This window comes from Myotis nattereri, assembly GCF_964212035.1.
Source record: "Myotis nattereri genome assembly, chromosome: 9".
Taxonomy (NCBI): domain Eukaryota; kingdom Metazoa; phylum Chordata; class Mammalia; order Chiroptera; family Vespertilionidae; genus Myotis; species Myotis nattereri.
In genome coordinates, this window is record NC_138084.1 from 76,985,127 (window position 1) to 77,056,765 (window position 71,639).

At 47.1% G+C, this 71,639-nt stretch overlaps 3 protein-coding genes across 3 annotated transcripts in view; all 3 read left to right on the forward strand.

Annotated features, from left to right (window-relative positions):
- Nucleotides 1-1,275: 1,275 nt before the first annotated feature.
- Nucleotides 1,276-41,101, forward strand: HTR3B (5-hydroxytryptamine receptor 3B; the record flags this gene model as incomplete). The annotated part of the gene is made up of 9 exons (XM_081100411.1): nt 1,276-1,315; nt 5,502-5,662; nt 28,853-28,897; nt 29,220-29,329; nt 29,969-30,138; nt 30,629-30,786; nt 39,496-39,706; nt 39,839-40,021; nt 40,866-41,101. The coding sequence occupies 9 exons, from the start codon at nt 1,276-1,278 to the stop codon at nt 41,099-41,101; spliced, it is 1,314 nt and encodes a 437-aa protein (XP_080956537.1).
- On the forward strand, nt 20,760-24,642 carry LOC308524709 (glycine cleavage system H protein, mitochondrial-like; the record flags this gene model as incomplete). Its single annotated transcript, XM_081099265.1, has 2 exons — nt 20,760-20,788; nt 24,138-24,642. 2 exons carry the CDS (start codon nt 20,760-20,762, stop codon nt 24,640-24,642), a joined length of 534 nt encoding a protein of 177 aa, XP_080955391.1.
- Nucleotides 41,102-62,531: 21,430 nt separating the features above from the next.
- Nucleotides 62,532-71,639, forward strand: part of HTR3A (5-hydroxytryptamine receptor 3A) — a gene marked incomplete at both ends in the record, with an annotated part of 12,526 nt that continues 3,418 nt past the window's right edge. Inside the window, 5 exons of the mRNA XM_081098918.1 lie at nt 62,532-62,598; nt 64,634-64,800; nt 65,880-65,924; nt 68,052-68,161; nt 69,443-69,612. Coding sequence (XP_080955044.1) covers nt 62,532-62,598; nt 64,634-64,800; nt 65,880-65,924; nt 68,052-68,161; nt 69,443-69,612 — 559 coding nt within the window. The remainder of the gene's footprint in view (nt 62,599-64,633; nt 64,801-65,879; nt 65,925-68,051; nt 68,162-69,442; nt 69,613-71,639) is intronic.

A 71,639-nucleotide genomic window follows, 5' to 3' on the forward strand; every position in this document is an offset into this window, starting at 1 on the left:
CTTCTCAGCCCTGGCATCCGTCGTTTCTCCATTTCTTCCTTTAGGTGATATGGTATTTAGAAACGAAGATCTGGGGACTAGCTGTACTCATTGGGCTATGTGTATATGAGCATATGTACACACACATTTACATTTATATTTATTTCTATATTGAGCTACATATATTGAAAACCCTGAGTTCACACTGTTCTGCCCCAAACTGACTCAACACCACAGGGGTCATCCTAGTTTTCTCCTTTTCCATATTTGTAAGTCTTCACCAACAGGAGGAAACCCATTGGGCTACATTTTATTGGTAAATGAAAATTAGGAAGAGAACTCCAAGGATTCTGAACAAAGGGACTGAATACTTAGGAGAACAGGGATCAGGTATACCAGGTATATCCCCCCCACCCCAATTTGCTTGTAAAAACATATCTCACACTTGTGCCTCTACAATTTCATTGATAGTAAAAAGAAGGCAGCTTTGGAAAAATGGTATGAAATGCAATATTTGTTTCTAGAGCATCTAGGAGTCTACTACTGGAAGATAGAGATATTCTATAGAATTATGCAGCTTTTTTTAAATAATGAAGAGATAATGGGCACTCAATCAGAAAGTGAAGAAAAAATTTATTGAATGATGTTAAACTTCAGCGGTTCTCATGTCCACTATGCCTGGACCGCCCTCTCTTACATAGTTACTGTCTGGATTGTGGGCAACGGAAATTTAAAAAGCATTTCCCTTACCAAAAGCCAACGTCTCTCTTCATGAGAGGGGCTTAGGGAAAACAAAAGGCCCTTCACACTGCAGTCAGCAGCTGTTCTTCGCGAGGCAGCACCGGGTTTCCACTCGCTCCGAGGGCCGATAGCCTTGCGAAGGCTGAAGACGTTCCTGCGTATTTGGAACGGCGATTTGGGTCTCAGTTATTAATGAGATTAGTGTCCTGAACGTTAGCAAGAGCCCTGCCTTAGGTAGAGGCTGCCAAGGAAATCATATTAGTGTGGAGTTTCCCGTCCTCAGGGGCTCCTCTTAGATTACATTATTCACTTAGAAACCTCCTGTCGGGGGAATGGCAGCGCTGGCCGTGATTGGACCCTGGGGCAGAACCGCGCGGAGAAGTTCAGGGCTATCGCGATGGCACCAGTTCCAAAACGTTTCTGTGGCGCTGGTACTGCCTCTGGTTTCCATTCGGTGTTTGCAAAGTAGCAGCAGCAGGGACAGCAGCAGAGAGCAGCCCAGTGGAGAGGAGCCTGCTAGGCAGGACTGAGTGCCATTCCTGCTTGGCAAGTGCGATGGCTCCTGTGTGGCCCTTCATCCTGGTGGCTGCGTCAGGTGAGTCCTCTGGGGATTTAACAGGGTGGGTGCTAACTCTGAGGAACTAGAGACAATGTTTTCTACTTGTGCCATGTGACTAACTCATCTGTCACAGGCCGGTCCTGTGAAGCTCCATGGAGACCCTGCTCCTGCAGTTACAGACACGTGCACACACAGGGCCCCACGGCCAGGCGTTCCCACAGAGTGAGCGTGGCCTCTGGGTGCCCTGTTTGCCGAATCTCTGCTGTCCTAGGACCCCTCTCTCTGCTGCAGTTTCCATGGAGCCTGTGGGGCGTTCTTTCTCAGATTGGCTTTTGTGTCTGAAGTGTACATTTTTATTATCCAAAATGGTCTTGGCGTCATCATAAGCTTTGAGTAACCCAGAGAGAGAGAGGCCCTTGGACGCATTGTGGCTACAGATGCCTGAAGACCATTTTGGTTTCAGGGGCTTCCATCCACCCACACAGTCTGCGCAGGCGAGTCAAAGATGCACGCTGTCAGCTCACATGTTTTGGGTGCACAATTCCTCTTAAGATTAGGAAACAACTCCTCTTAGAAGCTAACGTATTTTTTCCCCCCCAAATTTTGGAACTGAACATCCATGGTGCCAGTATTAACTCTATTGAATTAAGCCATTTTAGTTAGGACACAACTGATTCTTAGGAAACATGCACAAATAAAGAATTTATCTTTATGCTGCTATTTCCCAATATCCCCCTTTCTTGAGGGTTCTCCTAGAGCCCGTATCTGAATTTCCATGTTTTAAAATATAACTGGAAGTGGAATGAGTCAATTATGGAGATGAGGAAAGAATTTGGTAGTCAAGAAGTTGGAAATGATTTTTTTATTCAGTGGAGAAAAAAAGTAGCCACTTATCATTAAAGTATAAAAATCCTGATTATTGAACTTAAAGGATAAAAGCCTATCTTAATTATAAAAATGAAAACAGAGGAAATTTCATTAAATGCCAAATGGGTTTCTTAGCAGAAAATAATTATGAGCATTAAACTAAGATAAAATAGAAAAATGAAGGTAAGAAAACAGAAGAAATTCTTCTTAACGTCTCTTCCTAATGTTTTGTATTATGCTTGATTTTTGTTCTAAATGTTGCAGACAAAGGTGTTTTAACAGTGTCTAGTAATCTGTGCTTGAACATAAATCCTACCGAGCACATTAGTTGCAGAAAAATCCACCCTCGGGAACTCTAACGGGTTAGTATCAAGAGGATTTGTAAATATGAGATCACCGAGCCGGCCGCCCCTTCACGGCTGCTGCTGGAGGCGGTGTGCTGGGCAGACGGAGGAAGAGAGCCGGCTAGTTCCTGCGCCACTCCTCGCCAGCCAGGTGACCCTGGCGAGTCAGTTAATCTCTTAGAGATTCAGTTTTCCTGCAAGTTAACTCTTTAGTCTGTATGTTCATGAAGATCAGACAAGACAGCATGGTGAACTGTAAGGTGCAACGCAAACAGAAGCTCTGATTGGCCTGAAAACACATTCGCAAAAAGTTACAAGGGGCTGTTTCTGCCCAACAGTGTACAACTGTCGCAAGGCATCCGTCTCTCTTTGCAAAGGCTGCTCACTGCGGTGGCTGATATTTTCAGGAAGCTGGGCCACAGGTCCGTTGTGGTTAAATCCCGGCCTCTTTGCTGGCAAGCTGTATGGCCGCAGGCGGTACTAACGTCATCAAGGCCGTAGCCCTTCACCTGTAATAATCGTGACGCATGGGGCTGCAGAGTGTGTATCTCACAGGCTGTGGCAAACGTGAAATGAGAGAATTCAGGGAAAGCGCCTTTAGCCTAGTGCCTGACATATGCAAGTATTCAGTCAGTATTAGGTATTCCATGGAGCCACACACCTAGACCTATTTCCTTGTCACCCCTCAGATGTATGTATACCTTGCAGAATCCTAAAGGTGGTATGCTCACTAAAGCCAGAACAGCTCTTTTAATCAAAATGCAGAACACTGTACTGTAGGTGTGTGTCAGAGAAACTCATTCACATAAGGAAAACAAAGGAATTATCCTACTGTATTCTTATCTTTTAAAAAAGCCCTCTCTTCACCTAAACGTGTTTCCTATCTCAGTTCCTCTCACTTTCCCCTTCCCGCGATCTTGCGTGAGTTATCTGAAGCTGGGTGTTAGGAGGCAGTGCTAGGAGCACTCCGCTCGGGCGGGGTCTGCCAGGAGCGTCCATCAGTGTCTGTTGAAACATCACTTCCCTGTGAGTCATTTAGCGCTCGTGTGAATGCCACATTAGCTTCCGAGGGGCATAATTTACTGTTAATTAATGGTCACTTAGATCCTTAATCTCCCTCCTGTTATAGATCTTTCTCCTCAGGCAAATTCGCATCCATCATAGAAATGTAATTTATTATTTCTTCCCATTTTAAACAAAGAACCCTTTCCTCTTACAGTTTATGTAAGCCCGCTTCCTTTTGCTTCTTCTGTTTCTCCTGTCAACGCTCGTTTCTCTTTTGTTCCTAGTTCTGGCTTCCAGAATTTGCTCTTGTTACCCAAAGACCTTGACATGCTCTGGGAAATATGTGTTTATCCAAGGGGGCCTGTCGATTGGTTCCTAGAAAAGACAGTAGCGGGGAATCTGAGTCTTTGTGAGCAGGGAGGGTGTAGGGAACACATGCTCATTTCTCAGAATTGTTTTAATTCTGTCTCGGGCAGTTGACTGTGTTGAAACATGCAATTTCAGTATTTCCCCAACTGGGACCGGAACTGGGAGCTTCCGAGAGAGGTAAAAGTGAGGTCGCCCACAGCAGTGTTTGCAGGGAAAGCACCAGACCAGCTTGCTCCGTGCTTCTGACTTCCGTCCCCTGGGGTACGCCAGCAAGAGATGGCCTCAGGTGGAGAGAGTCACAGCACATTCTTTGACAATCAGAGTTCACCAAACACCCTAAACATGATGCCTGATGCGAGCCACGCACCTGGGTCTGCGCGCCTGAATAGCTCGTGCCACTCCAGGCACCTCTCAGGTGAGCAGTTAGGGAGTTAATATTCTCATTAGGCTCCCAGTTCCGTGGGTAATGAAAGTGAATATTCCACTGCCCGCGAGGAGTCTGGAATTGCACCTCCAGCGTCGTCGTTAGCATTTTGGTCACAATGACATTGATAAATCATAGAAATTGCTGCCTGTGGCTGCAAGTGACATGACATCATTCATAGAGAAATGGGTATAAACAGGATTGTCGCGCAGGGAGAAGATATCTCATTTACAGTTTCCTGCTGGATCCTGCACACCTTCGGCAGCTCATCAAAATAGCCATCAAAACCACTGCGCGCCGGCGAATTCACAGGCAGGACACTGCAGATAGATTTCACTCACGCGCTGTGTCAGGAGGCACACAATTTGCTTCAGTCCAATGACTTAGCGAGGCTTTAGATCCCCCGAGGGCTGGCAAAGCTTGTGAACAAAATACCTTTCTGCAATTCAGAGAAAACCCTCACAAATTTGTCACCTCCAATTGTTGATGCTCATTTCTCTTGCTTCTTTTCCCCTGGACTCCCCTCCCCCAACACCAATCCCTGCTCCTCCACAAATCAAGATTCCTGGGCCGTAGGAAATGGGTGCTACCTGGAACTAGAGAGAATTTCCCCAAATGAAGATCTCATTTTCTGACAAGTGCATTTTATTTAAAGACAGACCGAGTGAGAAAAGTGATTTCTTTCTTAGGAGAAAGGAATTGGAATCTCATTAATCCCATTATTTAGAAATCCACACAGCTCTTCGGGTTCATTGGTTGGTCCATGTTTTTGCCTGGGTTTTCTATTTTAACTGTTGAATTAAAAATGGAAAATCAAAAGAAAATGCTGAGGGGAAAGTTCAGTTTTGGCTAAGTGTACAGGAAGGTCGTCTCATGTACAGGAAGAGGTGGTACAGGAGCAAGGAAAGGAATTGTCTCCAAGATGCACGATTGCTTAAAACTGAAATTGTGGGTGCAGCTTGGCTTCCCTGAAGATGGAGTTGATTTATTTATCTTTGCAATGAGATTTCTCTATTGGGCACAGAGGCCATCAGCTTACTGACATCAGTTGTTTAAAACTGTCTGCCAAAAAAACTACCAGCCGGCTGTGGACTTGGGCTGATCGGGGTGAGCTGAGGCTATAGTCTGCTAGGAGTTTGGAATAGTCTGAACTCTCCTAAAGATGCTGAGTTCCTCTGATTTTCAACTTCACAATGATAGTTTTCTTGTTCAGGAATCCTAGCCATAGATACACCTCATCCCAGGAATTCTGCTCTGTACCATCTCACCAAGCAGCTACTGCAGAAGTATCAGAAGGACGTGAGACCAGTTCACGACTGGACGGAGGCCACCACTGTCTACCTGGACGTGTTTGTCCGTGCGGTCCTGGATGTGGTAAGGACCACTTACCCTTCCCTGTTCCTGCTGCCCCGGTGTGAAGGGACTTGCTGTTTTCACAGAAGCTTAGGAATATCGTTTTGTTCTTGAGACTCTTAGTTGAAATGGTAGGGGGGTTGTGCTAGGCTCAGTTTTGCAGTGAGCATGAGGTGGAATATTTATTAGGAAAATCATGCTTTCTAGCCCCCAACTTACATGTGAGTGGGCAGATAATCTAGTAATATGTATTTCACAGAATAAGATGTTTCAAGAATTCTGGTCATAGACCTGGTGCATATTTTATGAGTATTGCTGAAACAAAGAATGGTAATAGGTATTCCAACCCCGCCCCATGGTTCACATTTCTTAGTGATAGCATTGCCTGAAAATTTAAAAAGAGAAAAAGGTGCTTTGGTGTTGAGTGTATAAGGGGCCTTATACCTAAGGTTTTTGCTAAGGCTGGTGGGAGAAGATTTGTTTATTAAAGCATGTTTTTCCTACCATATCTGAAAAATGGGTTTTTGTGGGAATAACATGAGAAAAAATCATGTAAATAAATGATGGTCTTGATGATTATCCTTGCTTCCTCTTTCTCCTTTTTTTTTTTTTTTTTTTAAAAACCAACATATTTTTTATTGATTTCAGAGAGGAAGGGAGAGGGAGAGAGAGATAGAAACATCAATGATGAGTGAAAATCATTGATCAACTGTCTCCTGCATGCCCCCTACTGGGCATGGAGCCTGCCTCCCAGGCCTGTGCCCTGACAGGGAATTGAACCGTGACCTCTTGGTTCATAGGTTGATGCTCAACCACTGAGCCACTCCAGCTTGACTCTTTCTCCTTTTTCTTAATTACAAAGCCTTCAATACCAGTAGGTCCCAGATTTCTTTTTCTCTTATTTTAATTTATGTTTTCAATACAGTTGACATTCAATGTTAACTTATTTTCAAGTGTACAACATAGTGATTAGACATTCGTGTACCTTATGAAGTGATCCACCCTGATAAGTCTAGTGCCCCTCTGGCACCATACATTGATTTCTCTTATAAGCAGACTTTTATTTAGCTTGTTTTGTTAAAGTAGTTTAATGATTTTTTTTCAATTTACTTCTCAAAACGATTTTTTTCTAATTGAAGTATAAGATACATATATTGAAATGCATAGATCTTAAGTGTACAATTCAATGAGGTTTGATAACTGTGTGCACCCATATAATCCATACCTATCAATTATCAAACATTTTCATCACCCCAGGAAGATCCCTCATTTCCTTCCCAGTCAACCCCCATTCCCTCCACCATAGAAATAACCACTGTTCTGATTTCTTTCATCATAGATTATTTTTACCATATTTAGAACATCATATGAGTGAAATTTTATTCATCTATTGCAGTGGTTTTCAACCTTCCTAATGCTGCGACCCTTTAATACAGTTCCTCATGTTGTGGTGACCCCCAACCAAAAAATTATTTTTGTTGCTACTTCATAACTGTAATTTTGCTACTGTTATGAATCGTAATCTAAATATCTGATATGCAGGATGTATTTTCATTGTTACAAATTGAACATAATTAAAGCATAGTGATTAATCACGAAAACAATATGTAATTATATATGTGTTTTCCGATGGTCTTAGGTGACCCCTGTGAAAGGGTCGTTCGACCCCCAAAGGGGTCTCGACCCACAGGTTGAGAACCGCTGATCTATTGTGTCTGGATTTTTCCTTGAGTGTAATGTTTCTGAGGTTTACTCATGTTGTTGTTGTTAAGCGGTATTTGGCTATGGCTATACCATGATTTATGTATGTACTCTTCTGTTGATAAGCATTGGGGTGTTTCCAGTTTTAGGATATTATTAATGAAGCTGGTATGAACACTCCTGGACACGTCTTCTGCGTTCATATGTTTTCATTTCTCTTAGGGAAAACCTAGAAGTGGAATAACTGAGAAACTGCCAGGCTGATTTACAAAATGGTTGTCATTTTACTCTCCGACCAGTCAGCACTGAGAGTTCCCATTGCTCCACATCCTCATCAACATTTGATACTATCAACTTTTAACTTTTAGCTACTCTGGTAGGGTGTGGTGGTATATTATTGTGCTTTTACTTTACATTTCCTTGACGGCTAATGATTTGGGGCTCTTTTTCATGTGCTTATTGGCTACTTACATAGCTTCTTTGTAAAGTATTTAAGTATTTTCCTTATTTTTATTTGGCTATTGGTTTTTTTTATTATAGACTAGAAGCCTGGGACATGCATTCATGTACCAGTGGGGTCCTTTGGCCTCGCCTGTAAGGATCAGGTCACAACCAGCTCTCCGACATCCCCTGTAGGGTCCCGGATTGTGAGAGGGTGCAGGCCAGGCCGAGGGACTCCACCAGAGCATGATGGGGGTTGGGGAGGGACTGCAGGAGGGCTCCAGGACATGTCCAGCCATCATGCTCAGTCCCGATTGGCCAGACCTCAGCTGCACGTAACCTATCATTTGGAGTGTCTGCCACCTAATGGTCAGTGCATGTCATAGTGACTGGTCGAACGGTCAAACAGTTGGACATTTAGCATATTAGGCTTTTATTATGTAGGATTTATTGGAGTTGTTTACATATTCTGGACATAAGTTCTTTGTCATATATGTACTGTGAATGTTGTTTAGTCCCAGTCCGCAGCTCAATGACTCATCCCTTAATGGGTCTTATGACAAACAGAAATTTTTAATTTAGTGAAGTCTATTTCTATCAATTATTTATTTATGGTTAGTGCTTTCAGGTACCAAGAAACCTTTGTTACTCCAAGTTCAAGAAAATACTTTCTTCCAGAAGGTTTAGAGTTTTTAGCTCCTCAGATTTAGTTCTATGATCTATTGAGAATTAATTTTGGTGATGCTATGAGGTATGGGTCAAGGTTTTTGATGTTGTCTTTGTGGGGGTTTTTTTGTTTTGTGTTTCTCTTGAAATCAGATAATATAAGTCCTTGGATTTTGTTCTTTGTTTTTAAGATAGTTTGGCTCTTATGACCTTAGTATTTCTTCATACATTTTATAGTCATCTTGTCTAACACACTCTCTCTCTCTCTTTCCATATATATATATATATATATATATATATATATATATATATGATTAAGTTTATTTAGAAAGTCACAGAGGTAGAAAAGGTGAGCCAGCTGGGCTGTGTGGCCTCAGGAAACAAGTTATAGAGGCAAAGGAAGGACCTTTGAAGCTTAAGAAAAAGAAAGGCAGACAGAAGGAGCCTGGGGAAGGAGAAAGGTATGGGTGTGCTTCAGAGAGAAGCCGCCATCCATTTCTATTTAAACATTAAAAAAACACACACATCCTGCTTAGAGTTTGTTTAAAATGATGTGGGATCTACAGAGATATTTAAGGAAGAATTGATTTTTTCCCATTGATTTTTAAAGGAGGGGGGGAGACAAAGACACACACACACACACACACACACACACAAACGATGTGTGTGAGAGAGAGACATCGATTGGTTGCCTCCTACATACATTCTAACCAGGGATTGAAGCCACAACTGGGGTATGTGCCCTGAGCAGAATCGAACTGCCACCTTGTGGTGTATGGAACGATGTTCCAACCAACCAGCCTGGGCTATGATATTGCTTTTTTATTCTTTTAGTGTCCATGGTGATATTGTCTTTTACATTTCTCATGTTAGTAATTTGTGTTTTCTCTTATTTTTCTTTGGCCAGTATTTCCAAAGGTTTATCAATTTTTATTTATTTTTTTCATTGATATCTGCTCGTATCTTTTTTCTTTTGCATTTAATTTTTCTTCATCTAGTTGTTTTTAAAGTAGAAACTTACTGATTTTGATCCTTTTTCTTTTCTAATTTTGCATTTAAAGTTATAATTTTCCCTCTAACCACTTCTTTTGTTGCATCTTACAAAATTTTGAGACATTTAGAACTGAGGTATAAATTACACAAAGTGAAACTCATCTTTCTTAAGCAAATCTCTTCCTTCTATCCTCAGTCCCTGGAAGTGACTGAGCTGTTTTTCTCATTATAATGTTGCCTTTCCAGAATGCTGTATAAATTAAATCATACGGCATTTTCCACTTTGTTTTTGGCTTCTTTCACTTAGCATAATGCTGTTGAGATTCGTCCATGTTGTGTTGTTGCATATATCAACGGGAGTATTCCACTGTGCAGATGTACTGCGATTTGTTTATCTATTTAACAGTTGTTGGATATGTGGGCTGCTTCCAACTTGTGCCTATTATGAATATAGCCACTATAAACATTTGCATATGTTTTCACTTCTGTTGGATAAATACTTAGGTATGGGATTGCTGCGTTGTATGATAAGTCTATATTTAACTGCATAAAGGTCTGCTAACTGTTTTCCAAAGTGACTGTATCGTTTTACAATCCACCGGCAATGTATTAGAGTTTCAGTTCCTCACATGATGACCAGCACTTGATGTGGTCAGTCTTTTAACATTTTAGCCCTTCTAGTAGATTTGTAGTGGTGGCTCATGTGGTTTTTCACTTTAATTTGACTACAGACTAATGATATTGAGCATCATTTTGTGAGCTAATTTGCTAATTGTGTGTTTTGGTGGGTAAAGTATTTGTTAAAATCTTTTACCCATTTGTAAAATAGGGTTGCTTATTATCTTATTGAGTTACAAGCATTGTTTATATGTACTTTGGGCCTATTTCTGTCCTGTGTTCTGTACAACTGTTCAATATGTCCCTCCTTACACTAGTACACTGTCAATTACCGTAGCATTCCAGAAATCATGAAATCGGGTAGTGTGTCTTCCAACCTTGTTCTTCTGTTTCAAAACTCTTTTGACTCTTCGACATCCTTTGTATTTCCATATAAACTTTAGAATCAATTCATCAATTTCTAGTGGAAAGAAACCTGATAGAATTTCTGTTGGGATGACATTAAATCTACAGATCTATTTGAGGGGAATTGACATCTTAATAGCCTTCAATCCATGAATACAGTGTCCTAGTACCTCTTCATTTGTTTAGTTCTTCTTTGATTTCTGCTAGTAATATTTTGTAGTTTTCAGGGATTTGTACATATTTGGTTAAGTTTATCCATAAGTATTTTATATTTTTAATGCTATTATGAATGGTATTTTAAATGGAGTCTCCATTTGTTGCTAGCATACAAACAAAACAAAACAAAACAACCCCAATAATTGATTTGTACATTTTGGCCTTGGATTCTATGATCCTACAATCTCTTATTAGTTTCAGAGGCTTTTTTGGTAGATTCTTTCAGATTTTCTATGTAGAAGACCATGTTGTCTGTGAATAGAGATAGTTTTACTTCTTTATTTTTGCTTTTTAAACCTTTCCTTTTATTATTGCCTATTGCTTTGGCTTGAACTTTCAGTACAGTGCTGAATAAAAGGATAAACTGTTATATAAATATCAATTTAATAAATATGTTTGGTAGCATTGTTAAAGTCTCTTCTAACTTTTACAAATTTTTGTTGTTGTTCCATTAATTTTATAGTGAGGAACGTTAAAATCTCCAGCTATAATTGTGGTTTGTCTATTGTCTGCTCTGGGTCTTGATTTTTTCCCAACTTTTTATTTTGAAATAATTATAAATTTATAGGAAGTTGTAAATCAATTTACAGGGAGGTTTTGTGCATCCTTCACCCAATGTCTCCCAATATTAACATCTTGCATTAATATTGTACAGTGTCAATACTAGAAAAATAACATTTGTGCAATCCACAGAGCTCATTCAGGTTTCTCCAATTTTACATGTATTCAAATTGGTGTGTGTGCTTCTCCGTAATTTTATCCTAGTGTAGTCACCATCACCACCACTTCAAGCTATGCCGTCGCCACCACAGGGCTTCCTGGTGCTGCTCCTTCCCAGCCCCGGCCCCTTCTCCTCCCAATCCTTAACCACTGGCAACCAGTCAATATTTTCTCTCTTTAAAACTATATTTTCAAGACTATTATAATGGAACCACTCAGTATGTAACCTTCAAGACTGAGTTTGTTCATTCAGTCTAATTCCCTTACTGTTCTTCGAAGCTGTTGTGCGTATCAATAGTTCATTCCTGTAACCAAGCAGTAGTCCGGGGTATTGCTTTTTTAAACCGTCAACCTATGCATTTTTATTGAAGTGTTTGATCCATTTACCAATGCCATCTTGTTATTTGTTTTCTAGTTGTCCCATCTGTTTTGTTTTATGTTCTCCTTTTTCTCATATCCAACCTTATTTTAGGTAAATTAAAAAATTTTAATATTCAATTTTAGTTCTTCTATTGGCCTTTTAGGACTCTTCTATATATTGTTTTATTTTCTAGTGTTGGCTTACAGAGTTCCAGATCCATTATTCACTTAATATAATGTACTTAGAATTAATGTTATTACATTTCACATAAAATGTACGAGCCTTACAGCAGTAAAATTCCATTTACTTGCTCCCCATCCTTGGTACTACTTTTGCCCTCAATTGTACATTTACATACATAATATGCCTCACAGTTCAGTGTTATTGTTTTAATGTACTTATCTTGAATTAAGTTAAAATAACAATAATTCCTCTTTAAATTATTTTAATGGAAGTGTGTTTTTCTTTCTTTTCTTTAAATTTTACTTTTCAATTACAGTTTACATTCACTGTTATTTTGTATTAGTTTCAGGTGTAACAGCATAGTGGTTAGACAACCACATACTTTACAAAGAGGTCCTCCCAATGTTTCAAATACCCTCCTGACACCATACATAGTTATTACAGCATTAATGACTATATTCCCTACGCTGTACTCTTACAACCCTGTGACTGTTCCCTAACTACCAATTTGTTCTTCTCAGTCCCTTCACCTTTTTTACCCAGGCCCCCCAACAGCCTTCCTCCCCTTAGGCAACCATCAGTCTGTTCTCTATGAGTCTTTTTCTGTTCTGCCTGTTTGTTTAATTTGCTCTTTAGATTCCAAATATGAGTGAAATCACATGGTATTTGTCTTTCTCTGTCTGACTTATTTCACTTAGCACAATGCCCTCTAGGTCAACCCGCTTGTCTACTGATGGGCACTTAGGTTGCTTCATTATCTTGGCTATTGTACATAATGCTACAATGAACATACGGCATATATTTGCACATATTCTTTCAAATTAGTGTTTGGGGCCTCTTTGGCTATATACCCAGGAGTGGAAACACTGGATCATAAAGCAGTTCCGTATTTAAGCTTTTGATGAACCCATGGAGGTGGTTTCTATGTAAATATCTGACTGCTATGCTATGCATTACAGACTCTGATTTTCTGATTAAGAATTAGACAATGCAATTGATAAAAATAATTTGAAACTAAAAGTATAATGGATATGTTATAACAGGGTTTAAATGATTATTTTTGTCTGATGCAAGTTATTATAGAATATTTTCCTCCAGCTTATATACCCCTGTAGTCATTATTTCTTTACAAACAGGAAAGCTAAACTAATAAAAAAAATCCCCCTTTTAGCAACCAATTTTACTTTTCCTAGCTTTATTTTCTCATTCACACTAGTGAAAGTACTGGATCTAAGATCCTAGAAAATGTTGTGTAATTAAATGCCAGGAAACACCCACCTCTGCTCCAAAAGGCCTCCTGTTACCCAAACTCCAACAGAAAACTTCTTTAAATCTCTTTCCTAATTGGATATTGAACTAGAATTTTGGAAACAATTTCCTGGGACTATATCCTTACCTCCTTGAGAAATATTAGTCCTTGCTGCTTAGTTGTCAGTGGGTTATTATCAGACACCATACAATGGAAAAAGCATGATTTGAATAGACACAGAATGAGAACCATGTGATGTGAAACCTCGGGGCAGAGGAATAACCAGCCTTGAGTAGGGGATTAAGACTAGCTTCTAGATCTCTCTTCCTCCTACTTTCTAAATTGATTCATATAGAGTAAAATTGCTCAGACTTTCCTTTAGAGGCTTTTTGGGGGTAAATATAGAAAAGGAGTATGGTTTTTACATAAAGACCCATCGCCGCTGTGCTTGCCAGCTGTCACCCCAGCTTCTGGCTGAGCAGCGCTCCCCCTGTGGGAGCGCACTGACCACCGGGGGCAGCTCCTGTGTTGAGCATCTGCCCCCTGATGGTCAGTGTGCATCAAAGTGACCGGTCATTCCGCTGTTCGGTTGATTTGCATATTAGCCTTTTATTATATAGGATTTCCCCTTAGAACAACCGTATCAAACTGAAAACTTTTATCTAACTCTTTCTTCCTACCTTAATAAGAAAAATGAAATCAGATTCCTTATGGCAACTAAGGAGAACATTATTTTTTTCAAAGGTGTGTTTTTCTCCACTGTTGTGGAATATATTAATTTTTACTAGAATAGTTAGACATATCATATTACTGGGCATGGTAAACTTCCCTTATATCCCTTTCCTCTATTTTTATCCCTATCTGCTGTCTTAACTTTATCATCTACATGTGCTCAAGACTACATTGCAACTGAACCCCTTGTTGTTTCCTGTTTGTATGCCATTCATTCTGTTATTTTCTCCACGAAATGTCTTCCTTTTCATTCTCCATCTGCAGAATAGTGTAGTCCTTCAAATCTTAGTTCCTAGTGTAATTTCCCCTCAATTCTCCAAGCTGAAAGCAGTGTCTCCTTGCTTTAAATCCACTGAAGTCTGTGTATTTCTCAATGCACATAGTTGTTAAAATGTCACATACCCTAATTTATTAATAAGCTACTTGAGGGAAAGACTTTCTTACTCATATTTCCCCCAATATGCAACACTATATCTTTTTTAAAATTTAAATATATTTGTATTGATTTCAGAGAGGATGGAGGAGGGAGAGAGAGAGAGAGAAACATCAATGATGAGAGAGAATCACTGATCGCTGCCTCTTGCATGCCCCCCACTGGGGATTGAGCCCACAGCCTGGGCATGTGCCCTTACTGGTAATAGAATCTATGACCTCCAGGTTCATAGGTTGATGCTCAACCACTGAGCCACACCTACCGGGCAACACAATATATCTTACTTCAAAGATAGTGGATAGGTGTTTGCCTAACAAACTAATTAATTACAATGTATAACTACAAATTCTAGGATTGCTTTTATGACTAATATGCTTGGCAAATGTCTTTATGATATTCAGTTGGGCTAAACCTGAAGTTCATTCCAGAGGCAAGGCCAGGTTTAAAGGACTTGATCAGATCGCTCACAGATTCAGCTCAGACAAGGACACTCCCAACGTGAATAGATAACTTGTTGGATGCATCTGCCGGCAGCTGAACTGCTGGCAACTTTTGTTTGGAGAAAGAGCTTCCAGCCCGGTTTTCATCATAACACCTCGCTCTCATTATAACGTTCTTCCTCTTGTTCTGTTCCTATGAAAGATTACAGTCTCATCTTAGAATTTCTGGGTATTATGAGTACCTTAGGGAAATCTGATTATAGAGATAGTCTACTCAACAGTGAAAAGTTTCAATTTGTTTCTATTGAGTTTTGTCAATTCAGAATCCCAGATACCTTTGTATTCCAGTACACTGAGTAGAGCCTCCCAGCCAGACGCTGAGGCATCTGTTTCTATAGTCTTCGGGACTGGGAAAGAGAAATAAGAATGTGCGGGAATTATCTATATATCTGCTAACCACCAATTTAGATCTAAATAGACTCCCTCTGTTAGGAAGACTAATGAATTCCAATTCTCTGAAATATCCTCTGCTTTTAACAAGCAAGATGGAAGTTATCTAAAGAGAAAGAGAGAGAGACACACAGAGGGGAAAGCTGTGAATAATGCCACTAGAGAACCAATTATGTTCACCAGCTGGCATTGAGAAACTTGTTTCCTTTGACAAAAAAGATTTCAGTTTCAGCCTCAGACTCCTTTTTGACATTGTGTTCTTTAGGGCTGAATGACGAATCCTCCCGCACGCCCCCAGAAGATGTTAGAGAAGAAATTCTGAACACTAGTATTACATATCCTATGACAAAGCAATGGGTAAGCAGAGAAAAATGAGCTAAGGTTTCAACATGGTACTTAATGAGAATCAACCAAAAATAAAAAAATAAAGTGAAAACCATAGAGACCTTCTCCCAGCTACATGACCAAGTCAACGAGATTCCTGACTTGGCAGGGCGGTGATAAAGAAACTGCTGAAGGCATTTCCTAGATGTAGACGTGTATTTGTGGTAAAAGAGTAGTTAACAGCTGTATTTCCCAGTGAAACGAACTGTACGTGGACTTGTTTTTCCCCTGTTAGTGGGGAACCCTTGTTGATTGCACCTAAGCCTAGAGGCTTTTGTGCTTTCCTGGGTGAGACGTGACTAATGTCAGGGTCTCTCCGCTGGTAAGACTGGAAGGAAGTGGAGTCACCTAACCTTGAGCTCTCAACAGAGGGCTTTTTTTTTTTTTTTGACTACCATGGCCCCTGCATTGCTGATCTTGGCTGGACATCCCCTCTGTTTCTCCTCCAAGCTGTTCCTTGTGGAAAACCTTGTGAATTCAGTTTTTTCACTTTGTATACTACTTTAAAACCGGCCTTTTCCAAGTATCCATTCTGAAGTCCACAAAAATCTGTACAGCAAGTTCACTCAGCCAGCCGTGGGCAAACTACGGCCCGGGCCGGATCTGGCCCGTTTGAAATGAATAAAACTAAAAAAAAAAAACGACCGTACCCTTTTATGTAATGATGTTTACTTTGAATTTATATTAGTTCACACAAACACTCCATCCATGCTTTTGTTCCGGCCCTCTGGTCCAGTTTAAGAACCCATTGTGGCCCTCGAGTCAAAAAGTTTGCCCACCCCTGGACTAGACCCTGTCAAGACCCCTAAAACAGGGCTACCGCGTATCTGCCCGCAATCCTTTCTTCTTTCTCGTGGTGCCTAAAAATGCCGATTCATTAGCAATTTGCTTTCTTGATTGCAAAAAGGAGGAGCTTTAATCTAAAAAGTTCAGTGTTTCTCTTCCAAATGGCGCCATCCTGTGTATGTCTGGATAGCCTGTGTACTGCACAATTCCAGGTACACCACCTGCATGGACTGAACAGCAATGGTATCTCCCTATCACCTACCAAACATAGACTGAAGAGAGTAGTGGTCTTGACCTGTGTACAAAAATTAAACATTTTTGATGTGGTTGGATACTTTGTTTAATATATCCTGTTCTAGGAGGAAAATTGAGTTGTTATTTGCTTTTTGACACCAGTCCCCCAAACTCTATTATTTCATTAAAATTTGATATTTTACTAATACTACACAAATACAAAGGATATCTAAATAACTCCTCAGCTCTGAACCTAAATCATTGAGGGAAACGTTTTACACATTTTATTTCACATCTTCTGCTTGACTTTTTCCATTTCTCTTTTTCTTGTTCTAGGAATGCAATTTTTATACATATTTTCCATGTATACATATTTTCAAGGCAATTTCATTAATAGTTTTTATTAGCCTTTTTACTTATAAATTCCCTGAAAATGTCTTCAAAATGGTTTCCTTTTTCCTTATTAATGCAATTTTAAAATAGCAGCTTAACAATTTAGTGGTTTTTAGTATATTCAAAGTTATCCAAACATCACCACTAATTTCAGAATATTTCATCACTTTACTCACACCCCATGCCCCACTCCCACTGGCAAATACTAATCTACGTTGCCTGTATAGATTTGCCTATCTTAGACATTTCATGTAAATGGAATCATACAATCATACAATGACTGACTTTTTTCACTTAGCATATCTTTTTTTTTTTACTTAAAATATTTTTTAAATTACAGTTAACATACAGTATTATATTAGTTTCAGGTGTACAACTCAGTGATTAGACATTATATAACTTATTTAGTTATCACCCTGATAAATCTAGTACCAATCTGGCACCATACATAGTTATTACAATATTATTGACTATATTCCCTATCCTGTATTTTAATCACTGTGATTATTCTATAACTTCCAATTTTTACTTCTTAATACCTTCACATTTTCACCCATCTCCCAAACCCCCTCCTATCTTAAAGAAGATCCTTTAACATATCTTAAAAAAAAAAAAAATCCTATCTAATAAAAGAGAAACATGGTAATTGGCATACGACCGCTACCCTTCCCATTGGCTAATCAGGGCAATATGCAAATTAACTGTCAGCCAAGATGGTGGCCAGCAGCCAGGCAGCTTGAAACTAACATGAGGCTTGCTTGCTTCAGTGACGGAGGACTCCAACGTTCCCTGCCTGCCCCTGCAGGCCTCTGAGCTGCAAGCAACTATGTAACAAACATAGAAGCTAAACAAAACCCCAGAAACCTGCCCGGCTTCAGTCAGCAGGATCGCAACATTGTAAGCAAAGGCCAGAAACCTACTTTCAGCAGTGGAGGCCTAAGAGCTGGAGCCAAGCCTCAAAGCTAAAGCTGGCCCAAAATAAAAAAGAAAAACAGGAGCGGTTGGGAGCTTCAGTCACCCCCAGACTGAAAACAGCCCTTAGCCCCTCACCCAGACTGGCCAGGCACCCCAGTGGGGATCCCCATCCTGAAGGGTGTGTGACCAGCTGCAAACAGCCATCACCCCCTCACCCAGGCTGGCCAGGCACCCCAGTGGGGACCCCCACCCTGATCCAGGACACCCTTCAGGGCAAACCAGCTGGCACCCACCCGTGCACCAGGCCTCTACCCTATATAGTAAAAGGGTAATATGCCTCCCAGCACCGGGATCAGCGGAGCCGAGAGGCCTCCCGGCATCGGGATCAGTGTGACAGGGGGCAGCACCCAAACCCCCTGATCGCCCTGCAGCTCTGTGTGTGACAGGGGGCGGGGCCACAACCTCCCTATCCACCCTGCTCTGTTCGTGACAGGGGAAGGCACCCCAACCCCCTGATCAGTCTGCTCTGTGCCTGATAGGGGGGAGCTCCCCAACCCCCTGATCGCCCTGCGGCTCTGTGTGTGACAGGGTGCGGCGCCCCAACCTCCTCCCCCCACGGGCCCTGCTCTGTGTGTGACGGGGTAGAGCCATAACCTCCCCATCGGCCCTGCCCTGAGTGTGAGAGTGGCGGTGCCCCAACCCCCTGATGGGCCCTGCTCTGTGCGTGACAGGGGGCAGCGCCCCAACCCCTGGATTGGCCCTGCTCTGTGCGTGACAGAGGGTGGCGCCGCAACCTCCCCATCGACCCTGCCTTGAGTGTGACAGGGGGCGGTGCCCCAACCCCCCAATCAGCCCTACCCTGAGCGTGACTGAGGGTGGCATCACAACCTCCCGATCGCCCTGCTCTATGCATGACAGGGGACGGTGCCCCAACTCCCCAATCGGCCCTGCTCTGAGCCTGACCAGGGGCTGCACCTAGGGATTGGGCCTGCCCTCTGCCACCCGGGAGCAGGCCTAAGCCAGCAGGTCGTTATCTCCTGAGGGGTCCCAGACTGCGAGAGGGCACAGGCTGGGCTGAGGGACCCCCCTCCCCCCCGAGTGCACCGGGCCTCTAGTATATATATATATATATATATATATATATATATATATATATATATTTGACTTTTTGCAGAGAGGAAAGGAGAGAGATAGAGAGTTAGAAACATCTATCAGCTGCCTCCTGTACACCTCCCACTAGGGATGTTCCCAAAACTAAGGTATATACCCTTGATCGGAATCAATCCTGGGACCTTTCAGTCTGTAGGCCGACACTCTATCCACTGAGTCAAACTGGTTAGGGCTAACATTTCTTATAATATTAGTTTGGTGGTGATGAACTCCTTTAGCTTTTTCTTGTCTGGGAAGCTCTTTATATATCCTTCAATGATAGCTTTTCTGGGTAGAGTATTCTTGGTTGTAGGTCCTTGCTTTTTATCACTGTGAATATTTCATGCCAATCTCTTCTGGCCTGTAAATTTCTGTTGATAAATCAGCTGACAGTCTCATGGGAGCTCCCTTGTACATAACTAATTGCTTTTCTCTTGCTGCTTTTAAAATTCTCTCTGTCTTTAACTTCTGGCATTTTTAAAAAAATATATATTTTATTGATTTTTTACAGAGAGGAAGGGAGAGGGATAGAGAGTTAGAAACATCGATGAGAGAGAAACATCGACCAGCTGCCTCCTGCACACTCCCTACTAGGGATGTGCCCGCAACCAAGGTACATGCCCTTGACCGGAATCAAACCCGGGACCCTTCAGTCCGCAGGCCGACGCTCTATCCACTGAGCCAAACCAGTTAGGGCTGGCATTTTAATTATGATGTGTTTTCATGTGGGCTTCTTTGGGTTCAACTTGTTTGGGACACTCTGAACTTCCCGAACTTGTATGTCTATTTCCTTCACTAAGTTAGGGAAATTTTCCGTCATTATATTTTTTTCATAAGTTTTCAATTTCTTGCTCTCTCTTCTCCTTCTGGTGAATTTTGGTTCACTTCAAGTTCTCCCAGAGGCTTCTTATACTATACTCATTTTTTTATACTCTTTTTTCTTTGTGCTGTTCTGATTGGGTGTTTTCTGCTTTCTTATCTTCTAAATATCTCTTTTGATCTTGTGTTTTATCTACTCCACTGTTAATTCCCTGTAATTCATTCTTCCTTTCAGGTACTAATAATGCATTCTTCCTTTCTGACGGTTCCTTTTTTGTTTTCTAGTTTTGTTTTTATGTTTCCTATCTCTTTGTTAATGTTCTCAGTAAGTTCATCTATGCTTTCCTAAGTTCATGGAGCATCCTTATAACCAGTGTTTTGAACTCTGCATCTGGTGGTTTACTTGTCTCCATTTTGTTTAGTTCTTTTTCTGGAGTTTTGTTCTGTTCTTTCATTTGGGACATGTTTCTTTGTCTCCTCATTTTGGCAGCCTGCTTGTGTTGGTTTCTGTGTATTAGGTAGAGCTGCTACATCTCCCAGGCTGTTAGAGTGGCCTTATGTAGTAGGTGTTCTGTAGGGCCCAGTGGCACAGCCTCCCCAATCACCCAAGCTGAGCACTCAAGGTGTGGCCCCTGTGTGGGCTGTGGATAGCCTTCTGATGTAGTTGAGCCTTAATTGCTTTTGGCACATCAATGGTAGGGATTTACCCCAGACTGATCAGCTGCAAGGACTGGTTGCCACCAGCATGGAATATCAGTTGTGCAGAGGACCACCCCCACAGAGCAGTGGGACTTTGGTGCTCACTAAAGTTGCTCCTTGAATGTGTCACGATGAAGGTGGTTCTGGAGCCTCTCAGGAGGTGCAGGCCAAGGTCAGCCACTGCCTGTGTCCTGTCTAGGACCACCTGGCGCAAGTTACAAATCAATCTGCAGATGGCTGCTACTTGTGCTTGGCTCAGAGATGTCCAGGAGAGGCTAAGCTGTGATCAAGGCTGGCTACTGCTAGTGCTGGGCCTGGGCCACATTACAAGAGTATGTGGCACACTGAGGCAAGATGCTGCTTGTTTGAGAGATTTTAGGGAAGTCTGAAACATAAGCTAAGACAGGCCATTTGTATGGTAAAGTCATTGGAACCAGCTTGGATGGGCCTGCAAGTTAGTGGGGCAGGTTGGGGGAAGTATCTCATGGAATCACCAAGGCAGGGTGAGCAGTGATAGCCAGGTTGATGGAGACTAAGATATGGCACCCACCTCAGAGAAGGAACAATGGCTTCTGCCAGTACTTCTTTCTGGGAGAAAACTACTCCTTCAGCTCTTACCTTGATGCTAGACAATTCATTTCCTCCCCATATGTTCCTGCCCCAGTACTGCAGCTTAGAGCAAGTTAGTATGAGTAAGTCCATGTGCAGGCCCTTTAAGAGGAAAGCCTGGGACTCCAGAAACACTCTGTCTCCCTCAGGCATAATCCCAACTGGTTTTATAGTCAGAAGTTATGGGGACTTCTCTTCCTGGCTCTGGAACCCTGGGCTCGGGGCCTGGTGTCAGAGTGGGACCCCCTCCTCCACTGGAGGGACCTTCACAGCTGAGATAGCCCTTTCAATTTTTATCTGCCACACATGGACGTGCAACCAGCCCATTCTGCATCTCCACCCCTCCTATCAGTCTCCGCATGGTTTCTTCTTTGTATCTTTTGTTGTAAGACTTCTGTTCAGCTAGATTTTCGGCATTTCTGAATTATATTTTTTCTGTAGTTTAGTTGTCATTGTGGGAAGATTTGAGTACCGCATTTACCTATGCTGCCATTTTGACCAAAGTCCTTAGCATATGTCTTCAAGGTTCATCCATGTTGTAGCATGCATAAGTATTTCATTACTTTTTCTTGCTGAATACTATTCTATTGTATAGATATGACATTTTATTTAACCATTTATCAGTTGATGGACACTTGGGTGATTCCCATTTTTGAATGTCATGAATAATGCTGCTATGAACATTCCTGTACAGTTCTTTTGTGTAGACTTAGGATTTCATTCTCTTGGTTATATACTTAAGAACGGAATTGATGGGTTGTATGGTAACTATGTTTAACATGAACTATCAGACTGTTTTTCAAAGTGGTGCACCATTTTATAATCCTACTAGCAATGTATAAGGGCTTCAATTTCTCTACATTCTTGCCAATGCTTGTTTTTTTTTTCTGACTTTTTTATTTTAGCCATCCTAGTGGGGTGAAGTTGTATCTCATTGTGGTTTTGATTTGCATTTCCCTAAAGATGAATGACATGAAGTGTCTTTTCATGTGTTCTTTGGTCATTTGTCTATCTCCTTTGGAGAAATATCTATTAAAGTCCTATGTTCATTTTTAAAATTATTATTTTTACTTGGATAAAATGCACATAACATGAAAGTTTCCATCTTAGCCATTTTAAGTGTGCAGTTTAATGGTATTGAATACATTCTCATTGTTGTGCAACCATCACCACCATGCATCTCCAGAACTCTTTTCATATTGCAACACCAAAACTCTATGCCCAATAAACACTAACTTCCCATTCCCTTTTCCCCCAGCCCCTAGCAATCACCATTCTACTTTCTGTCACAAAAAATTTGAGTACTCTAGGTACCTCATATATGTTGAATCATATGGTATTTGCCCTTTTGTGATTGGCTTAAATTATTTAGCAAAATGTCTCAAGGTTCATCCAGGTTGAAGTATGTGTCAGAATATTCTTCCTTTTTAAGGTCACATTAATATTACATTTATGTACATACCACATTTTGTTTATGTGTTGATGGACACTTGGGGTACTTTCATGCTTTAGTTGTTGTATGCTGCTATGAACGTGGGTATACAAATATCCACCCAAGTCCCTGCTTTCAATTCTTTTGGATACACTGAGTGGCCAGATTATTATGACCACCTGACTTTTGTAGGCAAATTACCTATAATTTCGCGCTGAAGTTGCTAGAGGGCCAGACCATTATAAATAGGGAAGCAGGTTGTTTACCACGACAGTAGAAGTGATTTTTTTATGAATATATGGGTAAACAATGCGATTTAACAGTCTTTGAACATGGGACATATATCTATATCTATATCTATATCTATATCTATATCTATATCTATAGAGAGAGAGAGTGACCAGATTATTATGACCACCTGACGTTTGTAGGCAAATTAGCCACACACTGCATCGTATGGATTCCAGTTGCATCATGCAGATGGCAGAGTGAGAATTTGGCGGAAACAGCATGAAAGCATGCACCCCACATGCATGAGTACAACCCTTCAAGCTGGTGGGGGCAGTGTTATGGTTTGGGGCAAGTTTTCCTGGCACGATTTGAGCCCTTTAATTCATGTAGACCAACGTCTGAATAGTACAACATACCTAAGTATCATTGCTGATCAAGTTCATCCTATCATGTTGATGGCGTATCCCAATGGAGATGGCTTCTTCCAACAAGACAATGCGCCATGCCACGGTGCTCGTATTGTGCAGGAGTGGTTTCAAGAACATGAGGGAGACTTTACCTTGCTGAGGTGGCCCCACAATCACCAGATCTCAATCCAATTGAGCATTTGTGGGACAAAGTTAAAAGAGCCATCAGGCAAGGCAGCTGGTTCCACAACCATCAAATCTCACAGAACTGGACAGTGCTATTCATCAGGCATGGTGTCAGATTCCTCGCATCACCTTTCAACACCTCGTGGAGTCAATGCCAAGAAGAATCGCCGCAGTATTGAAGGCAAAAGGTGGCCCAACGAAGTACTGATGGGGTGGTCATAATAATCTGGCCATTCAATTATATATATATATATATATATATATATATATATATATATATATATCCCACATTCAAAGGCTGTTAAATCGTGTTGCTTACCCATATCTTCAGAAAAAAATCACTTCTACTGTCGTGGAAACAACCTGCTTCCCTATTTATAATGGTCTGGCCCTCTAGCAACTTCAGCGTGAAATTATAGCTAATTTGCCTACAAACGTCAGGTGGGCACAATAATCTGGCCACTCAGTGTATACTAAAGAGAGAAATTGATGGGCCACATGGTAATTTTATTTATAATTTCTCTTAGGAACTGCCATATTGCTTTCTACAGCAGCTTTACATTCCCACCAACAGTGCACAGGATTCTGATTCCTTCACATCCTCACCAACACTTGTTTTCTTCTTTTAAAAAACACTAAACCAGATGGACCGTGCAGGCCGCAGCCTGCAGCTTGCGCACTGCGTGGGTGCCTGCTGCGACCTGCCCACTGTGGCCCTGGGGCCTGAGGGCGGGCGCCATCCGGACGCTGCACACCGGTCCCAATCTGCTGTTGGTGCGTAAATTCACAGATAAATATGAATGGATAACAACAGAAAATGGTATTGGAACAATGGGAATCAGCAATTTTGCACAGGAAGCATTGGGAGATGTTGTTTACTGTAGTCTGCCTGAAATTGGGACAAAATTGAACAAGCAAGGTGAGTTTGGTGCTTTGAAAAGTGTGAAAGTTGCTAGTGAACTCTATTGTCCTCTGTCAGGAGAAGTAACTGAAATTAATACAGCTCTTGTAGAAAATCCAGGACTTGTCAACAAATCTTGTTATGAAGATGGTTGGCTGATCAAGATGACACTGAGTAACCCTTCAGAACTAGGTGAACTAATGAGTGAAGAAGCCTATGAGAAATACATAAAATCTACTGAGGAGTGAGGAGTGAAAATGGAACCCACCTAAACAAAGTAGTCTGAAACAAACAAAAACAACAACAACCCTAAGCCAGTAGCCGTCCTAATGAGTGTGAAGTGGTTTTTCATTGTGGTTCTTATTTACATTTCCCTAATGATTAGTGATTGTATTAGTCAATCAGACTGCTGTAACAAATATCATAGACTGGGTGGCTTAAACAATAGGGGGCTGGGAAGTCCCGAGATCAAAATTCTAACCAATTTTGTTCCTGGTTAGAGTTGTCTTCCCGGCTTGTAGATGGCTGCCTTATCACTGTGTCCTCACGTGGAGGAGAGAGAGAGATCTTTCTCTCTTTCTCTTCTTCTAAAGCCACTAATCTTACTGGGTTAGGGCCTTATCCTATGACCTTATTTAACCTCATTACCTCCTAAAGCCCTATCTCCAAATAGTCACAGGAACTTTGGAGGGACACAATTTGGTCTATAGTAGTGACATTCATCATCTTCTCATGTGCTTATTAGCCATTTGTATAGTCACATGTTGCATAACAATCTTTTGATCAATGATGGACTGCATGGATGGTGGACTGGATCCCGGATCAGCAGGAGGGCGGGGCAACGAGCTACAAGCAGGCAGCAGAGAGCTACAGGAGGGAGCAGGGCAGCAAGCTATGGGGGGTGGTCAAGGTGGGGGGTCAGAGGAGCTACAGTAGGGTAGCAGGCAGAGAGCTACTGGAGGGCAGCAGCAAGCTACTGACAAACTACTGGCGCAAGGATTCGTGCGCAGGGCTACTAGTAAGATTATAATGGGAGCTGAAAATTTTCTCTCGCCTAGTAATATCATAGCACAACCCATTACTCACGTGTCTGTGATGATGCTGGTGTAAATAAACTTACCGCACTGAGTTGTATAAAAGTATAGCACATACAATATGTAGAGTACATAATACTTGACAATGATAATAAACAACTATGTTGCTGGTTTATGTATTATTTGATTGCATCATTTCCTCTTGCATTTGATTTATTCTCCTGTTATTTTGTATAGTAACACGCTGGACAGGCTGTAGTCTAGGACCAATAGTCTATATCATAAGCCTCGGTGTGTAGCATGCTATACCACCTATGTCTGTGTAAGCACACTCTATGATGTTTGCACTATGATAAAATCACCTAATGATACATTTCTCAGAAATTACCCAGTTATTATCAGCATATGACTACATATATTCTTTGGAGAAATGTCTATTCAGTCCTTTGTCCATTTTTTTCTGTAAGGTATTTTCTCATAGAGAAATTAAATTTTGTCCTTACAGTTAAAAAGAAACCAGTTGGAATTGTGTATTTAACCATGAAGCCAATAAACATTACATAAAGCACATAGCCTTCAAAGCCTTTGTAGATATTCTTTTGTGTGCTTTATTTTGAATGTTGAAATTTTCTTATGAAATACAAAATTTCAGATTATTTTTACTACAAAGCTTCCTCTTCAAATTGTTATATTGTTTATGGTCAAATTTAATTATCATTTGAATATCATTTGGAAAGCTAATGTTGTGTTGTAAGTAGCTGCTTACAATCAATGACTTAGAGTGCTTGTAAAAGCCCTTAGACATTTATTATGATTGAAAATCAAGTTGTTCTTTTGTTTTCTTTTTAAAATATTTTACATTTTAATTTAATAACTAAAAACAAAACAAAACAAAAACACCTCCCACTCTCTACCTCTTGCAACCACCAATCTGTTCTGTTTATCTATAAACTTGGATTTTGTTGTTGCTGTTTTTTATTTTTAGTTTCCACATATAAGAGACATCATATGGTATTTGTCTTTCTCTGTCTAATTTATAACTTAGCATAATACACTCAGGGTTCATCCATGTTGTTACAAATGCCATGATTTTATTCTTTTATGGTGGAATAATATTCCATTATATATGTAACACAATTCTTTTATCCATTCATCCATTGGTGAACACTTAAGTTGTTTTCACAAATTGGCTATTGTAAATAAATGCTGCAATAAACATGGGGGTGCACATATATTTTTGAATTAATGTTTTCATTTTCTTTGAATAAATACCCAGAAGTGGAATTGCTGGACCATATGGTAGTTTGATTTTTAATTTTTGAGGAAAGTCCATTCAGCAGTCCCACCAACAGTGTACAAGGGTTGGTTCTCTTTTCTCCACATCCTTGTCAACACTTGTTATTTCTTGTCCTTTGATAATAGCAATTTTAACAGGTGTGAGGTGATATTTCATTGTGGTTTTGATTGGCATTTACCTGATGATTAATGATGTTGAGCATTTTTTCATGTACCTATGTGTCTTCTTTGAAAAAATGTCTATGCAGATCTTCTGCCCATTTTTAATTAGATGGTTTTTGTTATTGAGTTATATATATTCTCTATATATTTTGGATATTTGACGCTTATCAGATACATATTTGATAATTATATTCTTTCATTCAGTGGGCTGTCTTTTCAGTTTGTTGATGGTTTCCTTTGCTGTATAAAAGCTTTTAATTTTGATGTAGTCCTGTTCCACTTATTTATTTTTGCTTTTGTTGCTTTTGCTTTTGGTGTCAGGTTTTAAAAATCATTGCCAAGAACTATTTCAAGGACCTTACCACCTATATTTTCTTCTAGGAGCTTTATGGTTTCGGGTCTTACATTCTTTAATCCGTTTTGAGTTAATTTTTGTGACTGGTATAAGATAGTGGCCCAGTTTCGTTCTTTTGCATGTGGCTGTCCAATTTCCCCAATGCCATTTATTGAAGGGACTATCCTTTCCCCATGGTATATTCTTGGCTGCTTCATTATAAATTAATTAATCATATATGTGTGGATTTATTTCTGGGCTCCATAGTCTGTTCCATTGAAATATGTGTCTATTTTTATGCCAATACCATACTGTTTTAATTACTATAGCTTTGTAATATAGTTTGAAATCAGGGAGCATGATGACTCCAGCTTTATTTTTCTTTCTCAAGATTGCGTTGGCACTTTGTCCATTTTTAATTTGGGTTGTATGTTTTGTTGTTGTTGAGTTATGAGTTATTTATATATTCTAGATCAGCCGTGGGCAAACTACGGCCCGTGGGCCGGATACGGCCCGTTTGAAATGAATAAAACTATTGAAATAAAAGACCATACCCTTTTACGTAATGATGTTTACTTTGAATTTATATTAGTTCACACAAACACTCCATCCATGCTTCTGTTCCGGCCCTCCGGTCCAGTTTAAGAACCCATTGTGGCCCTCGAGTCAAAAAGTTTGCCCACCCCTGGTCTAGATACAAGGCCCTTACCAGATAAATAATTTGCAGATAGTTTCTTCCATTCTGTGAGCTGCCTTTTTACTTCTTAATGATGTCCTTTAAAATGCAAAAGCTTTTATTTTTGATAAAGTCTCATTTATTTTTTCTTTTGTTGTTCTTGTGGTGTCATATCTAAGAAGCCATTGCCTAATTCAGAGTCATGAAAGACTACTCCTGTGTTTTCTCTAAAGGTTTAATAGTTTTAGCTTTTAAATTAAGATTTGTGATTCATTTCAAGTTAATTTTTATATGGTATAAAAATTTTAAATCTCTTAGGACATAGTAGTTTTAGACTGTTTTTTACTAGATTAGATATAAAAATCAGTAAGGAGGTTTTGTTTTGGTTGTTCTTTTTGGGGGTCTATTAAAAAATCACTGACTCATTGCAGACATGGGAAATCATCTATTTATATCATCAAAAATGCCTCATTTGCATATGCTCATTTAGTCTATTTATAAGAATGGAAATCCAAACATAAGGTAACTGAGGAATGGCTGCCAATAGTGACTGAGATAACAGGCATTGAAAGGCATGAATAATATCTTGATTACAAATATAAGCTTGGTCTCATCCTTTTAGCCCAGAATTTACCACGACTACATATCGTTTTTTAGTCTGATTAATGGCAGAGTAACTAATCAGAGTGGGAAAGAGATTAGCAAATCATTCAAGATGTCAAGTGCAGTCAAAGTGCCATTTTATCATAGATAATATAGTAAAGCTCACAGTGACAGGTGTATGTAATAAATAGGAACTGAAAATACTCTGATCTTGAAGAGTCAAGATAATGTTTCTAAAATGAGCGTTATTTACTTACATTTGATTTTCTTCCTCTGAATTGTCGTATTGTTGAACTGGGCTTTGATTTTCTGACATGCTAATATTTGGTGTGTATTTTCTTTGTGCTTTGCAGGATGCACAGAACCAAAAATTAAAGACAAATGTCTGGTACAGTGAGGTAAAGGACTGTTTCCTTCTGTGCATGCTGCCCTCCCGATCTTGACCTGTTGAAACATGTTATTACTCTGAGGAATAGACATTATCTCTGTGTTTACAGTTCCTTAGATCTGCAGCAAACCTAACTTGTTAGAATCCATGTAAGTGGAGGCCATGTTTCCTGGTTGAGGCTACCATCTTTTGGTGTTGGATGGGAAGTCCTCTGCCCCAACAGTACCAACAGGCTGATCCGTTGGGTTATTTCTCCAAATCTCTTTTCAGTTCTTTGGTAAGGTTGATATTGCCCCTTTTTGATAAGTTTCCTTTCTGGCTACTCCTAACAGGTTTGGGATGATGAGTTTTTATCATGGAACTCCAGCATGTTTGATGATATTAGCCAGATCTCCCTACCTCTAAGTGCCATCTGGGCCCCTGATATCATCATTAATGAATTGTAAGTGCCTTGGATATATTTCTGTGGGGTATAGATGTCTTAGAATATTCAGGATAGTTTCTGCTTACATTCATTCATTGTTGCTATTTTTTGTTTCCCAACTTAAAGACCAGCATACTGTTGGGAATATTCAGGTTAAAAGTACCATAAGTTGACATTGTTTTACAGCGGTTCTCAACCTGTGGGTCGCGATCCCTTTGGCGGTCGAACGACCCTTTCACAGGGGTCACCTAAGACCATCCTGCATATCAGGTATTTACATTACGATTCATAACAGTAGCAACATTACAGTTATGAAGTAGCAACGAAAATAATTTTATGGTTGGGTCACAACATGAAGAACTGTATTTAAAGGGCCAGAAGGTTGAGAACCACTGGTTTAAGATATGGATTTGGTTGATAATGCTTGAGGTTCCTCATGGAGTGTGTTTGTATCATAACAGTAGCGAGTTAATTTATGAGGTGTCCTTGCTGAATCCATCTTTGCGTGGGTGAATCATCTCGGGGAAAAGTGACTCTGTCCTTGCGCTTCTAGGTTAGTCCTGGGTGTCGTCGTCACTTCCATCTCACAATCATTTCTGCGCATTGGAATGACTACAGCTCTCTCTCTAACAACAGATTCTCTTGTGTTTCATACAGCGTGGACATTGAAAGACTACCTGAACTTCACTATGTGTATGTGAACTCATCCGGGACCATTAGGAACTCTAAGTCCATCCAGGTGGTCTCTGCCTGCAGTTTAGAGACATACGCTTTTCCATTTGATATCCAGAATTGCAGCCTAACCTTCAACAGCATTCTGCACACAGGTAAGCCAGGAGGGGTACAGCCTTCTCGGGGGGGGGGGGGAACATGCCTGTGCTGGCTTGTTGGCACACACAGGCGTAATGATATTATGCCTCTCTTCAGGTCCATTTCATTCTTGCACATAATTAACTTCTTGCAAACCTAAATTTCTTCCTGCCGTTATTTGGCTCGTGCTGTCATTCAGACCAAGTGCGGCGCTGGGCCCAGACGCACAGCCCAGTTGCCGCTCTTTGTTTGGGAATACAATATTAGGCCTCTACTGCCATTGGGAATGGTATAGAAGTCACAGGGGCAGCTCCATCATTGTATGGATAGTGGAATCCAAGCCCTAAATTCATAGATGCTTTTTCCATGGTTAGAAAGATTTTATCCCACACCTCTACCCCTAATTCAACACGGTTATATACACTCCATCTCAATAAGGCTGGACATGACGGGCAGGAGTAAAAGGAAGGATTTTGTGTTGGTGCCCACTGTTTCTGTTATTCTCAGTGGAAGATGTAGACCTGGCCTTCCTGCGGAGCAGAGAAGACGTTAAGCACGACAGAAAAGCATTTTCGAATGACAGTGAGTGGGAACTCCTTTCTGTGTCCTCCGCCTACAGCATCCTGCAGAGCGGCGCTGGAGATTTCGCGCAGATTCAGTTTCACGTAGGTCCTTCCCTCCCCGTCGCCTCCGCCCACTTCTCCGCACTCTTTGGCCTTCTCTGCTGGGCGGAGGGGTCTCTGCTCTGTTGCTTATTCTCACTCACTATCATTCGGGAACAGCCGGTTCAGCCGGCTCCGGACGTCCACTGGCTTTCAGCGTTTCAGAGGCCAGCGGGGCGGGCGCAGACCCTGGGCTCCTGCTGTAGCCATTCCCCACGTGAATATAAAGAGAGTGGTTTTCACACTCCAGAGACATGAGCCAGCACAGCAGGCGCTCAGGCCTGTTGGTTCACACCAACACCGCCACCTTCAATCCCTACGGAGAGGAACCAAAGAAAACCCACGCACAACAACCAACTGGGAGAGAGTGCCTCTTCAGCGCTATTGTCCTGTTTTTAGTTGAGTAAATTATTAATTAATTCCAGGTGCAGGTGCATAAAATTACCATATTATTAACTTGACTATCTGGAGGGATTAGCTAACAAATCACCTGCAGGATCCGCAGAGACCGCTGGTGGTTTCCGGATCAGAGAGAACAATTGCCCTCAGAGGATGTGATGGAAACCCGAACTGCTCAGAAGTGCCACCCCGAATGCTCTTGGCTGCCTTGTTCACAGAGAAATTTGTACAGCAGGGCTGGGGAGGGGGGTAAGGGTGGGGGTGCAGGACAGTGCAGCCTGCTGCTCTGCACTCCAGAGAGCCATTCTCTCCTCCCTGGCCCTCCTGGCAAACCATCCCGAGTGTGAGCAAAAGCAAGTCCGTGCAACCCATAGACTCACATCGTTAGTATTCAGTTCTGCTTTCCTGCACAGAATCAGCCGGTGGTGGTGGCAGTTTGGGGAGTGGTAGGAGGGGGCCTCCTTTATGGCAGGGAAGGGATTCCATTGAAAAATAGAGACTACAGACAGACCAGGATACACAAGATGAATTGTCCTGGAAACAAGCCTTTTGGATAAGAAGGAAAATTCAGACTAGACGAAGGTGCTATGGTTACAATGGATAATTGCGTGTTAAGGGATTGCGGCTGTGAAAGGAGCTGTTATTGGGGGCACAGGTGCCCCTGCATTGGTGGAAAGGTGTCTGCAGCTCTCAAGGAAAGATCTTGTTAAGTTAGAACCTCTTAGAGACAGCCGTTGCGTGAACCTGGCCCATGTGTAACCCTGGGCACTGGCTGATCGCAACTTGTATCTTCCCAGTGGTGGGGTCTGGGTTCCTGCCTATTCTGCTTGGTTTTTAGCAAAGCCTGCATTGTGGCTCTTTTGTCCACTTTTTTTAGCGAGGGAAAGGGAGTGGAGAAAAGAAAGCTTTTTTAATTTCAATGAGTTTCTTGGCTCAGAGTAAACACCTCATTAATTTTAAAGATATCAGCCCGCAAACATTATTAATGCAGCCGAATAATGGAGAGCATTAAAGGGAAATGTGAGGGAGCAGCACATGCAAGGTGGGACACAGGCACCTACCAAGCACCCCGAGAACGCTGCACACGCCATTACCTACACTGCACGGAGAGAGACAAGGGAAAGCAGGAAACGGGTAGGTAAACACACACACTCTCTCCATAGGCAGCCATTATCGGTACACACATGTCACCCTTTGCCCTCAGTAGTAATCTGTCATCTCAACAGTGGCTGAGGCCTGTCTGTGCACTACGATGACCAGCGGTGTGAAAGACTGCGTACAGAAGGAAAGGCTCCCGGGTCTCAGGAGCCATGGTCCTGGCACTTTATTCTCCACTCACAGTGTCTATGATGGGTGTGCTGAAGGCGGGCAGAGATAAGGTGTCAGGCTCTGAGAGCTCTTCCCTGAGGCCCTCTGCCGGGGCCCAAGGTGGGTGATCTAGCGGGGCTGGCGGCCACCCTGGCCCTCCAGAACAGACTAGAGCAAGAATCCTGAGTAGACGCACAGTGATCTGTGGTTGGGCAGGGAGCCAGACTCAGGAGCTTAAAGGAGGTTTGGTGACTATCCCAATTCTGTCTCCGTTGGCCTCTGCCAGGCCCCTGCCTCCCCATTTCTGCTCTGTGCACCGTGGCTGGGCTCAGGTGCCCTGACTTCCTACCACGCATCCTACTCTGAATGTGGCAGCCGAGGCACATGTCCTTCAGCAGCCCGTGGCCAATGACGAGACATTGGGAGCCCAGTTCCATTCAGACATTGGGCTGCTGGGGTCCTGGCAGCAGAGTCACCGCCCTCTGAGTCTGATCACCTGCCGTGTCCCAGTCCAGGCTGGGACAGCAGGGGGTCGGGGACAGGTGGGGCAGGCAGGAGCTACAGTGATCTGTTCTAAATACGCTGTCACCTGGGCCTGAGGTGCACTGTTGCCATCGAAACCAAATCCCATGTTCTGGCTGCCCCGCTAGTTCCAGCAAATGTACAATCATATGTGCCAGCCCTGGGGCACGTACTGCCACAGCCTGGGGTGAGGCTGCAGCCCCGGGGGGCCCAGAGCACAGCCCCCTGCCTACGAGGATGTCTGTGAGCAGCCGGCGCCAGAGCCAGCAGCCTCCGGAGGGGAGGTTTCTTCCAACACCCCCTCGGAGGTGCTAGTTCCCAGAAACAGCAGGGCCAGCGTTCGGTGTCGATATGGTGGCCTTTTGGTTTTGTTTTTTAAAGAATGAGGGTAGAAGGGGAGGAGGTAGGAATAAAATTTAAGAACCCACATTGGATAGAAGAGGGTGGACACTGTGGGAATGAAAGTGAGTCCTACCACAGAGCCGCACACTGAGTAAATGCTCATTTATGCAGGAATGGGGGTCCACAGGGGGCGTCCAGGAAAATGCAGAGGGCCATTGGAGAAAGAAAGGTGCCTCGTCTTCTTTTCCTGACATGATTTTCTTTTCTAGTTTAGGATAGAGTTGTTTTGTTCAGATATCTATTGAATGCAGCTCATAAACTTGATAGAAGATCCTTTTGAGCACCACCAGTTCAAGAGTGGGAGAGATGGGGTTGGGGCCGGGGAGGAAGAGAGAGAGAGAGAGAGAGAGAGAGAGAGAGAGAGAGAGAGAGAGAGAGAGAGAGAATATGAATTTAGAGCCCTGGAAGTCTTTCCAGGGTCACTCAGGTAATCCCAGAATCACGGACTCTGCTAATCCGCTGAGCCATGGTCCAGGTTTGAGAAACTCCCACTCGGTGGAAGGTGGAAGGATCTTACTTAGATGGCAGCCACTTTCCCATTCTTTCTGAATTAGGACTGTGGAGAGGGGCTTGGGAGAAGAGGAAAACGGGCTTTGGTATGAAGCCTGAGCCTGGGCGTCAAAATTCCAACTATGTCATAAAGACGGTCATGCAAAATTGAGTGCTGGTGGGGTCTGCCATCACCGAGGCAATTAGAGGCTAACCTTGGGGCCTATTCCATCTCCAAGGAGCTCTCCACACACACATTCTGAATTAGATTGATCTCTTTCATTAACAACAATAGGCTCCAAATACCTTTGTGTACTTATTATTACCTGGCTTTAATGGATAATGAAATTGTGGCATAATATTGCTAACACCTGAAGGGTGTCTAATGGAGAACACAGACTGAAACTAAAGTGCTTTTCCTTCCCTCTCTGTGAAATTTAAAGGCACCAGCTCCCTTAGTCCATTAGAAATGATGGGCTCTAGGTAGGGGCAGCTCCGCAGAGAGCAGCGTCTCACTGAGCTGGTGACGTACCTTCCCCCAGAATTAGCAGGGCTGTTGCCTCTGGTGTACCCGAGGAGAGGCAGCCCTCAGAGGGCTGACCTCAGCTGCAGAGCCCCCACTGGGGCTACTCCCAGGATCCCACCCCATTGAACTAAACATAGAATTATTAATTGACTACAATGCAACTCAACAAACATCTTTTGAGCTCTTTTCTCTGCCAGGCTCAATGGTAAGCCCCGACGACACAAACGTGAATAAAACAAGGCTCATGGGACCTGCCATAGACCTCACAATCGCCCAGGGAGACATACTCACAACAACCACAGAGGTGAGCATTTCCTCTGTGGCAGGCACCGTGTCACGACTTTGTACGTGCAACCCTCACACCTCTATGAGATAGGTTTTTACAAATGGATGAGCTGGGCTGCAGAGAAGTTAAGTAATTTACCAAGGTAATGGGGTGACTAGTGGAGCCTGGGCTCGAACCCAGGCAATCTAACACGAGAAACTATGCCTAGCCCTATGTGATGACGATACAATTAAACATGATGCAGTATATTCCAGTCCATTCTTTGGCATCTGTGCACTGTGTGTTACTGGGCAAGTCACCCGTATTAGTTTCCTAGAGCTGCCATAACAAAGTACCACAAACTGTGTGACTTAAAACAACAGAGCTGATTCGTCTCATAGTTCTGGAAGCCAGAGCCTGAAATCAAGGTGTCAGCAGGGCTGGTTCCTTCTGGGCTCCAAGGGAGAATCGGTCCCGTGCCTCTCTCCTGGTTTCTGCGGTTGCCGGCAGTCTTCAGCATTCCTTGGCTCACAGATGTAGCACTCGAATCTCTGCCTTCATCTTGACATGGCCTTCTCCTTTTTGTGTCTCTTCTTCGTAAAAGGACACTAGTCATATTGGATAAAGGGCGCATCTTCCCCAGTGCGACCTCCTCTTAACTAATTACCGTTTCCAAGTTCGGTGACTTGATGAACTTCCAGGAGGGCATGGATTCTTGGACTCATTATTCAACCCACTGCAGTCTGTCACCCTCTGGCTCCTGAAAATTTGTGTCTGTCCCAAAATACATTCACCCTGTCCCAGCACCCCCAAACATCTTACCCCAAGCCTGCTCCAACTCTAAGACCAAAATACCATCTTAATATAAACTCAAAAGAACCCAAATCTCACCATCTAAAGCAGTCACAGACTCTGGGCATGGCCCATTCCTCTCCCTCTGTAGACTTGGGAAACATCTAACCGCCAGAGTCTGGTTCCTGACCCCATAAGATGGGGAAGTTTCCTATTAACAATCCTGACTCCAATATTTAGGATAGAGTCTGACACTGTTTATGCTCAATTAATGTCTCTTGAGCAAGGGAATAAAGGGCTTTGAGGATCAAAAGAGATAAAAAAACAAAACATTTCTGAAAACTGGGTGATAAGATTAATATTTTTTAGGCTATACTCGGCTAGTAGAGAAAATTAGCCTAGTACATAGGTAACATTGCCCCTAAATCAACCTAGAAGAAAAGGTGGCTCCTTCGCTCTTGAAGCAAAATCAAACTATAGGCACTATCTTGTCTGTCTTCGGAACGGGAGCATCCTTTGCTAAAGGTAGGGCGATGGATGAGGTCGTTTTGGAGGGCCTGTCTAGATTCATAATTTTATAAGCCAAACACAGACAGGAGCGGTTTCTGCTGTATGTTACATCATAGCTGTCTCTTTCTGTGCCCACCGTTTTCCTGCTGCTTTCAGCTACTGTTGGCCCAGAGAGGAATACCCTCCCGACAGGACTGGCTGCAGAATTTGTGTGGCCATAGTGCAAAGTGAAAAGGCAGGGCCCCTTGTTCAAAAATTACTACCAATTTCAAAATGGCACCAGCAGAGCATTAACAAACTGCACGGGCTCCATGCCCCGGGAGTGGGCCTGCCTCCCGACCTCTTAGCTCTTGCCATAGCTCTCCCCGGCAGCTGCACCTTCCTGGAACCAGGGGCTGGAGGAGCCACGCTGCCATCCTTGGGTCTGGCCCTGGTTTACCCTCATTCCCTGCAGCTGCCTCCGGCTGGAGAGCAATCATCTGAGGTCCTGCTTTTACACAGGAACTCCACTGAAAGACTTCTATGGTAATATCAACTGCACCCAAGATGTTCGGCAAGGCTACAGTAAACTGCTCTTTTAGAAAGGGAAAGCAGCCCGGCCGGTGTGGCTCAATGGTTGAGCACTTACCTATGAACCAGGAGGTCATGATTCAATTCCCAGTCAGGGCACATGCTGGGGTTGCGGGGCTCTATCCCTAGTGTGGGTGGGGTGTGCAAGAGGCAGCCAACCAATTATTCTCTCTCATCATTGATGTTTCTATATCTCTCTTCCTCTCCCTTCATCTCTGAAATAAACATTTTAAAAAGGGAAAATCAGGCATGGAGAGGTGAAATACCTCACCCAGGACCACTAAAACCAGCACATGTAGGATCTAGGGACGAGGGCTCTGGAGCCCTGTTCCCTGGACTACGCCTGGACTCTCTGCTTAACCAGTATGCACACCTATACTTTTCTTTTCACCCTTCATGTAACATCTACCATGAAGCCTTTAGGGCAGTGGTTCTCAACCTTCTGGCCCTTTAAATACAGTTCCTTATGTTGTGACCCAACCATAAAATTATTTTCGTTGCTACTTCATAACTGTCATGTTGCTACTGTTATGAATTGTAATGTAAATATCTGATATGCAGGATGGTCTTAGGCCACCCCTGTGAAAGGGTCATTTGACTACCAAAGGGGTCGCAACCCACAGGTTGAGAACTGCTGCTCTAGGGGGTCTTCTGCTTTTACCCACCAGAGACAGCAGGCTTGGTCACCTCCCACCCGTATGTCCAGATCACCAGTGGGCTAGCCTGGGCCCCTACTCCAGGACCCCATGGACTCTGCCCACTGGGCACCCCGCTCACTGCCCATCTAACCGCAGTCAAGCGCAGCGTGATGACGGGAGCTAGGGGGATGCAGGTTGATGACAGTTCATTTTGTTGTTGTTTTGCTGTTGATTGCACTTTGGTACAAATGTGTTTTAACCAAATTATTGCAAAGCAGGGAGTGTTGCTCTGGTTTAGGTATCTGCAGCCAATTATGTTTAATGTGAAAGGCAACAGCCAGACTGCAATCCGCCAAACACTCGGGCCTGTCAGGCACCACTGAGACGGAATAGCTCTCAGACCCAATGGCGGGCTGGAGGGGGAGGGTCCCCGCTCTCATCGGCAAGGTGCTGTCTGGCCTCGCCCAGGCAAGCTCTTGCCCTGCCACTGTCTGCGCCATCCCTGGCCTCTGCCTTGGCTTATTTCTCTGTGGTTCTCTTCCGGAACAGGAGACAGAAAGGAGGGAGAAGAACCCTGAACTCAACTCAGAGGTCTGGCCAGATCAAGAGTTGTAGCTACACTGTATGAAAAAGAACCCTGGGCTCGGAATTGGGAGACATCGGGGCTCTTCCCAGCTCTGCCGCTAACTCACCTCACTGAGGGGCCGAGCTTCATTTGTTAAAATCCATAAAGCAGGCCTATTAGGTTACCTGCCAGCAAGCTCGCAGAGAGGATTGCATAAACCACACCATGTGCCTAAGACCACCCACCAAGCACACCCTCTGACACGTGGAAAACCTTCTATTGCTTTGAGAATCAGAGAAACGGGAAATTTCAGATGTTGTGTTTTTTTTCCAAACCCCAACAGTAAAGGTCCCAAACCATTCATTTGATCAGCAAGCACTCACGGAATACCCGCTACAAAATAGGCGTTCCTTTAGGCTCTGTGGGAGATTTAACAGGTCGTTGTTTGCACCCTCAAAGGGTCCACCGTCTGGTGAGGAAAGCAGCCCTGTCATTCCCTGGTTTCTCTCAAGGGAAGAGACTAGTTTGTGTTTATTAAAGACAGTTCCCGTCACCATCCCAGAGAAACGAAAAAAAAAATGGCAACAACAATCACAGTGATTTTATGAGACTCAGATTTCCAGCTACAAAACCCACTCAGCACCCTGCGTGCCAGCCCCGCTGCAGGCCTCGCTGGGCCTCTTCCGTCGGCCTGTGGCGGGTCCCCTCCTGCCGCTGCTCCCTGCTCCCGGGACTGAGCTGTGGCCTGCAGGGACGGGAGCCCTGGCCGTGTTTGGCCAATAGGGACAGAGGCAGAAGATGGGAGTGAGTGGGTCTCTCCATTCTCTTTCTGTGGGGTCGTAGCCAGGCTGGCTTTGTCCCTAAGAGGAAGGCACAACTGTCGCAGTCCTATCCCCACAGCTTCTCTCAGGTCCCTTCAGGCCTGAGGGATGGAACAGCTCACCAGTGCCCCCAGCACCCTGGCACACTGCCCTCCTTCCTGTGGCTCTCCTGTGCCCTGCCCGCACCCTGTAAACCGTCTCTTTATTAAGCCCTCCTCAGATTTCCCAAATCAGTTATGCTCTGTTCCTGCTCAGACTCCGACGGATACACTCACAGGTGCTAGGAAGCTCGCATTCCAAGTAAGAAGAAGACCCCATACACACAATATGTTGCATCGCACATGGTTTAAGAGGAAAGATTTTAGGGTAAGCCCTGGTTTTAAACAGTTTCTCACTGACCAGCTATGTGAGCTTACACAAGCAATTTCATCTCTAAGAATCTTGGTTTCCTTGTCTGTAAAACGGAGATAATAATACTCAGCCCTAGAGTTGCTGTGAGGATTGACTAAGATTAAAACATAGGAAACACTTAGTCCAGCGCCTAGCAAACAACAGGTGGTTCTAAATCACAAAATAGTCTCCTATTTCTAAGTCCTATTTAGGACTTCTTGGCTTTGGTTTTGGCCAAATGTTAGTCCATCAGCTTACCAGGGATGGGCAAACTTTCTGACTCGAGGGCCACAATGGGTTCTTAAACTGGACCGGAGGGCCGGAACAAAAGCTGGATGGAGTGTTTGTGTGAACTAATATAAATTCAAAGTAAACATCATTACATAAAAGGGTACGGTCTTTTTTTTTTTTTTTAGTTTTATTTATTTCAAAGGGGCCGGATCCGGCCCGCGGGCCGTAGTTTGCCCACGGCTGGCTTAGACCCTCTTTTCAGCAGATTTCTTGTCCCTGTCCAGGTGGTGATTCGCAGGCGCCCGCTGGTCTATGTGGTGAGCCTGCTGATTCCCAGCATCTTCCTCATGCTTGTGGACCTGGGGAGCTTCTACATCCCCCCCACCTGCCGTGCCAGGATTATATTCAAGACCAGCTTGCTGGTGGGCTACACCGTTTTCAGGGTCAACATGTCTGACGAGATGCCACAGAGCGCAGTGCGCACCCCTCTGATCGGTAAGCAGCCTGGGGTCGCCAGACATTTGTCTTGCATGACTCCTGGCAAAGATTTGCTGTTGCGTTTCAGATCTGGGGTGGGAGAGGCCCCCGAGACTCCAGCTAACTCCACCTCCTGGTTCCTTCCCCCAGGCGTCTTCTTCACCGTCTGCATGGCCTTCTTGGTTCTCAGCTTATCTAAATCCATCTTGTTGGTCAAATTCCTTCACGATCTGCAGCACAGCGGGCAGGAGCGGCCCCTCTTAGGCCTTGGAGGGGACACTGATGCTGATGGGCTTCTAATGGATCGCAGGACCCAGCTTGTTGGGGTGACAGGTTTGTGAGAAGCTTTGAGGTCCCTACCCTCAGCACCCGTTCCCACTGATGGAGCACCGGGCTGCGTGAAAAGTCTGAAACATCTGCTCATTGGCCTCTGTGCTGCATTTTACATGGCCTTTCTGGGGACTGAAGGCCACTAACTCCTGCTAGCTTCCCAGAAAGTTTCATTTCAGCTTGGAGGTCAGGTCCTCGATTCCTTTAGCTTGTTTTATTTCCTAGGTGCCGTGTGCACACGTGCACGTGTGTGCGCACACACACACACACACACACACACACACACACTGTGTAGGTATAGCTTTGGATTGCAGTTGCTTAATGTGCAAAGGTTTAAAAATCATCTCTGCCACAAAGCTCTGCCTGGGTCAACATGGGCTGGCCCCAGCTCAGAAAGCCGTCTGGATGGGTCTAGCCTGGACACCCCACATAGATATGCTCTCCGGGGCTCCCTTCAGCAATTTCATCTCTAGGAACCTGGGGCTCCTTGTCTATAAAAATGGAGATAAGAATACCCAGCCCTAGAGTTGCTGTGAGGATTGACCAAGACAAAACATAGGAAACACAGTCTGGTGCCTAGCAAACAGCAGTGGTAAGGAAATGGTAGCTTCTTCTAGTTATTATAATTATTAGTAACATTGATATTAGTTCTATGTAAAAACTTAAAGGGTTTTTTCTTCATTCTGAACCGCTCAGCAGGTGGGAAGAGAGTCCCCAACCCCAACTCAGCCCACTGCCCAGTTTCGCCTACAACCTTTCTTGAAGGGTGAGGCCATCAGCCTCAGTGGGAAGTCCACGGGGCCTTGGCCGTCCCTGGTTGACTGGGGTGTTCTCCTCTCTCACGCAGAGTCCCCTGTCTGTCGAGAGCACCAGGCCCCCTCAGGGACCCTGAAGGAAGTCTTGTCCCAGCTTCAGTCCATCAGCAACTACTTCCAAGCCCAGGACCAGGCGGCCCAGCAGGAGGTCGGGTGGCTGGCCCTCCTGGAACGCGTTGACCGACTGCTCTTTCAAGGCTACCTTGTGATGCTGGGGCTCTACGCCATCACGCTGTGCTCCCTCTGGGCACTGTGGAGCCGCCTGTGAAGACGGGTTTGGCCGGTCTCCAGCAATGTGCTCTCGCAGCAGGTGGAGGCTGAAAATTTTGTGGGGAGGTTAGAGGAGAGGAATGGTGGGTTAAAAGCTCTCCAGCCCCTCTTGCCTCTTTTCATTCAGTCCAGGTCTGCACACCTAATGAGAGAGTAAATGACCCAGGGGTAATGTAGTCATGATGAAAATGCATAAACAGTTTGGGCACACAGGGAAAGTTAGCAATCTCTTTCAGAAAATCCCTAAGTACATCCAGCATGCATGTATGTTTCAGCAGGCTTATTTAAGTGTAAGATCCTTCCATCTCCCAGCCCTGTCTTGGTCACTTATTTAGTCACTCAACATAACCTTTATTGGGTGTCAGATAAATTCTAGGCATTGTGTTAAGCACACCAGAAAATACAAAACAAGTTAGTCACAGCTCATCCTTCCCTTGACTGGATTCCTGAGGTCAACCTTGCATCGACCTTCAGTTCCCTGTAAGTCCAGACATCTCCCTGACCTGTTCCCTGGCTCACACTCCTTCTCAGCAGCCCGAGCCTCTCCACCATGCCTGTATCCTGAAGCTCTTGTTCCGCTGTGAGCCCATCTTCCTCTGCTGCCTCAGCAGCCAGTGCATCACTGTTGGAGGGAAACCAGGTGCCAAGGCTTCCAGGGCAGTCTAGGTCCACACAGCCAGCACACACCATGTGCAAGGCACTGAGCTGGGGGACAGGCTCAATGCATGGCCCTTGGGTTCAAGGAATTTATAATCTATCCTGTTTCAGTCTGCATGGGCCGCCATAACAAAATGCCACAGGCTGGGTGGCTTAAACCAAGATTTATTTTCTCACAGCTCTGGGGGCTGGAAGTTCAAGATCAAAGTGCTCGTGGAGTTGGTTTCTTCTGAGGGTGCTCTCCTTGGTTTGTAGATGGCCGTCTTCTCCATGTATCCTCATGTGGTCTTTTCTCTGTGTGTGTCTGTCCAAACTTCCTCTTCTTACAAGGACACAGTCATATTTGCCCTCATGACCTATTTGACCTCATGTCCTAATGACCTCATTTAACTTTAGTTACCTTTTAAAAGGCCCTATATCCAAATATAGTTATTTTGTAAGATATAACATATACATTTTTGGGAGACACAATTCAGCCCATAACTCTGATGTGATTATGGAGGCTGGCAGGCTTGAGACTCGGGGAGAGTTGTAGTGTGAGTCTAAAGGCAGGGTTTCCTCTCGGAGTAGGTCCGTCTTTTCCTATTAAGGCCTTCAAATGATTAAATGAGGCCCACTTACTTTCTTGAGGATAATCAGTTTTATTCAAATTCTACTGACTTAAATTTTAACCCCATCTAAATAAATAACTTCACAGGAACATCTAGAATGGTACTATGGCCTGGCTAAGCTGACACATAAAGTTAACCATCACCACCCCGATGGCTCCTCAGCTTCCTATCTGTGCCCACAGCTCCTCGTCCTGAACAAAGGAGCCCTGACCACCTGGCACCTGGGTACCCAATCCACTTCTGGCTTATACTCTTTCGTAGCCAAATCTGCATTGATTCGCCTATTTTGTGGCAGTTCCAGTGGCTTCATAACCTGAATCCGAAGATGAGAATTCAAGCCTTCCACAAAATTTCCCTCCCCTTACACTTGATTCTCTTCATTTCTCATTGCTTCCGATGACAGGCCTTAGTCCAGCCAAGCGGACCTGCAGGCCACCTTCCTGGGGAGCCTTACTTCCATGTAAGCCTCTCCCTTCAGTTCACTAACCTGAGCGTCACTGAGAGTCCTGCGCACAGCAGCCTCCTTCCCCCGACCGTTGTCCCTTCGTCACCTCATGACCCTGCCCTCTTCTCTATCTGTAGTCTTACATTACCCTTTATCCTCCTCCCTTTGAATGTTTTGTGTGTGTGTGTGTGTGTGTGTGTGTGTGTGTACGTCACTTGTCAAATAGATCACACATTCCTAGGGCAGTAACCCTGTTTTCTATTTCTAGTTTATCCCTCATCTCTGCCCAGGTCCATACCGAGTTTTGCTTATGGCAATTCTGCAATAACTATTACAGAGCAACTCGTTCTAACTCATTGGTGGTGCACATCTTCCCAGTGTGTCTTCCCAAGTCTGAGGGGCAGCATCTGCCTAAGGTCCAACACCCAGTCCCTCAGCATCTCTCACCCCAAGGCAGCCACCGGGAGTTGGTGGGTAGGAGAGCACGGTGGGCTGGATGACTGTCATCACTCCTAACGCTGCCACAGCGGATGCAAAAGTCCAAAGCTGTTTGCTAAAAACTTTTCCAGCACTCAAATTGCCTTTAAAAAAATCTGCCTCCCTCCTTCCTCCTGCCCCCAAAGAAAAAGAATTTAAATTCAAACAGCCTTTACCTGCATCCTCTCTCTCTCATTACCTCCCAGTTAGTGCTCAATGCCAATTGCCCATGAAATTCCACTGCTGCTGTTAATGAAATGAGGAGCATAAGAAGTTTGTGAACAGGAAGTGTCCATGCAAGCCTCCACCTGTCTCCCTCCTCACTTCCTACTCAGTACCACTGGCTTCCTCTGCCTCGACCTGCTCAGTGAGCCTCTAAGTCGATCCCTCAATCCCCCTTCACTACCTCCGTTGCTAGAGGAGGAAAAAGCCGGCGGCGAACTCCCCGCTATGGAGTCTCCTTCCTTTCCAGCCGTGTCTTGGAGAAAGCACCTCGTTTACGTCCTGGCGCCACCACTGTCTACGGGGGACCTCGAGCTTAGCTTCTCAGAGCTTCAGCTTTAAATACAGTATTTGACCTTGGGGCTGCTTATACTTACTCTACCCACATCACAGAATTGTTAAGATCAGAATGAAGCAATGTACTCAACAGCACTCTGAAGAATAAATAATACACCGCAAAATAAAAATACCTGCTTGCTCTGAGCAGATGGGTTCCAGTTTTGAGTCTTTGGTGTGGGCTCCCATTCCAGCCACCTCTATCAGAATCCAGTTATTGTCTCTGGTGCTTCCCGAAGTGCTTTATTCCAGGATCCCAAGGTCAAGGCTGAAGCCATCGCATGCCTCCTTGGAGGGGACTTGGGAGGGGAGGAGCTGCCAAAGGGACTTTCTATCCCACTCCTATTACAGCTCCTTCCTTGCTCCCTTCCCAGAGAATGTCTTTCAAGCCCTGGCTGGTGTGGCTCAATTGGTTGAGCATCGTCCCATGCACTGAGAGGTCACTGGTTTGAATCCTGGTCGGGGGCACATGTCTGGGTTTTGGGATCCATCCCCAGTAGGGGACATGCAGGAGGTAGCGGCTCTCTCTCTCTCTCTCTCTCTCTCTCTCTCTCTCTCTCTCTCTCTCCTCTAAACTCAATTAAAAATATTTTAAAAAAAGAACATCTCTCAAGTTTTTTACGTCAGCCCATAAGAAGCAGCCCTTTAGGAATGAAGACTGGCCGATAAGCTGGGCTCCAGTGTGGCCTCCTCTGCTCATGTGCCAAGTGATACTGATCTCAACATGGCAAGCAGGCCCAGGGCCAGCTCTACATCCAGAGCAATGCCATTACTAACAAGTGGCACCTGGCCGGCGTGGCTCAGTGGTTGAGCATCGACTATGAACCAGGAAGTCACGGTTCAAGTCCCAGTCAGGGCACATGCCTGGGTTGTGGGCTTGATCCCCAGTGTGGGGCGTGCAGGAGGCAGTTATCAATGATTCTCTCTCATCATTGATGTTCCTATCTCTCTCTCTTCCCTTTCTCTCTTAAATCAATAAAAAAATATATATATATTTAAAAGGAAGACAAGTGGCACGGAAGACCTCCTCCCGGGAGGTGTCCCTCCACCATGGGAGGAAGATGGGGTGCCAGGAGCCCATATTTACAGAGCAGCCTTAGCGCAGCCCCTCCAAGTGTTTATAAATCTCACGCTGCCTATTTCATAGGGGAAGGAAACTGAGGAACAGAGCAAAAATGGGCTTTTCCCAGCTGTGAGTGCTCCTGCCATCTGCCATTCCCCAGAACCGAAGGTAGTTTCCGCACTCACCAAGAAACCACACTCCGATTCTGGGGACGTTGGCGTCTGAAATAGAGGTTTAAGCACAGCCGCCGGCTAGAAGGCAGCCTCTGTTCGTCGTTACGTCTCAGAATAACTGCCGGTGCTGCTCGGTTTCTCGGAGCCTTTGCAGCCTTTTGTGTGGCCATTCATTCGGTGGCAGAGGGTCTCGCTCTCCTCCCAGACACCCCATCTCCTTCCTGGGCTGTGCAGAGGAGAGGAGCTTTAGTGGGCAAGGAGGTGAGCCCTCGCCTCTCCCATGTCCAGGACCCAACCATCTGCGGGGTCTGGCTTTAAGCCTGGACAGGTCAGACCAGGAAGCCAATGAGAGAGCTACCAGCATGAGACCGCCCGACAGATAGCCCTCCCCTCCGCACTGGGCTCCCCAGGTCCTCTCACTCCTCAAGGACCTGCGCATGCACAGGAGAGGCCAGGAGCAAGGGCTGGAGCTTACAGCTTTGAGGCTGCCCTGCGGCCCTGCGGTATCTAAAAACTCCAGATCTTGGGTGTGCAGGCAAGGAGTTTCTCCACCAGTTCCTGGACGGTGGATGGTCACCTTGGGGCAGAGGCCTCGGTGCTATGTTCCCTCCAGGAAGGCTGTGCCTCCCTCCCTGCAAGTCCAGGCACCTCCCTGCCCCATCCCTGGCTCACACTCCATCTCAGCAGCCTGAGCCTCTCAGCCCTGTTATTTACCTGCCGAGGGAGGCGGTACGAGCTTTGTAATTAGCGGAGCAACAGCATGGAGGCTCTTATGAGCAGCCAGGCCCCCGCACACTCTGGTGTCTGTAATTGAAATGACCCCCGCCAGCGGTTAGATTGGGGGACTGAGCAGCCCAGTGTGCTGCCCCGGCCCCTCCCCTGCCCTGTCGGGGGGTGATGTAGTTAAGTTTACGCTTCATTTGGCAGAGTCTGTAAGTAGGAATCGCAGGGAGGGCCTCCACAGGTGGGGACGGGACTGCTGGACAGGGGGCAAGCTCTGTGACAGGCCTCAGACTCCAGATCTGGAGGTGGGGGGAGCCCCCTTGGCCTCACTACCCCTCCCTGGCCTAGTGCCAGGCTCCAAAGACCCGGAGTGCTTCCAGGCCCAGGGGGTTCACCAGCCCCTCTTGGTGCCACTAGGGACCAGGCTGCATGCGGACAGCCGGCCCCTGGTCAGACTCCACTCCCGGTCACCCTGCGAGCCCTCTCAGGAGCGCTCCAGACCGTGAGCGAGGAAATCGAGGTGCTATTGATAGTCCTTCTTCCCACCTCCCGGCCCAACCTCGGCTCCTCAGCTCCTCCCCCCACAAGCTCCTCCTCCACCCCAGTCCCACCCTCCTGCTGCCTCTTCCCACCGTGTGTCCCTTGAGCACCAAGACTGAATTTGGTCAAGTTTCACAGTAGCCGAAGTTTGCCTACATTTCTGCCTGCTCCCTCCTCTTCCCTGCCCACGTCCTCCTAGGGACCTATGCCACCACACTGACTGCAGGACCTCTCACTGCTGTGCTCTGCCTAAGTCTTCCTTCCCCAACACAATGCACAAAACCATCAAAATCCCTCCACTTGCACCAATTCCTAGACAGTCAGCTTTCCTCAATACTGCGGGGGTCATGCCAGATACTTAGCTGGGCACATGTATCCCCAGAAGGGCACAGCGGTGTGCCAGGTGCACTCAGAGAGGCACAGAGGTGTGCCAGGTGCACTCAGAGGGGCACAGAGGTATGCCAGGTACAGTCAGGGGGGCACAGTGGTGTGCCAGGTGCACTCAGAGGGGCACAGAGGTGTGCCAGGTGCACTCAGAGGGGCATAGAGGTGTGCCAGGTGCACTCAGAGGCCCAGAATGAACATAGATCATTAGTTTTACTTAATGTGGTATTATTAGAAAAATGAGAGACCTGGTGCACAAAATTCATGCATGGGACCGGGGGGGGGGGTCCCTCAGCCCTTCCTGCACTGTCTCCAATCTGGTACCCCTTGGGGGATGTCTGACTGCCAGTTTAGGCCCGATCCCGCAATCCGGGACCACTGGCTCCTAACCACTCACCTGCTTGCCAGCATGATTGGCCTAACTGCTCCACCCTGTTGGCCTGATTTCCCCCCTAACCGCTCCCCACTGCTGGCCTGATCACCCCAACTGCCCTCCCCTTCCGGCCTGATTGCACCTAACTGCTCTCCCCTGGTGGCCTGATGGCCCCTAACCGTCTTTGCCTCGGCCCCCGCCACCATGGCTTTGTCCGGAAGGACGTCTGGAAGATGTCTGGTCTAATTAGCACATTACCCTTTTATTAGTACAGATTACTTACTTCCCTATAAAAACAAATACTGATATAGTTTGATGAAGAAGCAAAAAATTAGAGTTAAGATAAAACTTAAGACTTCATGGAAGTTGGGGGGAGTTCTTTAGTTATGCTCCTGCCTCTGCTACCAGGACAGCTGGGCCCACCAGGCACTTGCCAATCACTGTGCTCTCCACAGTCAGAACATTCAAGCACTGGTGCAGCCAGGCAGCTTAATTACGGGCTGTGGGCAGGTGGTGGAGCTGGCTCTGTGTGTGCCATCCGAAGAGAGAGGGAGTGAAGAGAAAGGAAGGCCCTTCCCCTGCCCCCTCCCCTGACAGCACCCTCTTTTCTGGAGAACCAAGCTGCCAGCACCACAGTCAGGTACCCCCTTTTCCCTCAGCACCCACTCACTGCGGGGGCAAACCCTGAGCCATCCAGCCTGCTGCGTCATGGCCTGTGTCTCCAGGGACCTCCGTGGGAACCCCTCTCCTTGTGTGATGTGCAGATGTAGCCCTTAGTTCAGCCAAACCCGCTCCTCTCCCCCGAGCTCACACGGAGAACAGGGGGCGGAGGCAGGCCTGAGACTGTCATCCTTCCTGTAACTATGGCACCAGTACCAGCCTGGCCCAGAGAATGGGCACAGGGGGGTTTAGATGAAGGAACATGTGCCCCGGTTTCCTGATCCGAGGCCAGCAAGCTGCAATAGGGGAGGCGCCTTGCTGCCGTCTCACATCACAGCATTGGTGTGGGTGTGGGGAGGGAAAGAGCTCCAGGTGACACGGCCGGCTGCTGCCATCAGCTGTTACCCAGAGCCACTCAGTGAAGCCGGCATCCTGTCTCCTCATCGGGTCCCCAAGGCTGCCCAGTGGCCTGCTCTCCCCGCCACCTTGTCTCAGCCCCAGGCCCCGGGAGGGATGAAAGCTCTCTCCATCTCAGACCTGGCCCTGCTGGTGAGCTTTCAAGCGCCCATTAGGTTTTATGGGCGCTGCTTCCCGGACTGCAGGAGGAGATGGCTCTGGGCTGCAGTGCAGGCCCCCAGGTCTCCCTACAGCCTGCCCATCCTTCCGCCACTCAGCGCCCCCTCTTGCCTTTCAGCTACTAGGACACTCTCCTGACACCTGGACATGCCGCTGGGGTACCTGGGCAGAGCCCGGGCTTGCCACTGTGGCTCGGCAGCCTGGGGTCTCCTGGCCTCTTGGGGCAGCAGGGTGGGCATGTGTGTGCACATGTGTGACTGAGGTGGTAACTCGAAGTTGGAGGGGAACTAGACCAGCTCGTTCAAATGGCTCCTTTTGTAGAGGAGGCCGAGAAGGGACAGCAGTAAGCCCAGGATGACGATAAGACGATGGTAATGATGCTGATTACTGAAGCCACGCCTGTGGGCACTTCCTGTGTGTCACGCATCGCATGGGGACTTCCAATATTGTGTCCGATGTAGCCTGTGGTAGGGTAAACGTGTAGATACAGAAACCAAGGCCCAGAGAGGTTAAGTAACTTGCCTAACATCACACAATGAGAAAGCGAAAGAGTGGAATTTGAACTCAGGGTTATCTGACGTAATATCTAGTGGCTTTGTTAGTACCCAGATGCATCCAGTACCTCTAGTGTTTAGAGAGGTGATGATAATAACAAGTGCCTCTGTCCCAGGAGCTGTGGCAGTTAAATGAGCTCCCGTGGAGGTGGGAGCCGCAAAGGTAAGGAATTATTACTCTCGGCTGCCGAGCCTGAGGAGACCTGGGGTCTTCTGCTTCCCGATACAGTTTGAGGTTTGTCCTGCTGGAAAGATGCCCCACCCCAGTGCCCTCGAGGGTCCTGGATCAGAATCCCGGGGACCCCATCTGCTCCCAGCCCAGGCTAAAGAGAAGCACTCAGCTTGGTGATGACAGATGGAGCTGCAGAATTCGGAAGGTTCCCATGAAATGAGAGAACATGCTCTGCAAAGTGCTGCTGCTCTCTGGGCTCCTGAAATCACCTCCAGGGGAGCCCGAGGGGAAGGAGTTTCCAGGATGGCAATCAGAGGCAACAGCAAATGTGCAAATGTGATGTGTCAGCAAATGGGCAAAGCGCTGTACAGTTCTGGGGGCCTCTTCATTTAGGGCTAATCAAATACCGGGAAGCAGGAAGCCAGAGGGTCCTCTCGGGGAAGCTACTCCAGGCCAGCAAGGCCCTTCAGGGCCTAGTTACAGTGTTGGGAAGGCTCCAGAGGAGATGGAAGTGGGTGGCTCAGCTCGGAACACACTCCGGAGGAGGAAGCTCTCAGGGTGAAATCACTCGGGGGGTTGCAGGGTCCTCCTGCCCCAGCCTTGGTTTCTGAGGTTTTGTATGATGTGAGAAAACAGACCTGAGCTTGTGCCCAAGGAATGGCGTTACTAGTTTCCCGTGGCTGCTGTAACAAATTACCACAAACTTAGTGCTTTAAAACCATACAATATAGTATTCTCTTACAGCTCTGGAGGTCAGAAGCCCAAAATCAGTTTCATTGGATGAAAGTCAAGACGTTGGCAGGACTGGTTCCCCCTGAAGGGAGAATTCATTTTCCAGCCCTTTCAGCGTCTAGTGGTCACTCACATTCCTTGGCTTGTGGCCCCTCCTGTACCTACAAGGCTCACCATTCCAGTCTCTGCCTCTGTCAGCACATGGCCTTCTCCTCTCTGCCATCAAATGTCCTTCTGCCTCCCTCTTACTAGGCCACAGTGCTACCGAGCAGCAAAGACATGTCATGTAACCCATCCCTCTATCTATTAACAAATGTCTGTTCACACAACTGTGTCCTGTAGGAGGTGATTCAGAACTGGGGCCCTGCTGAGTTCTCTGAGTAAGACATTCATTCAACAAATGTTGATTGAGCCCCTATTAGGTATCAGTCTCTGTGACAGGTATTTGGGATACAAGTACCTACAGCAGACAAAGCCCCCAAAGCTCCCTGCCCTCATGGAGCTAACATTCTATTGGTGGAGGAAGAGAATAAAGAATCAATGTAAGTCAGTCATGTGGCATGGCATGAAATGATGGGGCCAAGGGAAAAAATAAAGAAAATAGGGCAGGTTAAGAGGGGTAGGGCCAGGACAAGTGAGGGGATTAATGAGTAGTCAGGGTAGCCCTCATTGTGCAGGTGAGATTTCTGCAAAGATTCGAAGGAGGTGAGGGGGAATTAGCTAAGTGGCCATGGGTGGGGGCAGGGAGCTCCAGGCAGAGGGAAGAGCTAGAGCGAAGGCTATAAAGCAGAAGATGCCTGGGTTGTTAGGCACAGGAAGAAGGCTGATGGGCTAGGAGGGCCTCTGTGGAGCCAACCAGGCCAAACCCAAAAGGAAAAGAGAAGATAAAGCAGCTCCAGGTCTCTGAACTCTCTGGTTTGGGACTCTGGAAATTGTCTGAACGGGGCGCCAGTTCTGTGGTTAGGAATTGCGTGACCTTGCTGATGTCACTGATTCCCCCGGAGGTTCACTTTCCTCACTTATAAATTGTACCATCCATTCACGTCCCTCATCCGTTCATTCACCCAACTCCACCAACCACCCATGCCGTCCCAGGCAAGCGGCACAGCAGCCTCGTGCGCAGCGTGTGCCCTCCCTGCCCAGGGCCCCTCCTGCTCCAATTCTCTGCTGCAAGAACTGAGGGGCGTCGCCTATGGACAAGAAGGCATGATGGTGGAAGGACTTCTCATCAACAAGGAATGGGACTTCTTCTGAATACACCCAAAGGGCAGCACTGAATGGGTAGAAGTTTTAAGGAAACCCCTCTGGGAAACAAAATAAGACAAATATCTGCAAAAATAAAACGGGCTGTCACGGGAGATCCCCTCGTCCTTACAGGTCTGCAAGCAAAGCCGGAAAGGTAATTTTCTGGGGACGTGAAAGAGATTTGGGTGTTGGATGGAGGCTGGACTAGATGGTTTTAAGGACTGAGGGGGTTTTCTTTGATATCTCTAACTCTAGATGATATTGATACGAGAGTAGGTTATGTCTAAACACTTCAGTATGGGACTCTGGAAAATTCTGTGAACTGGGCACTAGTTCTGGGGTTAGGAATTGCGTGACCTTGCTGATGTCACTGATCCTCCCCGAGGTTCACTTTCTCACTTACAAGTTGAGACTCCGTCAAGCACCCTTGAGAGGTCCCAGGCACACGGCTCAGCAGGTTCAAGGTGAGATGTGTTGAGGGCCTTGCTGAGGTGAGTGACACAGTGGCCCCTGAAAGCAGGAGGGCCATGTGACTCCCTTGGTCAGTCCTGCCTCTCCTCTGCTTCTTAGCTGAGTCCTTCCCGTGAGGGCTTACTGTCTGCCCGGTGTCAGGAGTGGGGCTGGGATTTCTCTCATGCCTGTGCTGTCCATGTTGTCCCATCTCTCTGCTCACACAAGACTACAGCTTCTGTGCCCTAGAGTATCTGCTCTCTCTGGGTAATGGCAGCTCAGGGGATCCAAATGTTCCCCATTCCAAGGAAAGCATTACTGCACAGGTCTGCCAGTGCCCAACCTCAGACCCGAGTCATGGCAGCCATGGGACAAGGACAGTCTGCAGAGTACATCCCCGGAACCAGGGGAGGCAGCCAAGGACCCCGCTCCCACCTCAGTTCCCAGGTCCCGAGGAACCAGCACATGTGGATTTCACTAAATACCGGTGCCCCTATACTAGTGCCACTCATTCATTCGCCCAACAGCATTCACTGAGCACCTCTGTGACAGATACGCTTCTCGGTTCTGGGAAGTCAACAACTGACAAAACAGATCCAATAGATGGCGTCGGGGAAACTGGATATCCACATGCAGCAGAAGAATGAAACTGGGCCCTGTCTTGCACCGTTCACAAAAATTAACTCAGAATGGATTAGGGGCTTAAATGTAAGACCTGAAACCAGAAAACCCCTAGGAGAACACAGGAAAAAAAGCTCCTTGACATTGATCTTAGCCATCATCTTTTGGATATGACACCAAAGGCAAAAATAAACAAGTGGGACACCATCAAACTAAAAAGTTCTGCGCGGCAAAGGAGCCATCAACAAAGTGAAAAGTCAAAGTATGAAATGGGAGAAAATATTTGCAAGCCATCTGTCTGATAAGGGGTTCATATATAAAACATATAATGAGCACATACAATTCAGCAGCTTAACTTAATAATCTGACTTAAAAATGGGCAAAGGACCTGAATAGATATTTTCCCTAAAGAAGATATGCAAATGGCCAGCAGGTAAGTGAAAACATGCCAACATCACTAACCATCAGAGAAGTGCAAGCCTAAACCGCAATGAGCTGTCATCTCACACTGTTATAAATAAGAGAAGAAATACATCGTGGCGAGAACATGGAGAAAAGAGAAGCCTTGCACACTCTTGTAAATTGTAAACATAAATTGGTAGAGCTATTATGGAAAATAGTATGGAGGGTCCCCAGAAAGTTAAAAATGGAACTACCTTATGACCCAGCAATCCAAACTATGGGCACATCTCCAAAGGAAACAAACTCGGGATCTCAGAGAGATATCTGCACTCCCATGCTTATTGCAGCATTCTTCACAGTAGCCAAGATATAGATGGACACAAGAGAAGAGCCTGCCCATGGATGAATGGATAAAGAAAACATGAAGTATCTCTATCTAGAGACATAGGTATAATAGGAATATTTATTATTCAGCCATACAAAAGGGGAAATCCTGACATTTGCAACATGATGCTAAGTGAAGCAAGTCAGAGAAAGACAAATACTATATGATGTGACTTATATGTGGAAATTTCTTTTTTAAAGTGAAACTCAGAGAGGCAGAGAGAAGACTAAATGGTGCTTGTCAGAAGCTGGAGGAAATGGGACAATGTTGGTCAAACGGCACACATTTTCAATTATGAGTAAATTCTGGGGATTCAATGCACACACGGTGATTATGGTTAATAATACTGTGTTGGCCCGGCTGGTGTGACTCAGTGGTTGAGCATTGATCTATGAACCAGGAGGTCACAGGTTCGATTCCCTGTCAGGGCACATGCCCAGGTTGCTGGCTCAATCCCCAGTAGGTGGTGTGCAGGAGGCAGCCGATCCATGATTCTCTCTTATCATGGATGTTTCTATCTCTCTCCCTCTCCCTTCCTCTCTGAAATCAATAAAAATATATTTAAAAAATAATAGTACTGTGTTGTATACCTGAAGTTTGCTAAGAGAATAGATCTTAAGCATTCCTTCTCTCACGCACAAAAGATAACTATGTGAGGTGACAGATATGTTAATTCATGCGATTGTGGTAACCATGTCACAATGTATCTGTATATCAAATCATCACTTTGTACAGTTTAATATACATAATTTTATTTGTCAGTTATACCTCAATTAAGCTGAGGGGGGAAATAATCCCTGCCTTGGTGGAGCTTACATTCTCCTGGGGAGAAACAGACAATACACAAAATATATAGTATGTTAGATGGTGACATTGCTATGGAGGAATACAGGGAGTGCTGGGGGTGTGATTTAGGAATGTTGGTCTGAGAAGGTGACCTTTGAGAAAGGTGACAGTCACTGGGGTCACAGATAAGCTCTTCACTTTCAGTTCTCCCCTCCCCTCTTTCCAGGCTCCGCGTTTGGGCCACTGGGCCAGGCTGCTGTGGAACAACCCCTTCAGGTTTTATTGCTGTGTCTGACTGTCTGAGAGTGTTCACAACCCACTGCCTCACTCATTTATTAATCCTATTGACCCCTTCTATTTGTAAAGGGGAGGAGACTAGCAGCTTTAAAGTATGTACTATGTCCTGGGTGCCCTGCTACATGCTTTACATCCATCATTGCATTTCATCCTCACCATGATCTGTGGGTAAGTGTGGTTAGACCCACCTTAGACATGAGAACACTGAAGTTAGTTACTTTAAGCATCTTTTTTTGTTGTTGTTGAAGAGAGAGAGAGAGAGGGAGAGAGAGAGAGAGAGAGAGAGAGAGAGAGAGAGAGAGAGAGAAACAATGTGAGAGTGAAACACCAATCTGCACACACAGAAATTGAACCCAAGACCTTTAAGGTATGGGAAGATGCTCCAACCAACTGAACCACCCGGCCAAGGCTGCTTTAAGCATCTGGACCAGGACCATATAACTAGTAAGGAGCAACTGAGATTTGAGTTCAAGTCAAGTCTGACTCAAAAAAGTCTTTCCCCCCCATAACACCATAAATTGTGTTTTTTATAATTGTCTGTATTATGGGGAAGAGGGAGCAGGTATTAGAATATCTGGGAGCAGGAACACATAAATCGAACCCAGTGATACTGATATTGCCTTTCTCGTACCAGATTAGTCCTTGCTGAACTATATTATTCTCAAAAACCAATCCTACAAAAAGAGGGAGAATGAGGGACATCTGGAATACTGTCAACATTTTTTTTAAAGTCCTATGGATTTGGTAGGCAGGTGAATTTAGCCGGCAGGGCCATTATTGCTTATTCCCATTTTACAGGTGATGAAACCGAGGCCTAGACAGTCTCACTGGTTTACCCAAGGCCACACAGAGAGTTTTCGACGGAACCAGGACTAGCATTGGCTTGTACTCCATTCTTCCCATTGCTTATTTTTAAAAACTGACTTAACTTTTTGTGTAGGTAATGGATTTACACGGTACAAAATTTAAAGTGTTAACATAAAAACATTCAAACCTGTAAAGAATTTTTGTTAGTTTATTTGAGCCAAACTGTCGACATATGCTGGGAAGCAGAACCTCAACGAATTGAGATAATGCTCCGGAGATTGGCTGGTTACATCTGTATTTATACATTGCAGTCAAAGGAAGGGATGTAGGTGAGTTACATGAAATCCATGTTGATAAACTAGAGAGGCGCGAGAAAGCAAAGCAGAGAAACCTCTGGGATTGGATAAAAAGTAAAATAATAGACACATACTTAGGTGGGTGCAGGAACAATTAACATAACAATGAAGGAATTTGTGGTCTCTGTCCTGGAGCCCAGGTTGTGCCCCAAGGGGTCCAGAAAAGGGGAAGTTACAAGTTACCCATAGTTTCCAGGGTATGTTATCATAGATGCAAAAGGCAATAGGCTCAGTTAAGGTAATGGTTGACCTTGTCAGAGAAGATACCAACCTACAACATAACAACCTACCATAACTGCTTTTAGTTAAAGTTTAATTTCACACCATCCTCTGTGGTTACTTTAGGTCTCTGAGTTTGCAAGACCAGCATGCAGGCCTCCCCTGAGCTGGTCAGGTTAGCATGTGGCCCCTTTCCTCCACAAAAGGCATAACTGGGTAGATGGATCCCCCAGATCTTCATTTCATCCTCACCATGACCTGTGGGATAAGGGTGGTTATGGCCAACTCAGATGTGAGAACACTGAAGTTGGTTTCTGGTAACAGGCAACAAAAGCAAGCAAACCAGTGGGACAACATCAACTAAAAAGCTTCTGCGCAGCAAAGGAACCACAACGAAGTGAAAAGGCACCCCCACCCCCACGCCCAGAGGCAACGGCCATTAAGTTTGTTCTTTCCTCCGAGTATGTCTCCTCCTATGAGATGGCACTTTCTCACTTCTTGCTCCTATGGAAAAGGAGAAGACAGGATCAGATCTCACAGGGGCTGCCCTTGCTGGGTGCAGGGCTAAACCAGGCTTGGTCACCTATTAGCTGAGTGACCTCGGAAAAGTCACCAAATGTTTCAGGGTCGTGGCTCTTCATCTATAAGACGGAGATCATTTCACCTACCACAGCGTTTCAAAGTGGAAGCGAGAACGTGCATGACAGTTCATTTTAAAGCGCTCAGCGATGTATGTGCAAGGCCAGTGAGCGCCACTGCTCTCCGCCTCGGCGTCCTTCTCTCCGGGAGCCCAGGCGCGGCCACTACGGTCTCGGCCCCTCGCAGAGGCTGTGGGGAGGACGGACAGGACATGGTAGACGTTTCTACAGGATAAAGGGAAATGACTCCAATTTCGCCAAGAGCACTTAAAGTTAGATATTAGAAGAAACTTTGTTTTAAAATCCCAAAGGGACTTGTGAGGTTTCTTTCTTTGAAAATTTCTCAGAAAATTCGAATAACGACATATTAAGACGCTAATATTCCCAGAAGCAACGGGATAGGGATGGATGGAAAGAACTTTCCAGTCCTTTTCTCTCTGGAAATTAGAAGTAAGAGAGAAATTTAAGCCCAATTATCTTCTGTCCCAGGTCCGGCGCTGGGGTGGCCACATGGACTAATGGCCACTCGCCCGCAATGAGATGGCCTCTCTGGTCCCTTCCTTCCTGAGTGCAGTCATTCTCTGGAGGGAGAGAGAAATTTAAGCCCAATGACCTTCTGTGCCAGGGTCCAGCTTCGGGTGAACCAGACGGACTCATCCCCAGCACCATTAGGCCTGGCCTTTGCGACCAGCTTGTTAACACCAGGAGCACTTGCCAGGGACCTGCCCAGGACACCACCCTGGACTTGGCTCTGTTGTTTGGGGCACAGAAAAAAGGGTTCCACCCTCAAAAAGGTTGAAAAGGCTAGACTTTGAGAGAGATTTGGGGAAAGGGGTGGGGGAAAGTGACCTCTCATAGGAGGAGACATACAGTACTCAGCACGCTGGAGTCCCCCTTCGTGGGCACCTGCAAGGACTCGAGTGGGAGGCGGGGAAGTGGGGGATGAAGGGCAGACCCCTGCCCCGCTGTTTCTCATGCCGGAGGTCCCCTCGTGGCTTGAGGGGAGGGTTGTCACCTCCCTTATGAAAACAAGTCCCCACGCAGGTCTCCAGGCTGGCGGGTCCCCGTGCTTGGGTGCTTCTCTCTCTCAGACCATTGCTGCGCCACCTCACTGAGCTGCTCAGGAGCAAAGTCTCCCCTCCGTGTGGAGGGTGGAGGCTGGAAAGTGGAACAAGACAGGGGACGTAGACTGATCCAGCGGCCCAGTTCTCCGAGGCCTGTCAACTCCTTCCCAGAGTCCGGAACCCTTTCCTGGGGTCCCGAGAGACTAGCCCAGCTCCTGGCTTGAGTCGCTTCCTTCCTTCTCCTCGCCTGTCTGCATGTGGAACGTGGCAGCAGAGCACCCACCTTCCAGAAACAAGGCCTCAGGCATCTTGACCCTGGGGGTGAGCACCGAGGGAGGAGCCCCGCTGTGCTGCTTCCTTCCTGATCTTATCCTGTCTGGTCGGAAGGCCTCTTCCCCAGGTGACAGGAGACAAGAAATAACCCTTCTGAGGAGGCCGCACCCCACGCACCCAGACTCCGCAGAATGGCATTACACCCCAAACTCTAGCATCGCTGCCGGCCACGAGGAGGCCGCGGAAGCCCAGGTTCACCGTGAAGCCCCGCAGCTGACGTGTGTGGAAACGGCTTCGCGGGGACCAGGATGCCGGAGTGCAGCACTGCCGAGCCCACTCTGCCCTGGGAAACACTGCACGGAACGGCCCCTCGGGTCATTGCGTATTCTTACTTCTGACACTCTCCAATAGCAATATCTTTAATCAGCAGGCTACTGTGGGGCCCACGCAACTGGCCTGCCTTTTCGACAAGAGCAGTCACGGCAAGAACAAGCCCCATCCGTTCCAGGATTGGAGCCAGAGCCCAATCAGCCTGGGCCTCAGCCAAGAGGATGCTCTGGGACTCGGTGTAACCAGGTGGGCAAGAGCCGGCTTCCGGGTCCTAAGGCCCAATGCCAACCCTTCACAGATTAGCTGTGCAATTCTCCACAGGTTGCTTCACTTCTCTGTGCCCCAATGTCCTCATATGCAACATGGGAATAATAGCATGTTCTTCATAGGGAATAAAGATTAAATATGATAAAGAGCTTAGCACCATGTCTGGCATGTAGTTCGTGCTCGATAAATGGCAGGTGCTGTTGGGGGAGGGTGCGGAGCCAGGCGATCCCGGGGACCAGGACGGTCCCATCCTATGGGACATGACGGCATAGCAAGGACATTGCTGCTGCTGCTTTCTTCTCCCTATAACAGCCACTGCTGTCTCTTTGACAAGCAAACTGGGAAAACTGAATCAAGCATCTTCTCATCCCGCTGGGTTCTCCATGGGTAGACAATCCCTAAACCTTTTAACCTCTGTGCCAAGATGTGTCAGGTCCACGGAACTGGGTGGGGGAAGGCTGCACCTGTCTGTCCGCCCTATGCCATCCCCAGAGCAGGGAGGGTGGTTCTCTTAGGGACTCTGAGCAGGTGCCGAGCCTTGGGACCCACCAGTGGGGCTTCATGGAGTCCTCTCCCCAAGGTGATGGGGAGGATAAAGATCATCTCCCATTTAGCACCAGGATGATGCACCTTAACCCTCCCCCCACCCCACCCCCGGGCTCTTCCCTAGCAGGTGGGCCCCTAGTGCAGCCAGATGTTACTACGGATTGCAGAGTTCGGGGAAGTTTATAGGTTTTAAAAGGTCAGGTTCTTTGGTGGTAAAAGTTTTACAGACCAGTAAAAATTTACTGCGGAAGATGGGAAGCACCGCTGCCGTGGAAAAGGCTGGAGCGAGGAGTCTGGAGGCCTCAGCTCCGTCATGTCCACCCGTGGGAAAGGGGCATGTGGTGCAGGCTCTCTGGGCTCTGTGTGTGAACCTGGGAGATGGGAAGTGGGCAGATGGGCGGGAAGCTCTTGGCACATGTGTGAGTACAGTCCTCCTCTCCAGGGTGTGGGAGCAGCTGGACACCAGGGGAGGCCCAGGCCTGCAGCTCCTGCAGGCTTGAGCTTTTCATTACGCTCACTGGATCGCTGCCATCTGCATGTCTGCCTCCGCGCCCTGGGAGGAGCCGGCCGTCTGCAGCCAGAGCTCAGGAATCAGATTAGCCCTGCCCCTGCCTTTCCCCATCCCCGCCGGCCGGGGGCAGTTCCTCACGGCCTGGAACTGATTCTTGTTTAAAAGGGGCAAAAGTGACTCCACAGTTTCATTGGAGGCAATTTACACCCCGCCACTGGCAACAACTCCAACTTCTCCCTGTCCGTTGTGCCATCAGATCCATTAATAGGAAATTTCTTCAGGGGAAACTTGATTGCTGCTCCATCCGAGAGGCACACAGGCGATACAGCTCCATGTGACGCACGGCCTGCCTGGCTCGCTCTAACCCTGTTACCCAAGAAGCTAATTCTCTAATGCGCACACTGTGTGCAAGACATCCTCTTCCTTCTCTAACGCAATCAGGTGGTCCCAGAGGGGCCGGGAGCTCAGTGCAGAAATGAGGGCCTGGTCCAGGGGACAGGGTGTCCAGGCTTTTGCACTGCCCCCAGATTAGCACATGCCCGTGGCTGGCACTCCACTCTGCAGCGTGGGGAGCCCTCCTTCCCGACTCCCATGGTGGGGAGGAGTGAGCCACATTCAGGCCACCCTGGATTGACAGCTCACCAGGGGTGGGCAAACTTTTTGACTTGAGGGCCACAATGGATTCTTAAACTAGACCGGAGGGCCGGAACAAAAGCATGGATGGAGTGTTTGTGTGAACTAATATAAACTCAAAGTAAACATCATTACATAAAAGGGTACGGTCTTTTTTTTTTTTTTAGTTTTATTCATTTCAAACGGGCTGGATCCGGCCCGCGGGCTGTAGTTTGCCCACGGCTGGCTCAGACCCTCCTGCTGTTGTTGCCTCCTCCTCCCTTCTCTCCCTTCTCTTCCTTTCCTCATAGAATTTTCCTCTCTCTGTCCTTGCCTCTTTCACTTCTGTCTTCCTTATCCTCCTCGCTTTCCAACCAATTTTCCTTCTCTCCTCATCTTCCTTTTATTTTTTACTTCACTCCCGTCTCCTCTTCAGATCCCCCATTTCCTGTAGTTTTACCTTCTGTTTCTTTTCACCTCTCCCTGCCCCTTTCCCTCCTGCTGCAGCACTGCCCCTTTCAGAACAAGTTCGGTGCCAGATGCCTCCCGCTGCTCTCTGTCTCCGCGGCCTGGCTCTGTGGAAGGAATGGGCCAGGCCACATTGGAGGGAGATCGGGATGTGCCTCATGGACATGCTCAGGGAGCATTTGGGGGAGCAGTTAGTGTGTGTGGGGGCGGGGGCAGTGGTCGAGTGCCTGTTCTTCAATGAGGAAGCGACTATAATGAAACCCCAAGTGGGTTTGTTACTGCCATAGGAAGGGACCCCCTCTATGAATGGGACAGTGCTAGATGCAGATTTCACCATGCAAACCGCCAGAGGAGAACACCTTCTAGAAATTTGCAGCCGATTTCTAAGTGGCCACGGAGGTGAGAGAGCAGGAGGCCAGCGTTTATTCATGGCTCCAAGGTTGGCTCGAGGCTGCATTTGGGAACCCACAGAGCCCTTCTGAGTCTGATCCGCTGCATGGCTTGAGCCTGCCTGGCGGCCTATGGCAGCCCGGTCTTCCTGTCCTGCCCGTCCTGCGGTCAAGCCCGGAGTCTGGGCACATTCTTTCAGGGGACAGGAGGGGGGATGGCTCTAAATTCTCTAGAAGTTTGGGGCCCTCTATTTTCTACTTTTCTACCACTTCTCCCCATCTCCATTCCCCCAAAGGGAATTCTTGGAGCTGATTTTCCTTGTTTTTCTAGATTGTGCAGTGAGAGAGCACATGGCTCGAAAGAAGGGTAGCCCAGGTTCCCTGAGCTTGAGTGAGCATCCCAGGCCACCCCCTGGCTCGTGGCCCCGGGAAGGGACCCCATCAATGGAGGGTATAATGCAACATGTAGATTTCACATGTACATGAGTAAGAGGGAAGACCCAGGCAGAACCAGAGAGGACTTACTTCTGATCAAGGTGGGAGTTTTTTAACTTAACTAAAATTCAGAAAATTCTATCTCCTTGCAGTGTTCTCAGCCCATTCTACCCTTACATTCAACTGGAAAGGGATGAAATGTTCTGTGGTTGGAGCTTGCATGACTGCACTTTGATGCAGGTGCATCTCACCTTGAAAACAGTCAAGATAGAAAAGTCTACATAGCCCGCCCGGCTGGCATGGCTCCGTGGTTGAGCATCGACCTGTGAACAAGGAGGTCACGGTTCGATTCCGGTCAGAGCACATACCCGGGTTTCGGGCTCAATCTCCAGTAGGGGGCGTGATTCTCTCTCATCATTGATGTTTCTATCTCCCTCTCCCTCTCCCTTCCTCTCTCAGAAATCAATAAAAAATACATTTTAAAATAAATAAGTAAAAAAATTTTAAAAAAGGAGAAGAAAAGCCCACATCTACACATCTATTCACATGGGAAGATGGGAGTGGGACGCCTCCAAATAAACCTATAGCCATGGTTTTCCCAGACAAGCTGGTGGCACCCAGTTGGGTATCGGGGGGATAGATAAGTGCCTATTTAACGTACAAAAAAGAGAAAGGCACTTCTTTCAAGAAAACCACATTTCAGGGAAAAGTGTTGTGACTGCAGGTGAAATGACATTAAGCAAAAAATGGGGGGAGGACACAAATTTACATGCATGCTATACTTGCCGTGGGACAGACACTTACTCGTTGTGTACACATTCTAGAAGGACATTACAGAGAATATACACTGAAGTCTGAATGGTGGCTGTCTCTGAGCTGTCAGTAAGCCTATGGATGATTTCCATTTTTCTTCATTTTTCCCACAGTGGGGATGTATTGCTATTGCATTTTAACTATGCATATTGACTTTGTATAATAAAAATATATAAAATAGTTATATGGCACAGAAAAAACTGCATAGTATAAATATAGATGTATATTACATCTTGATTATTTAAATCTGAGTATTTAGATGAGGACAAAGGGCAGACATGTGGTGACTCCAGGTCCCCTTTCTGTCGGCAGAGCTGCCTAGCTAGGGGCCCCGTGTCACCCTGTAGAGCAAGAGAACGGGCCTCCTGCTCCTCCCACCTAACCACCCAGCCCAGCCCGATGCTAGGAAACATACTTGCCGTGGGACTACATGAAGGCAGCTGCCTGGAGCTCCCGCGGCCTCTGGACCCCAAGTCAGTCCTGGGGGAACTGAGCAGGGCACCTGGCAGAACAGGACGGAGCTTCGTGAATGACCCAGCTCGCCAGGCCTCCCTCTCAGTGGTTCCATCCCTCCCCTCCCACCCTGAAACCTGATTCAAATGAAGGATTGATTGCAGGGACACTTGGCAGCTTCCCAGCCTGGAGGCTCGGGCAGTGCGGGCAGTGCGAGGCTCAGCCGCAGAAGCGCTGGGAGCAGCCTGGAGAGGCAGGCGGCGGGGACACGAGGCCGGCAGAGGGCAGACAGGCTGGCCCTCGGCGGCGGGGCTCTCCCTGCACGCCTGCCACCCAGAGGCGCCCACACCGTGGAAGCTCACCATGCTGCCGTGGGCACCACCAGCGCTGCTTGCCCTGCTTCTGCCCGTGCTCCTGACTCAGGGAGAAGGTAAGGCGGTGGGGGAAATGGGAAGCACGTAGGACGTGGCTGGCCGCCTCCCGAGGGCAGTATGGGATGCTCGATTCCTGCCAGGGTTGAGGGAAGGTGGGTTCTGGAGTGGGTAAGGCTGCAGGGAGTCAGGCTCTCACACCGAACGTGCATGTGAGCGTTTTGAGGCACTGGGGCCCAGCTGGGAGGTCGAGGCTGAGCCCGGTGAGAGCAGGGCTGCTGAGAGTGTGCAGCGCAGCCTGCTGCATGGGACACATGCGGACGGGGCAGCAGCGAGGGCTCTGCTCTTTGCCCTGCCCCTAAACGCACCGAGAGAGAGAGAGAGAGAGAGAGAGAGAGAGAGAGAGAGAGAGAGAGAGAGAGAGAGAGCTGCAAGGCCCCTTTGTTCTCCGTGGGGATGCTGTGGTCCAGAGAGGGGAATAATGTGCTCAGGTCACACAGCTCGTTAGGAGCAGCGCCGACTTTGTTGCATGGGCTCTTGAGGTCTCTGTTTCCTAAAGTTTGCTTCCGGGGCTAACCTCCAATTACACCCAACCCCGCTCTGCACTCCCACCCATCCTTTCCTGCCTCCCCAGTGGATGCAGGGTGTTTTCGTCACAAAAGGATCGTGCCCTCTTGCTGCAGACAATACTCATTCATCTTAGACCATTTTCTCGTCATCCAGAGCTGGGCTGAAGCTGGGGCCAGGGTACGTTAGGGTGGATGGGGGGGCGGACACGATGCATTTCCTCCCGAGAGCTGGCACTGGGGAAGCTCAGCCGGACGAGCAGGCCCGGCTGCAGGGGATGGCTGGTCCGGGCTGCCCAGGCTGGGGAGCCCCCTGCCTCCCAGAAACGGCCTTTGCTCTGACCCGTGGGGCCCAGGCTGGTGCTCTCCAAACTGGCCCGAATCCCAGACAAGAGGACCTGGGCTGTTGCCGCTGTAGGGAGACACACAGGGCTCTGGGTTTGAATCGGTGCTATGTTAACGGATGTTATTCCCAAGGCAGCACTCCCTACCTGCTCTCCCGTGTCTCTCTCTCTCTCTCTCTCTCTCTCTCTCTCTGCTCGTCTCTGCCCTGAGGGCAGCGGGGTGTGTACCAGGGACAGGTGGGGCGGGGCAGGCAGGAGTGTCTGTAGGATCGATGTGTTGCACAGGTTGCACACACAGAGCCAGGCCTGCTGAGACCTGCGCTCACGCTGCCAGGCCCCCGTGGCTTTCAGCCCGCACCCTGGTCCTCCCTGTCCCACACTGTTTGTCACCCGCATGTTTCTTGGCACCTTTCAGGAAGAGCTTCTACTGCCCCAGAAGGACGCCTGAGGCGCACATGACATCCCAGAGGATGGGGCTCGGGCCTAGGAGTGGGGATTGCTCCTCACCATTTGGTCCTCGCAGGCCTCCTGCTCTGGGACCAATGTGCTGCTGCTCGCTCCCTCCACACCTCACCCAACCCTCTTCCCACCCCTAACAAACTGCCCGCATAGCCCCTGTGAGGACCCGGCAACCTCCCCCAGGAGTTGGTGCACCCGGGCAGGTGGGGTGGCGGCCCTGGGGTGGGCTTTGCGGGAGGGAGAGGAGATGTCAGTTTTCACTGGTTGCCCCCCTTCTTCCTTGTCAGATGCAGGCTGGGGGCCAGGAGATGAGGGGCTGTACGGACACTGACATCTGACCTTGACTGAGGCAAACCCTCACGCAGACCTCGGGGCTGAGGAACTGTCACTGGGGGCCACTTTTTTGTACCCCTCTCTTCTCCCGGGGCCGGCTCCCCTTCACCTCCCCGGAGCCCTCGGCCTCCTTCAGACCTCACCTGCCTTACGTCACCTTCTCTTCCAGTCCGGCTCCCTCTCCCGCAAACGAGTGTGTAGGTTGCCCGTATGAGATGTGCCTTTGAGTCTGGGGAGGAGCCTGCAGACACAATGGACATTTCTGTGGTGGGGCACCTGGAAGTTTTGTGAGGTGGGACTGGTGAGGGCACTTCCCTTTTCATAGCTTCAAACCAGGGCGAGAGGCCCGTGGCTCCGGCTTGATGTCCGCTTGGGACTGTTCTCCTTCCCAGCCAGGCGCAGGGGGGGCCTCCCGGCCCAGAACACCTCGGGGCCCGCTCTGCGGCGGCTGTCGGACCACCTCCTGACCAACTACAAGAAGGGCGTGCGGCCCGTGCGGGACTGGAGGAGGCCAACCACCGTGTCCATCGACGTCATTGTCTATGCCATCCTCAACGTGGTGAGAGCTCAGCCCCAAGATGCCCCCAACTCAGAGGTGGGAGGCCCTGGGCACATGGTGGACATTCGGGTACCATCGTACCTGTGGCTGGCACCACGGCTCAGACAGGCTGCAGCACCCCCATGTGCAGAGCTGCCCAAACCAGGAAACTGGGGCCACCTTTCAGCCATCCCTCCCACCCTCCTGCAGCCAGCGGGCCACTCACCGTATCATGGTACCACCTCCCTGTGCGGGCTGTGTGGGGGTTCAGATTGTCCTATTCATCTCTCTGCCCTGTGTCACACAGGTCCCTGGCACATGGTGGGTGTTACTCAATGGTTGTTGAAGAGTCCATCACAAATCAGTTAATTGATTCCTCCGTTAGTGACAGTAGTAGGTGGGGTCCACTGTCCAGCGCAGGGGGGTGGACACTGCAGAGATAAGCAGGAGGCGACTGTGGAGATGCCGAAATGGGGGCAGTGTGCTGGGTTAAGGCGGGCAGGGCTGACACCACAGTCTCCGCTACAGTCCATGCTGCTGTTCGGGAAGGGAAATTGGGATTGGATAGGAGGGAGGGAGAGCGATGAATTTTTCACTCTATGTGACTTTGTACCTCTTGACTTCATTCTAGGATAGGAGAGATATAGATATAGATATAGATATAGATATAGATATAGATATAGATATAGATATAGATATATAGATATATAGATATATAGATATAGATATATAGATATAGATATACACAATATTGTTAAATATGCTTTGTATTATCTTCTATTATGTTATGTATATCATATTTATAAAATATAGATAACATAATAGACATATATAATATGCATGACATAATAGAAGAGAGTAGAGGGTATGTATACTTACATGCACATATGGTTTAAGAGTAAATCACTGCATTTCTTTCTAGATGTGTCCTAGTAAAAGACCAACTTTTCATGGCTGACCCCTCCTCCTTGCCCCTTTGCTTCACCCCCACTTCCCAAGGAAATGGGGGCACAGAGCAGCAGCTCCTTCTGGGGTTCGTGTGTGCAGAGTGGACCCACATCCCACAGGGCCACCTGTGCCAGCTCCCTTTCCTTTCCCAGGACGAGAAGAACCAGGTCCTGACCACCTACATCTGGTACCGGCAGGTGAGCAGCCCAGCCCTTCTCCCGCTGCCCCATTTCCTGTCCTGGGACTTACCCTCCCGGGGAGGGACTCGCCACCTGGCGCGTCAGGGACCTGAGATGCAGAAGCCTGGACTCCCCTCGCTCAGGGCTGGGGAGGGAGGGGGACGGGAGGCTCGGTGGGGGAAGTCCTCGGGACCTGCTCTGGGTCCTGAAGTTCTCCATGAACTGGGGCCCCAGCAAGTGTGTGCCCCACCTCTCGATCGAACACCTCCAGTGCCTGGGAGCTCGGGGGCAGCCTTCCCTCTCATGCAGCTCGAATGGCTCGCAAGCCTTCTTCCTATTAAGCCAAATTGAACAACAAGCAAACTGGGTGATAAAAGTCATCACCTCATGGCTATTGCCCACCTCTTCCAGCTTCTGGCGGGCATTGGCCAGGCGCTGGCGTGTGGAGTCTCTGAGGCCCCAGCAGCAGTTCTGGCTCGGAGCTGGTGGGGGAGGGCAGGCAAACAGGGGAGGCTGCTGTCCACCCTGTGTCCTAAGCTGGTAGCCCCGGGGCCCCAGGTACCTGGAGAAGGTGTCAGAACAGAGGGAAAGCCAACAACGTGGCTGAAGAGAAGGGGGCAGGGACATGAGGACAGTTCGTTGAGGTCAAGCCTGTGGGGACACGCCTGGCAACGTGGGTCTCTGTTAAATCTCTCCCTCTCTTCGTGCGCACCCCACCCCAGCCAGCTCGTGGGACAGGAAGTGGGGCAGAGGAAGAAGCCAAGTGCTGGTTCCTGCAGTACTGCCCCCTTTCTGCCTCCGCGAGACCCCTACGTGCAGAACACACGCTGCCTCGGGGAAGGGACCCGGTGGACTTCCTGGAGCTCTCTCCTGGGACACCATGGCCAACTCCCACCTCTGCACCTCTAGGGTCACTTGTCTGCCCCAGCAGGGAGGGCATGCCAGTCTACTACATGCTAAGGGACTGGAATTAGAGACACAACCTAGACTCAGGCCCTGTCCACAATGAGCTCACAGGCTGGTGCAGACCACACACATGTGGGCAGACAATTCCATGCAACCCACACAGCGGGCAAGATGTCAGCCATGGAGCACAGAGGAGGCACGTGAAACCCGCCAGGGGACGGGGTTCCCAGAGGTCCTTGGAGCATGGAATAGTTGAGTCTAGAAGGATGAGTAAGACTCACCTTGATCAAGAAGACAGATTGCCGCATGGGCGAAGGAGCAGGGTACGGAGAGATGCGGAGGTTCCAACAGTGATCATTCCAGGTGTAGACTCCACAGAGAGGCATGGCCAACACAAACAAACCAACAACAACAACAACAAAACCTGAGACCAGGAAGGCAGGTGGAGGCAGATTATGTAGACTTTGTTGACCTCGAGGTTTAACTTTATCTTATTGCCAATGAGACGCCGCTGAAGAATTTTAAGCGGGCGAGTGACATCACAGAATTTACATTTCATGGTTCTGTAAAATTGGGATTATCCATTCTATTCTGTTTTACAACCTTTTCAATGTATGTTCTCTTTGTTTTTTTCCTCGTGATTTGAAAGGCACATTTTTATTTTCATCTAGTCATGCTTGTATTTAGTTTACATTATTTCGTACAGTTTTCAGTGATAATATAGTCTATTAACTTCTGAAGCATAGCAGCCGCTATTGACTATTCCATACTTCACAGACCCTCCCACTGACCCGCCATCTTTTCCCCACGCCTTCAAATAGAATGTGAAATGTGAAAATATGTATATCTGTTAGGCCAGTCATCCTGGCAGGAGAGTGGAGGATGCATCGATCAAAACCTAACAGTAGCCATCTCTGCCCTGGGAGGTGCATCTGTCATCCCCACTTACCTTTGTGCAGACTGAGACCATGAAGCTGCCCTCTCAGACCCCTCCGCTGGTGGCTAGGGGATTCAAAATGTTAGCGATGCCTGACGCCGCCCCTGGGCGAGGCTGCGTGGTATTTGCATGTGTGTGGGCACAAAGGTGGGGGCCTCTCAGGTGCTGCTGAGTGACTAGGGTGCCACTGACGCCAGATTCCCCCAAGAAGATGCCTGCCTTTCTCCGGGGCCCTGCGAGGTGGAGCTGGCGGGAGCTGGGGACGACCCCGCCCACGCTCATGGGTCCTGCTCCTCCCTTAGTACTGGACTGACGAGTTTCTCCAGTGGAACCCCGAGGACTTCGACAACATCACCAAGCTGTCCATCCCCACGGACAGCATTTGGGTCCCGGACATTCTCATCAACGAGTTGTGAGTACCGCCATCTGGTGCTGGGCGGCCAGGTAGCTGTGGGCTGGGGAAGGCAGGGGCACCCCCATCCTCCCAAGGCTTGCAGAGCTGCGGGTAAAATTAGCTTGGCCCCAAATTCCCTGCTTTTTCTTTTCTTTTTAAAAACTCCTCTATGCTTAATGTTGAAACCCTGCACTTCTTGATCCAACGGCCCTGCCTGAGGAAAGGAAGCCAGGGAGTGAATTCACGTTGTTACAATAGTCGGATGAGGGGTGGCTGCATTTAGAAGGGACAGTAACATTACTGGAAGGAATGAAGTCCTGGCCACAGGGGAGACTTGAAGCTGGGAGACACTCACACTTCTCGTCACACCTGTGCCTGAGCAGCCACAGATTGCACCCTCGGTCTGAAGTGGGTCCCCCTAGCCTTCATTCTCAGCAGCCAGTCTCTCTGGCCTTGGCCAGCATTCCTTCTCCTCACCCTCAGGTACCTTCTGGCGGGGAGACGGGTGGGAGGAGGAAGTGGAGGGGCCGGTCACCCTCTGCCAGGACCCACTGCATTGCCCGGCTCCAGGGGCGCCGCCCACACTGGTTTTCATGAGAGGCCGTCGACCAGGAGCCGCGTGCCCTGCATCGCTCAGGCTGGAGGGACGCGGGGAAATTCCAGTTTCTGGCTGAATCTGCAGTTTAATCGGTGAAACAGCGATAGTCTTGAGTTCTCAACTCTCAGCCTGATTCCACAGAAACTGCAGGCTCAGGGCCGCGGGCCCGGCCTCTGCATGCCACAGCGGCCACTTTCTGCCCTGTGCCCCTTCGTCTCCATGGCATTTCTAGTTCCTTTTCCTGCAGAGGTGCTTCCTCTCACTCACAGGCCTCCCAGCAGCGGGAAGCCAAGAGAAGCCCGAGTCAGGATGGAACCCACCAAACCTGCCCATTGCCACACCAGGCGGGCATCCTGGGAACTGAGCTCTGCCCAGCCAGTGGGTGGCAGTGTAGGGACAGCTGGGCATGCTCCTTAGGGTCTGCGGCATTTGGGGTCCAGGGATCCTTGCCTGTCTTTTGTTAGGTTGCCAGGGAAATAGAGGAAAAATGCCTTTACTCAGGAATGCATGGAAAACAGTGTTGATGCAGGTAAGGAGGCCTAAGAGAGATAGGAAGGTTAGAAAAATCAATTCCAGACAACGCTGTCCTGCTGCCCTAGCCCCTACCTGGGTTTCTCTCCCTGCTGGCTGCTCAGAGACCCTCAGACTCCCAGGCCTGACCTGTTTCTTGAGCCCCAAGCTGCCCCCTCTCCCCTGGACAGCGTGGACGTGGGGAAGTCTCCAGATATCCCGTACGTGTATGTCGGGCATCAAGGCGAGGTCCAGAACTACAAGCCCCTCCAGGTGGTGACTGCCTGCAGCCTCGACATCTACAACTTCCCCTTCGATGTGCAGAACTGCTCGCTGACCTTCACCAGCTGGCTGCACACCAGTGAGTAGACGGGCTTTGGAGGCAGAGGCGCGGGCTGGGGCCCGGGACACTTGAGTGAGGAGCACATCCCGGATGCATCTTCCTTATCCAACTTTCCTACCACTTACTTTTCTTTCTTTCTTTCTCTCTCTCTTTCTCTCTTTCTTTCTCTCTTCCTTTCTTTCCTTCCTTCCTTCCTTCCTTCCCTCTTTCCTCCTTTCTTTCTTTCTTTCTTTCTTTCTTTCTTTCTTTCTCTCTCTTCCTTCCTTCCTTTCCCTCCTTCCTTCCTTTCCTTCCTTCCTTCCTTCCTTCCTTCCTTCCCTCCTTCCTTCCTTCCTTTCTTTCTTCTTTCTTTCTTTCTTTCTTTCTTTCTTTCTTTCTTTCTTTCTTTCTTTCTTTCTTTCTTTCTTGTTAATCCTCACTGGAGGATATTCCTCCCCCTGGATTTTAGAAAGAGTAGAAGGGAGGGGAAAAGGAGAGAGAGAGAAGCATTGATGTGAGAGAGCCACATCAATTGGTTGCCTCCCCAATGCACCCCAGCTAGGGCGGGGAACCTGCAACCCAGGTACATGCCCTTGTCTGGAATCGATGCTCTAATCCCCGAGCCATGCCGGCCAGGGCACCACTTCTGTTTTTAATGCCACTGAGCCTATTTCCTTATCCTCCAAATGGGATTAACCTGGTTGCCCGGTGCCTCCCTGTCATCATGCCAACTGACCGAGACAGTGCCAACACTCAGTAGGGCCCATTCTTTCCCAGGATCACTCACAGGAGTGGCACTCGATGCCTCTCAAAGCCCTCACTTCTCCTCTCCACTGATGCACTCTCCCCTAATCCAAGCCAACCTGATCTTGTGCCCAGGTTTCGGCAGTAGCCTCCTCGCGGGTCCCCCTCCTTTATTCTTGAACCCCTCCAATTCATGCTCCTCAGAGCAAATGGAGATCTTATTAAAATGCAAATCTGCTTAAGAACCTTGATGGCTTCCCAATGCTCCCAGGACAGAATCCAAATCCTTCACCTGGCCCGTGGGGCCCTGGGCTGGCCGCCCGCAGCCCATTCCTCCAGCCCCTAATCACAGGCGGCTCCCCCCCACCCCACCCCCCCCCAGGCCACTTGCCCTTCTTCCTCTCCTGCTTTCCTTCTTGTCCCACTCCTGCCCCAGCCACACCTGGGGTAGCCAGTTCCTCTACTCGCCTTTGAATCACAGCTCAGGGTCAGCTTCTCGGGGAAACCCCTCCCAGTCTCCAGACTAGGCATCCCCAACGCCCAATGTACAGCCTCCTGTTCGTCTTCCCACGTCTACTGTGCTTGTAAGCACTTGTTCAGTGTGTACTTCTCTACCCGGTACACATGAAGAGAGGGCGGAACACGATTTCTGCCCCACCACTGGGTGCACAGCACGGTGCCTGGCACAGAGAAAGGTGCTGACAAACACATCGAGGGGGTGCACCCTAGGTGCTCACTGAGACCTAGGGACGTGAGCATCACTTTACTGCAAAACGGCATCCTCCACTACATTCTAATTTTGACCAAAACCCAGAATTACAAATGATCTTTGACCTCTACCCGCATTCCCAAACTCTTCACCAACTCCCCACACCAGGACTTAACAGCTTTCAGCAGTATAAACTTCATATGATACGCTCTTCCAGGTCCTTCTCTACCCTTTGCCAGATACACATACATTACCATCTATGGAAAGTGCATGGGAATTATTCTATATACATCATTTACGCTACTGCTACTTGCTTCGTTTTACTCAACCACAGATCTGGGGCATTTTCCCAAGTTAGTGCACATGTAGAGCTCCCTCATGAATTCGGACCACCGTAGACTATCCCGTGGTCTGTCTGGGTGCACCAGAGTTTGTTCCGCATCCTCCTGATCCATGGGCACGCCAGCCATTCCTGCTGCTTGACTGCAGTGGGCGCTCCTGTCCTCTGGTGCCATGCACATCTGTCCCTGTAGTAGAAGCAGAGGCGCTAAACTATTCTGTAAGCGGGGGTTCTGCTTGCTTCCAGTTCAGGCGGCTTTCTGCAGGCCGAGGT